The 72089-nt window shown below is 39.6% G+C and overlaps 3 protein-coding genes and 1 long non-coding RNA gene across 4 annotated transcripts; 2 read left to right on the top strand and 2 right to left on the bottom strand.

Annotated features, from left to right (window-relative positions):
* Window positions 1-21146: 21146 nt before the first annotated feature.
* Window positions 21147-25148, top strand: LOC104099210 (uncharacterized). The gene is made up of 3 exons (XR_001969868.3): window positions 21147-21292; window positions 21583-24940; window positions 25027-25148. It is a non-coding gene; the product is annotated as an uncharacterized lncRNA (long non-coding RNA).
* Window positions 22374-27545, bottom strand: LOC104099209 (potassium transporter 5-like). Its single transcript, XM_009606125.4, has 8 exons — window positions 27137-27545; window positions 25866-26088; window positions 25313-25561; window positions 24728-24766; window positions 24371-24631; window positions 24214-24266; window positions 23925-24039; window positions 22374-23689 (listed from the first exon to the last, which is right to left on the bottom strand). Exons 1-8 carry the CDS (start codon window positions 27302-27304, stop codon window positions 22374-22376), a joined length of 2424 nt encoding a protein of 807 aa, XP_009604420.1. The 5' UTR covers window positions 27305-27545.
* A 1016-nt stretch (window positions 27546-28561) lies between these two features.
* On the bottom strand, window positions 28562-35123 carry LOC104099211 (potassium transporter 5-like). Its single transcript, XM_070177159.1, has 8 exons — window positions 34835-35123; window positions 34016-34238; window positions 33269-33517; window positions 33117-33155; window positions 32123-32383; window positions 31943-31995; window positions 30815-30929; window positions 28562-30075 (listed from the first exon to the last, which is right to left on the bottom strand). Exons 1-8 carry the CDS (start codon window positions 34997-34999, stop codon window positions 28763-28765), a joined length of 2418 nt encoding a protein of 805 aa, XP_070033260.1. The 5' UTR covers window positions 35000-35123; the 3' UTR covers window positions 28562-28762.
* Window positions 35124-53987: 18864 nt separating this feature from the next.
* On the top strand, window positions 53988-54629 carry LOC138893630 (uncharacterized). Its single transcript, XM_070178274.1, has one exon. The coding sequence runs from the start codon at window positions 53988-53990 to the stop codon at window positions 54627-54629; it is 642 nt and encodes a 213-aa protein (XP_070034375.1).
* The last annotated feature ends 17460 nt before the right edge of the window (window positions 54630-72089 follow it).

Raw genomic sequence — 72089 nt, forward strand, 5'->3', positions numbered from 1 at the left:
TATGATACATTTTCCTAAGAAAACCTAGTAGTACAAGTGCAGAGAATATCCACTAGAATATTTTCTTTTAATATCCTGCCCTGACAAACTAGCCGTTACAGCTCTTATCGTCAATATTCAGCCTCGACCTCGACCCTTATCGACATTTCGATTATGGCTCTCGTCGGCTTTCGACTACGGCTTGTGGTTAACACCTCGGCCAATGGCTTTGTTGCATCCTGGTCCACCTCGACCGACTCTTTTCTTAATGCCATATTACGCTAAATATTCTTAGGGCAGATTTTGGCCGATACAGTTAGTCCCTCTGCTTATTAAGGCCAATCCCATGAGGCATTGATGAGCGGACTCTATTTATCGTGGTTCACAAAAACGGGCGAGCAAGTCGAGTAGTGGCGTTTCAGACGAGGTGACGATATGACCTTTTGTGAGCCACAACCTTTAGGGTCACATCGTTTCAGAATGATGTCATGACATCATGCGTAACTAATGGCACATTTTTCTGATGCTTTGCATCGCTTCTCGTGCCTCTACCATTTCGATACTTGTGCTGGGTAATGATGGCCTGATTTCTCGGTCCTAGCGCTTGAACTCTTATAAATAAGGATGTGAGACCGCTCATTTGTGTTTTTCATACTCTTAATATCGAATCCCTGTGTCTTCTTCTCTATTCTTCACATTATATCCCTGTCTTCTTTCTGCTTCATTGTTGTGTATCCACTCCCCTGATTCTGGTAATTCCAGTTGCTCCTAAACCTTCCGTACTTAAAACATCTTTTCTCGAAAGTATGGTTAACGTACCTTCTGGTTCCGGTGCGACATCTGACCCTATCCCGTTGGCGGTGCGTATGCCTCCTCATGATGATGGTGTTTCTATTGCCATTGAAGATAGAAATTTTCCTGTGGTGGAGGAAATAATCCCTCGTACTGAAAAAATTAGGTCCGACTTTTCGAAGATGCTCGAGGACGACCCTGAGGTCCCAGAATCAACGATGAAAGAGATCGATCTTGCTGAGTTTAGGGCGAGGTTCAAGATTCCTGCCCATATCGATCTGATCCCAGCGGAGCGCGATGTGGTACAAGTACAATGCCCCAGTTATTGCGCGTTCTACACGTATCCTTTCTATGTTGGCTATTCCTTCCCTCTTCTCCCATTGGCGGAGGAATTTTGTCGTTTTTATGGTGTTTGCCTGACCCAACTTTCTCCATACATATACAAGCTCATCCGCATGTTAACAAAATTTGCGGAACTGGCCGGAGTCGAGGTCACACTTCGCCACCTGATGCATCTCTTTGTCCCTAGTTTCTATAGGGGGACGATATTGCATCTTCGTCACCAAAGAAGTAAATGCCTGGTGGTAAAGATGGATGATAAGGCAAATCACCAGTTTTGGCTTAACTACTTTTTTGTCAAAACCGAGGACGTGGTGGCTAACGCGAGCGGATTCCCTGAGACTTGGAATTTCGCCCGTAAGTATCTCTTTTTTAGTCAAGCGTTTGTTTTGCTTGTTTTAGTCGTGGTCTGACATTCCATCCCTTCTTCATCCAGCCAAGACTACGCCCCCTTCTTTGGTCGGGGACATTCATTACTAGGTCAGCCGGATTCTGCCTTACACAGTGGGGGTTTGTGAATGGTCGGCCTCTCTCAAGAAGTTCGGGCCTACGCCTTCCGCGACCGGTGAGTTCACCTATACATCTTTTCATCTATATTGTTTTGACCTCACGGTCGCTTGCTCATTATAGTTTTATGTAGTAAGTGACAATCTTTTACTCTTTCCTTTTTAAGCCCGATGACCTTCGAATAGACCGAAGGCCCCTCCTCCTGCATTTCGTAAGAGAAGGCAGCTTCTTCTTCGGGGTCTGTTTCCATTATGACCGCGACCAGACCCGCCCGATTTTCCGCTTCTGTTCCTTCCTCTGCCGTGGCTAGGTCTGCCCGGTTATCAACTACACCTGCAGCAGAACTTCCAACTTCCCCTTTGCATAATCTAATAGACGAGGACGATGAAGGGTAATCGTCATCGAGTGGAGGTAACTTGCTTCCCCGCAAGAAGAGATCAGTGACGGAGGATTTAGTCATCTGAGAGACGACGACCATAGAGCTTAAAGGTGATGCCGAATTACCGCTCGTGATTCCTCCCTCGTCTGAAGCCGAAGAGGGTACTTCTCTCCCTGAGACCGTGATAGGATTTGAAGGTCCATCGGTGAGAGTCCCTGACGACTTGCGGCAGGACGAGCCATCGGCCGAGGATATTTCTTCAAGGACTAACTTAAAAGTAAAATACATAGCCGAGGAAGGTTACGAGATGGGCTCCGACATGGATATCGAGGAGGTGAGGATGATGGGGAAGGACTTACTCGACTCGAGGTGAGGTTGGAGGGGACCATGCGGACTATTGCGATCCCCATGGATCGGGATTTGCTGGTGGACACGGAGGACGTGGTCTCTTCTCTTGGTCCCCTTTGTTCTGATGTGGAGGGAAAAACCGTCGAAACGTTAAAGGATGCCACTCTGTCCAGGAGCATACCCGGCCTTGCTTTTAGGGTAAGTTTTTCAATCCCTCTTCGTTTTTGTATGGCAATTTCAGAGTTTCGTTCTTACTCTTCGTTTTCTGTTTCTCTTTCTTTCAAACTCTAATTTTGGAGATGAGAGAGCCCGACGAGAGGAGAGGCATAAGGCTATTTTTCAGAAGATGGAGCGAAAATATCGCGAAAACTGTAACAAGCATCGCGAGATCTGCAGGCGGTTTGGTGAGAGCGGCAACTTTCGGGCTCTCTGAGATGAACTGAAGGAGAAGGATGATGAGTTGGTAAGAGTCATCAGAAAATATAGCGTTCTTGAGGGGGCATTAAGGGAAAAAAGGAGGAGCTTGAGGTGAACAGGGGGGTCGAGGCCCAATGTGCCGACCTTCAAGCCCAAATGGTCTCATTGTGCGTCGAGCTCGAGGAGTGTCAACTCAAAGCGAACACTTTGAGTGGCGAGGTTGCTGAGAAGGTAGCGGGTTTAGAGAAGGCGGAGTTAGACTTGTTGTCGGCTGTGAGGAAAGCGGAGGCTTTGGAGGTCGTGATCCGCGTTCTCCATTTTGAGCGGGAGAGTGCTTTGGAGATGGTCTGTCTCAGAGAGGACCGACTCGATGAGCAGATAAGGGAGCTGGAAAAAGAGGATTCGGGCCTTTATGATCGAGTTACCGCTCTCGAGGCCGAGAAGGCACAGTTATCGGCTCAGTCATCCTCTTCCCGTACTTCTATTTTTCCTAATATTTTGCGGGATTTGTATAACGAATGGATTCACATCGAGGCCCAGCTAGATATATTTAGGGATCTAATAGGGTGTGGGAGCTGTTTCAGAGGCCGACTTCGAGGATGCTCGTGCTAAGGCACGTACAACTCGGTTTGCTTGTGGTTATAATCCCGCTACACCGGAGGCCAGTGACGACGAAGAGGATGCGGGTGTGGATCGGATAGACCAGAATGCCTGTTACGAGGATGAGTATCCCGATGGCGATGGTGATGGCAAACAGGTAGATAGAGATGGCCTGGGCGATCAAGCTGGTGGTGCTGTTGGGCCAGGCGACGATTAGTTGCTTTTCCTTCTTTTTTTTTTGTTTGGTCACAGACTTGTGTGTATTTTTTGTAGGCGTGTATTTGAGCCTTTGTAAAACATATTCTAAGTATGAAATGTTAGTTCTATTATTCGTACCTGATTCTTTTTCTTTTTTTTCTGTTCGAGTTTGTATGCTTTTTTGATTTTGTTGCCTGGTAGCCTTGGTCATAACAACTTTGTTCAAGTAGGTTGAACGAGGTGGAAACAAAGCCTAGGTTTGATTATGGACGAGGGCTAGTAGGTATTGGTTTGAATGAGGTCAAAATCATCACATGTTTATTTAAGGCCGTGGGCCGAGTAGGTATTAATTCGAGCGAGGTTGAATTTAACCTTCATTTAGTTAAGACCGTGGGCATATTAGGTGTTAATTTGAACGAGATCGAATGTAACCTTCATTTAGTTAAAGTCGTGGGCCGAGTAGGTGTTAATTCGAACGAGGTCGAATGTATCCTTCATTTAGTTAAGGTCGTGGGCCGAGTAGGTATTAATTCGAACGAGGTCGAATGTAACCTTCATTTAGTTAAGGCCGTGGGCCGAGTAGGTGTTAATTTGAACGAGGTCGAATGTAACCTGTACTTGGGGAGAGCATCAATAAACTTCATGAATTTATGCTTTGTTCATATACTTGGAGAGATTTACATATTTTTCGGGCACTGGCTGGCAATTCAGTCCCAGTCCCGGTCTATCTAGCCCCTTCATTGTCGAAATGGAAAAATAGTGAGAGATCGAGCAATGAACTAACCCTCCAGTGCCTTCGTCTGTACGTACTTCAATCTTGTAGTATCCCCAATTGGGACAAAACTCGAGTGAGGGAAAAAGAGTGCGGCTTTGGGGACCCCATCCTTTAAAAGTTGAAGTACTTGAGGTGTGTAATATTCCAGTTGTTTGGTAGTTGTTTTCCTTCCATTGTTTCTACTGTGAACGACCCTTTGTTTGTTGTTGCCGTGATTTTGTAGGGGTCATCCCAGTTTGTTCCTAGTTTGCCTTCCCGCAGGTCTTTGCTTGCTTGTGTTTTGGCTTTAAGCACATAGTCCCTGACTTTGAGTGGTCTGATCTTTGCCTTTTTGTTATAATAGCATTCTGCTTGTTGCTTTTGGGCGGCCATTCTCATGTAGGCCATATCTCTACGTCGAGTTCCTGCATTCTACTATCATCGTTCTGGGGTCCTCTTTCACGAGAGTATCTTAGGCTGGGCTCCCCGACCTCGACCGGTATTACTACATCAGTCCCATAGACTAACGAGTTTGGCGTTTCTCTTGTGCTTGTCTTTGGCGTTGTTCGGTAGGCCCAGAGTACTTCTGGTAATATTTCCGGCCACAGTCCCTTGGCGTCTTCGAGTTTCTTCTTCATGATGTTTAGTATTGACTTGTTAGAGGATTCCGCTTACCCGTTACCCATGGGGTGGTAAGGAGTTGAGAGTATCCTTTTGATGTGCCATTTTTCAAAAAAGTCGGCGACATTCTTTCCTGCAAATTGGGGTCTGTTGTCGCAGCTGATTTCTTTGGAGAGACCGAAATGGCATATGATGTTTTTCCATATGAAGGTGATCACTTCTTGTTCGCGTATTTGGTCGAATGCTTCTGCTTTCACTCATTTAGAGAAATAGTCAGTTAAAACCAAGAGGAATCGTACGTTACCTCGTCCTGTCGGGAGGGGACCCACGATGTCCATTCCCCATTTGATGAACAGCCAAGGGGAAGTTACTGAGTGTAGGTGTTCGCCTTCTTGGTGGATCATTGAGGCGTACTTCTGGCATTGCTCGCATTTTTTCATGAAGTCTGTGGCCTCCTTTTTCATGGTGGGCCAGTAACACCCTGCTCGTATGAGGCATCTTACTAGAGCTCGATTGCCGGAGTGAGCTCTACAGTGGACTTCGTGTACTTTTTCAAGGACGCACATCGTCTGATTTGGGCCTAAGCAATTCGCCAGAGGGTCGGCGTATGTCCTTTTGAACAGGTCGTTGTGGATAATGATGTATCTGGTTGCTTGCATTCGCAACTTTTTGGCCTCTTTTTTATCGTTAGGGAGTATGATGTCCTGCAAATATGTAATAATACGGTTGCGCCAGTCCCAAGTTAGGTTTATGGTTCTTACCTCGATTTGGTCTATCAACGAGTTGAGGAGATGGACCACATTTCTTTCTCCGGTTGTAATGTATTTTGTGGCTGCAGCTAACTTGGCGAGGCCGTCCGCCTAGGTGTTCTGTGCTCGGGGGATATGGTCGAGCTGACATTCATCGAACTCGGGTAGTAGTTTGCAGATTTCGGTCTGGTATTTTTGTAACCTTTGCTCCTTAATTTGAAACGCCCTTGTGACTTGGTTGACCACGAGTTGAGAATCGCATCGCAATCTTATGTACTGGAGAATCACTTCGCCTATTGGGACATCGAGTACGAGTCCCAGCCCAGATCCTGATGCGTTAGATGCACCATTGGTGTACAGGAACTAGAGGTCTCGTGTTGGGGAGAAGCGTGGACGGCTTCTTTTTTGACTTCGGGCATTATTTTTGCACTGAAGTCAGCGACGTAGCTTGCGAGGACCTGTGACTTTATCGTCGTTCATGGCCAATATGTAATGTCGTGCTCGCTTAGTTCGATGGACCATTTGGCCAACCTGCATGATAGCTTGGGTTTATGTAAAATGCTTCTTAAAGGAAAGGTCGTGACGACTGAGATGGGGTGGCGTTGGAAATACGATCTAAGATTTCGTGAAGCTACGACTAAGGCCAGAGCCAGTTTTTCAAGATGGGGGTATCTTGTCTCGGCATCGATTAGTATTTTGCTAATGTAATAGATGGGGGATTACGTACCTTTATTTTCTTGGACCAGGACTGCGCTCATAGCTACTTCGTACACGGCGAGGTAGACAAAGAGGGGTTGTCCCGGTTCTGGTTTTTAGAGCAACGATGGCGAGGACAGGTACACCTTTAACTCCTTCAGGGCTTGGACACACTCAGGGGTCTATTGGAGACCGTTCTCCTTTTTTAGCTCGTCGAAGAACTTATGGCACCTATCGGAGGATCGTGAGATGAACCTCAAAAGGGCGGTGATACGGACATTCAACCTCTGGACCTGCTTTTTGGTAGTCAAGTGCTTTGGTATCCCTTCACGCCGAATGCACATTTTTTGGGGTTCCGTTTCATACCGTATTGCATGAGTATGCCGAAGGCTTCTCTCAGGTGGTCGATGTGATCTTCTTTCCTTTTGGATTTGACCAACATGTCATCGATGTAGACTTCCATCGTTTTTCCGAGTTTTTCTTTGAACATCTTCGTCACCAACCTTTGGTAAGTTTCCCCCACATTTTTCAGTCCGAAAGGCAAGACCTTGTAATAGTACATCCCTTGGTGGGTGATGAAGGTGGTCTTTTTCTGGTGGTCCTCCTCCATGAGGATCTGATTATAGCCCGAATAGGCGTCCAAGAAACTTAATAGCTCATGTCCGGCCGTTGTGTCGATGAGTTGGACAATATGAGGTAATGAAAATGAATCCTTGGGGCAAGCTTTGTTCAGGTCAGTGAAATCTACGCACATCCGCCACTTGTCATTCTTCTTTTTAACCATGACTACATTGGCGACCCATTGGGGGTACTTCGACTCTTTGACGGAGCCATTTTCCAACAATATTTCCACTTCTTCGCGCACTGCCTCATTAATTGCGGAGTTGAACTTATGCCTAACCTTCCTCAATAAGGGGTAGAGTGGATTGACGTTCAATTTGTGCGAGACGATCTCCTTTGGGATACCTGGCATATTTGCGTGACTAAAATCAAACAAGTCCGCGTTAGCAGTTAAAAATTCACGAAACTTACCCGGTTCCTAAAGTTTGTAGTCGATGTAAGCTTTCTTGCCATGGTCGTTGATGTCTAATTGAACGGGGTCGAGGTCCTCTATGGTCGATCATGCGGCATCGACCATATCGGGGTCCCTGATGACGTCCTCGCTGTCATCGCATACCGACCCCAACCCTGTTGATTGCTATGCCTCTTTTTCTTTATCCTTTGGTTGTTGGGTGGCCGTGCAATCTAGGGCGATGCGGTAGCATTCCTGGGATGTGCATTGCTCCTCTCGTATACTGAATATGCTCCGTGGAGTTGGGAATTTAATGACTTGATACAAGTTGAAGGGGATAGCTCTCATGGTGTGTATCCATGGTCACCCCATTATGGCATTGTATGTCGTGTCCTGATCCATGATGTGGAATGTGGTCTCCAGAGTGATGCCCCCCGCCAGGACGGGGAGTGTGATCTCGCTAGATGCTCAACTGCATTGTTAAAGCTTGTTAGTGTGATGCAGCGTGGCACTATCTTGTCCTCGAGTTTCATTTGTGCAAGTACTCAAGGATGGATAATACACCAGTCGCTCCCATCGTCTACCATAATTCGTCTTACGTCGGTATCTAATATTCGTAAAGTAATAACGAGAGCGTCATAGTGAGGGAAAAATAAACCGTTGGTATCTAACTTATCGAAGATGATACTTTCTTCGAGTTCATCATATCGTTCATGGGTGTTTGATCTCTTGAGCTTGTGGGTTGTGGTGAACTTTACATTGTTGATGGCGGCGGCATCCCCGCCTCCGATGATCATGTGGATAGTGCGGGCTGGCGAGGGCGGTTTTAGCCGCCCTTGATGTTGTTCACGTCCTCTAGCAAAGTTGGTCCTTCCCCGATCGCTCAACAATTCTTTGAGGTGTCCCTGTCGCAACATGTTTACGACCTCCTTTCAGCGATGCCTTCGACTAGGAAGCAAGCGATTAGTAAACGGCTTGATATATCTGGGGGAGAGGGTATCATTCAGGTGCCTCCAGCCAGAGCAGGCCAAAATGAGGCTGAGAGTAAGATGTTGTCTCATACCTCTCCGTCTCCTCCAGAGGATATTAGGAGGCACCTAGTACCTCCAGTTCCTCCATCTGGCACTACAGACCACGATATGCACAGTGCAGTGCAGTTGTTGACTAGCTTGGTAGCTGCTCAGGCTCAGAGGCAGAATATCAGTGCTGCTGATAAACCAGTTAGTTCGAGAGTTTATGATTTTATTAATCTAGACTGTACAGTGTTTGCCGGATCAGACCCCAAGGAGGACCTGCAGACTTTTATTGATCAAGTTCATCATACATTGCGGGTTATGCATGCTAGTGATACGGAGGCAGTAGAGTTGGCTTCTTATCGGTTACAGGATTTAGCAATTTTTTGGTATGATAGTTGGGAGAGATCTAGGGGTTTGAACGCTCCTCCAGCTGTGTGGAAGGAATTTTCTAAGGCCTTTCTTCGTCACTACTTGCCAGTTGAGATACGGCGAGCTAGAGCTGATAAGTTCTTGAACCTTCGACAGGGTAATATGAGGGTACGAGAGTACAGTATGCAGTTTGATTCTTTATCAAGGTATGCTCCCCATATGGTGGCCGAGATGAGCGATAGGGTGCACCTGTTCATGAACGGGTTGGGACCACATCTGATAAATGAGTGCATGACAACCTCCTTGGTAGAGGGCATGGATATTTCCCGTATTCAGGCTTATGCCCAGACCCTAGAAAATCGTATGCGCCATCAAAGGGCAGATAGGGAGCAGGATAGGGGCCAGCATAAGAGGGCGAGATTTGCAGGGTTTCTGATAACTTCAGAGGCAGTATCAGGGTCCAGTCTTTGAGGAGTTCCGCGCCACCTGTAGCTAATGCTCCTCCACAGTTTCATAGGCCTCGGTATGATCGATTTACCTATTCTGGTTCAAGTCAAAGTTTGAGGGCATCAGACTCACAATATCATAGGGATACTAGTCAGACGAGACCCCCAACACCTCGTTGTGATCAGTGCGGCAAGGCCCACTTTGGACTGTGCCGTCGAGGTTCTGTTGCGTGCTATTCTTGCGGACAGCCTGGCCATATGATGCGGGATTGTCCTAACAGAGAGGGTGGTGGTATGGCTCAGCTGACTGGATCTGTGTCTGGTTCTTCCTCATGAGTTCGACCTCCAGCACATGGTTTTTAACAGTCGACATGTCGTGGTAGAGGTAGAGTTGCAGTGCCGAGTTCGAGTGGTGCTCAAAATCGAACCTATGCTCTAGTAGGTCGACAAGATATCGAGTCATCTCCGGATATTGTTACAGGTATATTGTTTGTGTTTTCTTATGATGTATATGCGCTGATTGACCCGGGATCTATATTATCATATGTTACACCCTTTGTGGCTAATAAGTTTGGCGTTGAACCTGAATTGATAAGTAAACCACTTGCAGTATCCACTCCGATAGGAGATTCTGTGATTGCTAGAAGGGTATATAGAGGTTGCACTGTGATGATTTGTAGTCGTCAGACCTAGGAAAATTTATTTGAGTTAGAAATGGTTGATTTCGATGTGATAATGGGAATGGACTGGTTGGCCTTATGCTATGCAAATATTGATTGTCGTACAAAGATGGTTAGGTTTTAGTTTCCTGGTGAACCCATCATTGAATGGAAGGGAAACATTGCTACGCTGAAAGGCAGATTTATTTCCTATCTTAAGGCAAGGAAAATGATCTCAAAAGGTTACATTTATCATCTTGTTCACGTTAGGGATGCGGAGGTGAAAGTGCCTACTCTACAATCAATCCCCGTGGTCAATGAATTTCCAGATGTTTTCCCAGATGAACTCCCAGGCCTTCCTCTTGAAAGGGCGATTGAGTTTAGCATTGATGTATTACCTGACACTCAACCGATCTCTATCCCTCCATACATGATGGCCCCGGAAGAGTTGCAAAAGTTGAAGGGCAGTTGAAGGACTTGCTGGATAAGGGTTTCATTAGGCCTAGCACTTCACCTTGGGGTGCATCAGTCTTGTTCGTGCGAAAGAAAGATGGGTCGTTAAGGATGTGTATCGATTATCGACAGTTAAATAAGTTTACTATAAAGAACAAGTATCCACTTCCAAGGATTGACAGCCTGTTTGACCAACTCCAGGGTGCCAAGTATTTCTCCAAGATTGACTTACGTTCAGGGAATCATAAGGTGAGGGTTAAGGAGAATGATATTCCAAAGATGGCCTTCCGGACAAGATATGGGCACTTTGAGTTCTTGGTGATGTCCTTCGGGCTAACAAATGCCCCAGTAGCTTTTATGGATATCATGAATAGTGTATTCAGGCCCTATTTTGATGTGTTCGTGATCGTATTCATTGATGACATTTTGGTGTATTTTCGTTCGGAGGGGGAACATGCGGATAGTATTATAGACCCTTCAGGATCATAAGTTATATGCTAAGCTCTCCAAATGTGAATTTTGGCTAAACTTAGTAGCATTCCTTGTCCATGTGATATATGACGAGTGTATTAGTATCGACACTCAGAAGATCGATGCAGTAAAGAATTGGACAAGACCTACAACACCGTCAGAAGTCCGCAGCTTCCTGGGGCTAGCAGGATATTATAGGCAGTTTGTAGAAGGGTTTTCCTCTATATCAGCACCATTGATTAAGTTAACACAGAAAACTACCAAGTTCCAGTGGTCTGACGCTTGTGAACGTAGTTTTCAGGAGCTAAAGAATCGATTGACATCCGCGCTAGTGCTCACTCTCACAGGAGGAACAGAAGGTTATGTGATATATTGTGATGCCTCGGGTATAGTTTGGGGTGCGTATTGATACAACGTGGGAAGGTGATTGCTTATGCATCAAGACAATTGAAGAAACATGAAAAGAATTACCCGACTCATGATTTGGAATTGGCTGCAGTAATATATGCTTTGAAGATATGGCGGCACTACTTATACGATGTCCATGTTGAAATCTACACATATCACAAGAGTTTACAATACATCTCCAAGCAGAAGGAGTTGAATTTGAGGCAGCATAGGTGGCTTGAATTACTGAAAGACTACGACGTCGAAATATTGTACCATCCCGGTAAAGCCAATGTTGTGGCAGACACTCTCAGTCATAAGTTAATGGGAAGCTTAATACATATTAAGGCAGGTAGACAAAGGTTGACCAAAGAGCTTCACCAGCTGGCCAATATGAGAATCAGATTGTTAGACTCTGATGACGGAGGTGTTACTGTACAGAATACAGCAGAATCATCTTTGGTAGCTGAGGTAAAAGCACGGCAATATGAAGATCCTACCTTAGTAAGATTGAGATAGGGGCATTCAGCAATGTAAGATTCGAGATCGGAGGAGATGGGGCACTGAGATACCGGGGCCTATTATGTGTGCCTAGTGTGGCAAGGTTGCGAGAGAAGATTATGATTGAGATTCATCACTCCTGATATTCTATCCATCCTGACTCGACAAAGATGTATCATGACGTTAAGGAGCAGTATTGGTGGGATAACATGAAGAAGTCTATTACAGAATTTGTAGCCCAGTGTCCTAATTGTCAACAAGTAAAGATCGAGCATTAGAAACCCGGTGGATTGATTCAGAATATAGAGATTCTGACCTGGAAATGGGAGGTGATTAATATGGACTTTATTATTGGATTAACTCGCTCTTATCATAAGTTTGAATCCATCTAGGTGATAGTTGATCGACTTACAAAATCTGCCCATTTTCTACCAGTTAAGACAACTTACACGGCTGAAGATTATGCGAAGTTGTATATCAAGGAGATTGTTAGGCTTCATGGTGTGCCGGTATCTATTATATCAGATCGAGGAGCTCAATTTACGGCTAACTTTTGGAGGTCTTTTCAGAAGGGTTTAGGCATACAAGTGAATCTCAGCACTACATTCCATCTGTAGACTAACGGACAGGATGAACGTACTATTCAGACGCTTGAAGATATGCTACGAGCATGTGTTCTAGACTTCAAGGGGAATTGGGATGACCATCTGGCACTCATAGAATTCGCCTACAATAATAGCTACCATTCCAGTATTAAAATGGCCCCGTACGAGGCACTGTATGGGAGGAGATGTAGATCACCAGTTTGATGGTTCGAAGTCGGTGAGACAGAATTATATGGGCCAAATTTAATTCACCAAGCCATTAAGAAGGTGAAAGTGATACAAGAGCGACTGAGGACGGCACAAAGCATGAAAAAGTCTTATTCCGATGTCCGACGTCGTGATCTGGAATTTGAGGTTGGTGATTGGGTTTTCCTGAAGATCTCGCTGATGAAGGGTGTTATGCATTTTGGGAAGAAGGGTAAGCTGAGTCAGCGGTATATTGGGTCGTACAAAATTCTTCGACGAATTGGACATGTTGCTTATGAGTTAGAATTTGCCATCAGAATTGGAATTTGTCCACCCGATATTCCATGTATCTATGTTGAGGAAATGTATTGGAGACCCTTCTCGGGTTGTCCCTATCAAATATGTGCAAGTTACAGAGGATCTATCATATGAAGAAGTGCTAATGGCTATATTAGATCGACAAGTCCGCAAGCTGAGAACAAAAGATGTAGCTTCCGTCAAATTATTGTGGAGGAACAAGAATACAAAAGAAATGACATGGGAAGCAGAAGAGGAGATGAAGTCTAAACACCCTTATTCAAGATTGAAGATAACGAGGATGCCGGGGGAAAGTAGGACGCATTAGAAGGTGAAACGACTCTATGAGGTAAGCAATAGCTTGTGAATACTCTTTTAAATACAAAATGGTGATAAGTAGATAATGTACATATCCATAATGCTTTGTATAGTCTTGTAAGGCCATAGGTTGTGTCACGACCCAAAATCCGTTAAAGGTCGTGATGACGCCGGACACCACTGTCAAGCAAGCCAACACTAAATAGTTAATAAATTCTCATTTTAATATTTTTGAAATCATAGTTGTTCCCCTCAATTAAATAGCAGAAAGTGGAGTATACAAAATACGTAATAATATCTTTAAAAATTTCCAATACAATGCAACCCATAATCATCCCCAAAACCCGGTGTCACAAGTGCATGAGCATTTACTAAGAATGTAAAATAAAATACAACATTTGTCCGGAATACAAATTGGACAGGAAAAATGTAAGTAATCTGAAGGAGACTTTGTTGACTGCGGAGCGTCGTATAGAATGCAACTCACCTAAGTCCCCGCCATAATCGCGCCTCTTCTCCCACAAGGCCGCTAAACATATGTATACCTGCACAAAAATATGCAGCAAGTGTAGCATGAGTACGTAAATCAATACGTAACCAGTAAGTATCCCGCCTAATCTCGAAGAAGTAGTGACGAGGGGTCGACTCGGACACTTACTATGGGCTATAAATAGGATATCAATGATATAATTAAGTATGGATTATATTTAAAGATATCGCCTCCTCGACCTGAGCTAAATTGTTAAATAATGGGAGATAAATTCGGAGTTTTTTTAATTATAAAAGAAGTACTTACTTACTTCAAAATATTGAGCTTGCAACCGTTCACATAATCCAAGTTGCTAGGTGAATGCTCCTCTCAAGAAGCTCCAAAGATCGTCCAAGAATAAAGAAATGAGCAAAAATGCTCAAATCCCCGCTTTAAACACTCACTGCCCAGCGATCATCGCTCCCGCGGCAAAATCCTTTGCACCCTCGGCAAACTCCTTCGCGCCTGCGATGGATTGTTTCGCACCTGCGGCTTCACACCCGCGGCAAAATTCTTCACGCCTGCGATGGATTTTTCGCACCTGCGGTCAAAAATTTTCGGGCCTGCGGCTTTGCGCCTGCTATGGATTTTTCTCACCTGCGGCTTCGCACCCACGACCTTTTTTGCGCAGGTGTGATCACACCAGATATCAGCTACCTCAACTCTTCTTCAAATTTCAAATTCGATCTGTTAACCACCCGGAATCCACCGGGGCCCTCGGGACCTTAACCAATTATACCAACATGTCCCAAAACACATTACAAACTTAGTCGAGCCTTCAAATCATATCAAATAACGTCGAATTCATGAATCGCACCCCATTCCAAGCCTAAAGAACTTTAGAATTTCAAACTTCTACATTCTATGCCGAAACCTATCAAACCGCGTCCGATTGACCTCAAATTTTGCACGCATGTCATAATTGACATTACGGACCTACTCCAACTTTCGAAATCAGAATCCAACCCCGATATCAAAAATTCCACTTCCGGTCAAACTTCTTAAAACCTTCAAATTCCTAACTTTCGCCAAACGACTCCAAAATGATCTACGGACCTCCAAAATCACTTCTGGACGCGCTCCCAATACTGGAATCACCATACGGAGCTATTCTCAGACTTGGAATTCCAAACGGACATCGATAACATTGAAATGCACTTCAACCCAAATTTATGGAATTCTTCCAAAATGCTAACCTCCACAATAGGTGCCGAAACGCTCCCTGGGTATCCAAAATCCGATCCGAACATACGCCCAAGTTCGAAATCATCATACGAACTTGCTGGAACCTTCAAATCCCGATTCTGAGGCCGTTTACTCTAAAATCCAATCTTAGTCAATTCTTCCAACTTAAAGCTTTTGAAATGAGAATTTTCTTTCCAATTCAACTCTGAACTTCTGAACTTTCAATTTCGACCACGCGTACAAGTCATAATACCTGAAGTGAAGCTGTTCATGACCTCAAACCACTGAACGACGTACTAGAGCTCAAAACAACCGGTCGGATCGTTATATTCTCTCCCACTTAAACATACGTTCGTCCTCGAACGTGCTAAGAACTGCACTGGAGTTGTCCGAAATCACTGTTTAGCACCTTTTGCACCTACCCATGCCACAACTCAGTTGAGCACACTGGCTCGAGTAAATCTGAAGATTCCCCTTTTATTTAGTCAAATTTGCCTTAGAGCCAAATCCAACATCCGGAATCTTCTACCAGGCTTGTTTCCAACATACGATCACCGTATAAATCACCACCCGATGTACCAAAACATGACTGCATACCTTTGCTGAATTCACACCATGCACCGCATAATTCACATGACCATAATAAGATCCTCTGATAACAATAGCCAAAATTCCACGAACCTGATGTCCACAACACACCTCATGCCGCATACATGTCCTGCTCCAACTCTTGAAATGCTGCAGCAGCGGAAAAGATGCGTAAAAATTTACAACCAACTGCCGAGTCAACCATTCATTGAGTTTCTCCCCTTGACAAGAACCATTACCTCATTCTGAACTGAATACTGATATTTACTCTTTAACTATGCCTCATACCGATCTGATCACACTGACCCCAGGTCCAATAATCCTGTCTCTCTCAGCATAAGCTGCCCAGGCAATAAGCCACCTCAGTCTCTGCCAAAAATCTCATATGATGCCACAATGTGCCGACAAACTACAAACTTGAATGTGATACATAAGGAAAGTGAACTCTGGAAAGAACTACTCAACCCATGTAACTAACTAGACAACCGAAAAGGTGTTACGAACCTTCCTCAGAAAATGGGAAACAAAACACATGAAAATAGACATAGTGGACTGCACTCAACATCACACTGTTGCGGCGATCCAAACAACATATCTGTGGCGGCGTGCCACCCGATCCACACATAAAATCTATATAAGGAGATACTTACCGAGCTAGAATTCTCATTAGTACAAAATACTTGAATATCGGCCACAAGCACGCTAAGTGCATAATACCATCCCTGTGGAGACAGATAGTGCCATACGCTATAAAACCCAAACACAACTAAGGTGCGATATATGATCTGCATCTCGAGAGCCATCCTGCTAACATAACACCATCGCTGCGCGGAACCTCAACACACATGAAAAAGCCAACGGCGAAATGACATCCAACGTCCGAATACTCCTCCATAAGGAGCACTATGCTGAAATGAACACATCCAGCCTGATACAGAGCCCATATTCATATTTAAATCCTTTCATGGACCTCAAGATGATTCTGATTGCACCGTACCAGGATAATAACCTCTCAAGGGTCCATAATAACCCCTTTTTTCCCATAACACATAAGAACATCCATCATAACCGGAACAAGCTTCCATAGTCTACCACCTATAACCAGTATTTTTGGGTAAAACTAGAGGTGCTTAATTGTCCCAAGAGGTCATGTTTTAATGTATTTTAATTATATAATATTTGTATTATAAGTCTTGAAGTCAAGCGAGTTATGAAACAAAAGTCGACAAAAGTTGTCGCAACTTACGTTTATAATTTTACTTAAACTTTAGGTCAAATGTTATTACATTTTTCTCCCAATGTAATTGGAATTACGGGGTGATCTAACCACCAAATTTAAGATCTATGAGTATAGTTTTCAATGCATTAAACCGTTTATCGATACGATCTCGGAATAGAGAGATATTTATATTTTTGCGAGACTGCGCCAAGCAGCTCTATGGGGCCCACATAGGCAGTTTAAGACATATGGATATATATAAGATGCCTCAACCCCATTTTAAGTCATTATTTTTCAGTATATTCAGATATTAGAACCCTAAAAACACTCTCTCAAGTTTCTCTCATGAACCAAGACCCAAACAAAGGGCAAGCAACACAAATCAAGTGTCGGAAATCCCGTGGCGCTAGTAAGTTTCTTGTTCTTCTTGTTGTTGCTGATTTTTGTGTCATTCCAGCTCGTTGGGAGGTTGTTTTAAGTGTTTTATGTTCTATAAATACTCTCTCAAGTTTTTAATATCAACCCTAGGTAATTTCATGTCTTCTAAAGTAATTCTAGTGCTGAAAAACCCGAATTGATTGCTAGTTTTGCTTCCTTGTTCTTGTGGTAGAATTGGAGGGATATTTCGTGGACAATTAAGGTCAAATTGGAGTTGTTCTTCCGTTTAAAGGTAAGGAACATCTTACTCTACATGTATTTAAGATTATTCAAGTTGCGGCTAAGTCGTTGAAGCTAGAACTTGTGAAATATTTATCGAAAGGCTTGGTAGTAATATTGTCGGTTGGTGGACTGTTTTGGGAGGCTCAATATGATTATTGTTGATATTGTTTGGGCTGTTTGGTGATTGTATTGACTTTTGGGAAGTCATATAAATAGGGGAGGTGCTGTCCGTTTCATCGTAAAATAGGCTGCAGTCGATACATAATAGTTACGACGCTTAAACGATAACGATAGTGTCATTTCTCTTATTGTAGACTATGGAGTCGTGACATTTGCATAGCTTGAGGTTGGGAAGTATATACAAGGTATGTGAGTCTATCCCCTTCATTCTTTTTCACGACTCCGATTGTACATAATGTAATGAACGAGCTTCCAAAGATACTCTACTCTTAGAAGCTAGCAGTACTTATATTGTTGCCCTTCTTATGGAATGATTGATGTTGATGTTACTTCTCTTATTCTTATGTTATCAATGTTGTTGGTACTTTCTGATTCTTATAAGATTCTTGATGAATAATTAATCCTAATAACGTGTACGGAGGATACCGACCTTACGTCACCCCGAAAGGTTCAAAATGTGATTCCAATGAGTCCAACACTCATCATATATATGTGTATCTGTTCTACTCTACCGAGCCATGCTATATTCGGCCGGGTACGACACCTAGTGTGAAACCACTGATCAGTTGGGTTTTACCAAGCTCCATGTGGTCGGGTACGATTCTACCGAGCCTTATGATAGCCGGGTACGTTTTATCGAGCCTATTACGGCCGGGTACGATATGATGATGATGATCCCACAGAGGCATATGTTTTAAAAGCTTATGTATATATATGTATGTATCATGTATTTCATGTCAGTAGCCCTTAGAGGTACCCAGATGTCACAGGTTGTATATTTTCTATCCATGTTTATATTACTGTTCTTACTTATGCTTTCCTGCCTTACATACTCAGTACTTTATTCGTACTGACGTCCTTTTTATTTGTGGATACTGCATGTCGTGCTGCAGGTCCTGATAGATGGGTAGACGTAGCTCCCCCACCACAGTAGGCTGCCAGTTTATCGGTTATTGGCGAGATCCCATCTCCGGACTTGCTGTGGTCTTGGTATGCATTTTTGTTATATACATTATGGGTATGTCGGAGCCCTGTTCCGGCAATGTTACAGTACTTATGTTCCTTTAGACGCTCATAGACAGGTGTCGACTCATGTATGGTTTGGAATGCCTTGTCGACTGATTTTTGTTGTATAGTCTTTCATGGCAGCGTGGTAGCTCGTACCTTATATATAGTTTCTTGACAGCCTTGTCGTTCTATGTTATGTATGTTCATGCCATTATCTTTCATTGTTGGTTGTTCATAATCCATGTCTACCATTTATATTGATCTCGTCAGCCCTTAAAGATAATAAGGAAGGTTAGGTAAAATGTACGTTCGTGCTCGGCAAGTATGGCCCGGGTGCTAGTCATGACCCTCCAGTTGGGTCGTGATAGAGGTTAGTCGATGGGTTGGCCCATTGAGGTCGTCCTCGTCTACTCGCACTTCGGCACAATACGCGTTGTGTATTTCGTCCCAATTCGTTAGTGGATATTTCATAAGCCGACTTAATAATTTTCTTGTCGCCCTTGAACCATTTCTGCTCAGCCAATTTTGAAAAGCAGCTACCGCCATTCCTTCCGGTACATTGGGCAAGGTCATTCTTACTCGGTTAAAACGGGCGAGGAAGTCCCTCAGCCCCTATCCCGGAGACTATTTGATAGAAAAGATGTCATTTACTCTTGCCTCAGCCTTCTTGGCCCCGGCATAGGCCGTCACGAACTTATCAGCCATTTCCTCAGAGGTTTCGATGGAACGTGCAGGCAGTTGCGAATACTAGGTTAATGCACCTTCTGTGAGGGTTTCGCCGAATTTCTTTAGCAGAATAGAGGATATTTGTTCCTTAGCGAGGTCATTGCCTTTCACGACGGTGACATAATGGGTCACATGATCCTCGGGGTCAGTTGTGCCATCGTATATTTTCAGATAAGATGGCATTTTAAAGGTCTTTGGTATGGCATGTGGGGCAGTGCTATCACGGTATGACTGCTCGACGAACCGATCGACATCTCTCTTTGACAATAACTTTGGATCACACGGTATTTTATTGACCCTTTCTTGGTGTTCTCTTATTTGGTCCCAAAGTGCCTTATTCTCGTTTTCCATTTCTTCCATCCTTTTCAGAATGGCCGTGAGAGCGTCGTCGCCTGCATTGTTAACAACATTGTGAGTGATACCTGTCGTCGTGGGAGGAGGATGAGGTTGATCATGTTGCTCGTCCACCGGTGGTGTAGCACAAGTTCTCGCGTTTACTGCGGCCGCATCCAGAATGGGCTTATGGAGGACACTGATCAGTGTATCAGTTAGCCAGGCCTCAAGGAGCTTCTTTATCGCTGGCGTTGCCTCCTCTCCCACGGATGTGGAGGCTGTCTTACCAAGAGATTTTGTGATGCTGCAGTGGGGAGAGGATGATCCACCTAGCCTAGGAGAGGTATTGGGCGTGGTGTCCTCGTCCACTACTTCTGAGCTTTCGTGGATGATGTTTATGAGGTTGGTTAGGAGGTCACTCATTATTCTCGTTCTTTCTTCTATGTTACCTGCCATATTACATCTATGCACGCAGAGAGAAAAAGGCTCTTGTGTTTGTTTTTGTTTACGTTAGTAACTAGTGTCGATTGTAGATATAGAAGAAAGTAAAAGACTTAGCTAGAAGGTCCCCACAGACGGCGTCAAATTGTTTGACCAAAAAGTGTAACTTTCGGTTAAACTATTAAATTTATATAGTGATGGGTTAAATTTAGTCAAAGATAATAACTCTAGATGTAAATCTTATAAATGTGCGGAAGATGGGGACAGATCCCGCAAATGATTGATGACAACAAGTGCAAAGTATTCTTAAAGTATGAGCAATAATGGAGATGTAACTAACAATAAATAGCAATAAATGGCATTCAAGTAAATAAGGAGAAAGATCCATAAATGGAGATCATAACATCCATTAAGATTCACCAAATAATGGATGAATTGAGCGAATATTTCTCCTGACAATGATGAGTGACAGAAAGGTCCAAGATTTCTTTGAACAATTCTCGGATCTGGTGGGAAGATGTGGGATAATATGAGCAAGAATCTTTGCCAAAAGACAATCTTTGTGTCTTTATATGTGGGAGAGAATCTCTTGCTGAAATGTGTTTTTATCAAATGAATCTTACATGCCCCTATCATTATCTCTTCTTTCTATATATATGAGATATTTTCTAAGAAACCTTAGTAGTACAAGTATAGAGAATATCCACTAGAATATTCCCTTTTAATATTCTACCCTGACAAACTAGTCGTTACAGCTCCTATCATCAATATTCAGCCTCGACCTCGACCCTTATCGACATCTCGATTATGGCTCTCGTCGGCTCTCGTCTACGGCTCGTGGTTGACACCTCGGCCAATGTCTTTGCTGCATCCTGGTCCACCTCGATCGACTCTTTCCTTAATGCCATATTACGCTAAATATTCTATAACAACAAAACTATAGAACTATAACAACAAAATCACTAAACTATGTGATCATTACACAGAAAATACAAACTATGAAAAGAAAATACAAACTATCGGGAAAATAATATGTATGTCATCATTTTGCCACCGTATACACGCCACGTCATAAAATTTTAAAAAGAAAATCCACCTTATCATAACCCACATTTAAAACAATAACAATTAAAAAATATAGTATTTAAACTAACAAAATAAATGGAAAAGAAAAAAAAACGATTCCAACCCAAATTAAAAACCAATTAGCCTTTGTCATTTTTTCTCTCGATCGACGGCTACTTCGCCCATGCTGATCAGTGACTGGAAAGAGGCTAGACTTGCCTCTCCGCTTCTCCTTGCTTTCGCAACCGTCGTTCTACCGGTAAGTCTCTGTGACTTTGCTCGTTAGAGATTGTTTGCTTTCTTCTCTTTATTTTGTAGGTGAACTTTGTACTGATTCCTTTACACAATGCTACTTTTTTAAATTTTTTTTTTTTATTTGTTGTAATCATGAAATGTAATAGGGAATTAAGGAACTATGTGTTGATTGTCCTGATAATAAGTGTAATAAATCAATTGGAGTATATTTTGGGATGTTTCATGAAGTGCTTCTTTCGGAGTTAATTTTGACTTGCTAATGCTCTCTTTCGTATGCTTTCTTTTTCTGTTCAGATCTGTGTAGTTCGTTTGGTAAATCATGGACTCATGGTCAATTTGCTTTTGTGTACTTTTCAGTGGCAAAACATATGCCCTAAATGGTTTTATATTTGACAGCTCAAAAATCCAGGTATTACCTTGTTACTGATGTTCTTCTAGTTTTCTATGGTTCAGAAAATATTTTTTGAAAATGAAATGCAATATTGTAGTATTGTGCTTCATGCTATTAGCATGAACTCTCTAAGATTTTAGTCCAATGTTTGCTCTGCTGAATGTAAATGGTTCAGGACAGATACAAATTTAGTGTTATATATGCTGATCAAATCTTATTGGTGGGGATAAGGCTCTATCGGGAAGAGAAGCTGATCAGACTAATTTTGTTCCTTTTCTTGTTTCTCATTCTACTTCAAGGTCGAAACACCTTGGTAAATATATGTTTTCAGCGTGAATTTCTACGTTTACTCATTAATCCGTTGAAATTATACTTATTACATACATATAGAAAGGTCATACCGAAGTACTAGACTAGACTTCTTCCAAATTAGAGCTATTTAAGGAGTGTTTTTTAATAGTAGAAAGTCATCAATATTAATAGGGGCAAACAAAGTTAGAACATGGGATAGAGAGGATAGAGGGAGTAAACATTTCCAAACAGGTTTTAATAGTACATTAACTCAAATTGAAAGCTTGCACACAGTATTAAAGGATAAAAATAAAGTTTTACGAAAAATGCAGAGATCTTTTGCTCTGTTTGTTTGTTATGAGAGTATTTGGTAGTAAGTTTATTACTGTCTGATACGTCACAATTATAATTCATAAGTCATGCCGACCCTTAGCAGCCTAGTCCTGGGAATGGCCATAACTTTCTCCCCTTGCCTGAAGTTCTTGCGCAAGAAATTATAGGCATAGTTGACGACAAATTTCTTCAAGAATGAAGAATCTTGTTTAGTGACCACCTCTGCTTCTCCCAGGAGATAGAACACTCCTTGCTCCTTTGCTTTTTCCACAAACTGCATCACTTCTACTTCTTCCAAACTTGGTGGGACCATTTGTATTCTATTTGATGAATGATTCGACTGAGCTGCTGAAGTGTTCATTGATCGAATCGAACCAGCTGATGAAACTCTAGAATCTACTTGTTGCTCCAGCTCTTCCTCCGTGTAGACCCGAGATGAATTTCCAGCCACTAGTTGGCCAGATACTGCAGGTTCAATTTCTCTATCTGCAACTTGATCAGCATGTGCTGCAAGAATATAGTATTCATCTCGAATGAACTCTTTCAAATGTTCCACCAATTGGTTTTCAAATTCCTCTGGTTTCCCAAGTTGATCATTGTACCCTAACCTAACTACACATCGGAACACCTTGTATTCTCTAGGCTGAACATGTCTGAACAAGAACCGTTCCTCCAGCGCTACTTTGTTTATAGGAATGGATTTAATTGACACCAGAACTATAATAGAATGGACCGACGGAATATTGGAGACAAAGTGGGGAAATATTGGTGGAATCCCCTGTACTAATTCAGAGTAGAGTAGTCCTATTCCAGGTACTCTTTTGATGTCTGGATTTTTGGCTAAGTCCGTAATGTAGTCACTTGAAACCTTGTTCTTGAGCTCGAATTCATATCTATGTTTTTGAACATAGTGCCAAATCCCCATAATGATCACGAGCACAAATGAGAAAGCCAAAGGTAGAAAACCACCTTGCACGAACTTTGTCAGCTGAGCGGATAGATATGTAGATTCTATGGTAACGTACACCACGTAGAATAAGATAATCCGCCATATGCTAATTTTCCATATAAGAAGCATTACTAATGTCACCATATTTGTGGTTATGAGCTCAGCACTAACCACACAAATTCCATAAGCATTCCCCAAATTTCCTGTGGTTTTGAAGCTGAGAGTAACTACAACACATGCAACCATGAGGAAGTAATTCAACTCGGGAATGTAAACCTGACCCTCGTGCTTTGCAGATGTGTGAATTACCTTCACCCTTGGGAAACAACCTAGACTTTGGGCCTGAGCCACAATAGAAAAAGCTCCAGATATCATTGCTTGACTTGCAATAATGGCCGCAACAACAGCCACTACAAATGTTGGCCAGTAAAGTGGATCTGTAAGCAACACCAACAAAATCAATATTATGCATGGTATTTATAAAGTAAATAATTTTATGATTAGTTTATCTTTCACGACCCAGGCTCAACTGCCAAAATATTGTCCACTTTGGTCCGATTTTTGGTGCCTCACAGTGTTTTCCCATTGGGCTTTAACCCAAAAGGCCTCAATATCTATATAACGAATATGGAAAAAGTTAACAAATTTGTCACATATATATAGGAGACTTGCCTGGAACAGAGGCATAAAAAGCATTCCCCACATTTTCTGGGAATTTTGTAAGGTAAGCAGCTTGCCCAATATAAGCAGAGAGGATAGATGGAAATACTAAGCAACTGAAGCTTATCTGCAATATATATACATGGTGAGTTCACTTAGATTGACCAAAAACTAGAAACAAATATCAAATATAATAAAGGACAATTTAAAACGAAAAGTGTGCCACATAAAAAGGGAAGAGGAAGTACATCTTTTTGATTACTTAGGGCAAAGAAGAAAATAAAAAATGCAGAAGACTTACTTGAACAGAGCGCACACTAAAGTGACCCAAATCAGCAAACATAGCTTCGGATCCTGTAATAGTTTCATAAAATAGTCTTTCACCAGATAAGAACACAGACGTGAAGTAGCATGGTATAACCGTTTAATTATACGGATACTGTAAATAAAATTCTAACCTGTAATGCAGAGGATAACTCCACCAAGAGAAAGCCATCCTTTTTTACCATTTCTTTTGAAGTAGTTAAAAATGTATTTGGGATTAAAGGCACGTAAGACACTCACATCATGCTTGAACAAGTTGTACATACCGGTACCACTTATTAAACAAAACCAAATGCATATGGCTGGAGCAAATGAGTATCCCACTTTGTCTGTACCAAAACATTGAAAACAGAAGAGGGCTACCAGTATTGCAACGGAAACACCCACAATCGCTTCTGCAAGGATCATTATCCATTTTTTTCAGTTGTTTGATCATTGAAATTGAATAAGAGAAAAAGAAGAATTCATTAGCATCCTTTTAATTTCTATACCTTGGCCTAGAGGCTTGATCCCACTTACGGCAGAGAGAACTGCACATGAAACACACCAGATTAAATAATGATTTATCTTATATAATTATTATTTGTGTTATTTTTTCTGTTGTAGCAGGTTTTCCGTCTTTTTTATTTGTACTACTTATTATTGACAATTACTTATAGTTTTCTTTTGGGTGACTTGATAGTATAAAAATTCTTTTATTGTTAGTGTATAATGGGTAAGGTGTGCGTACACACTGCTCTGCCCAGACCCCAATTGTGGGATTTTACTAGGTCGTTGTTGTTGTTAGTAGTGTATATAGAACTGAGGGAGTATGACTATATCTTACATATCTAATTAAAAAAAATTTAGAAGTATTTTGATAAGTGATATTATGGCTCAATTTGGGTTACATATTTATACCTCAAGACCAGCCCAACCTTTAGATGCGCTGACTTGGGATGTGCCCAAATTGACTCGTCATTTAAATATACTCAGCAGGTTGGACAGTTTATATCTTTATGAGCTAATTTCGGCAGTACTAGTTTGATATGATGATCAAGGGATGGGATAGAGAGTGTATATTGATATTTAGAGACCTGAGATGGAAGGAGTGATAATTCCATCGCCAATGACCATCGATGTTCCAAGGATCGCAAGGAAGACAAGAAACAATCTTGCAAATTTAGTGTTTTCCAACTTATGTTTGATATTCTGAGCCCTTCTAAATTGATTTGATGGTATGTCCAGACCGTAGCGGGAAAGCTCTCTATCCTCTGGCTCCTGGTTTGGGATGAGACTCACTTTTGCATGTCGACATATTAAGGAATACAACGCAAATGCTCCCCCTGTGTGCAAAAGAAGCAAATAATTAAACATGTTGGGGTTAACAATCATAGCACTTAATTTTTTGTGTGAGCTCGGGCATAAATTCTTCAATTTTTTTGAAATAAAATTTACATATATGAAACTACTTCAAAAGTGCTAGTCGTAAGACAACATAACTACTAATTCAAAATATTAAAGAAGAGTTTGACAATTTTAATCAAAGACAAACTGTTTGACTCTCCATATAATGATAGCGTTACATAAAATGGGACAGAAAAATTAAACTACTACTGAGATGGCAGTGAGGGACATCTTATAACTCACCATTGCCATTGTCGTTTGCCCATAAGACAGTGAAGACATACTTAGTCATAGGTACGAGGAATATGGTATATATGATGAGGGACAACACGCCCAGAATGTCATTCTTATCTCCAATTTTTTCAGTAAATGTACTTTGAATAGTATAGAGAGGGGAAGTCCCTAAGTCTCCGTAGATAACTCCTACAGACTGAAATGCTAAACTCAGTATCGTCTTCCAATCATCCTGCAGTTAATGCACAATATCACATGTATAATCATCAATGATCATCGATTATCTATATACCTAGCTAATAGCTATAGTACAAAACATTGATTTATACATTTGACACTACAGATTATCTTTATAATATCAGTACAAATTTACAAAGTTATTACTTACCATATTTTTCAGATTGCTACAAATTTACAAAGTTACTACATAGCTTATTTTTCAGACTACTAAACAACAACAACAACAAACCCAGCGTATTCCCATAAATGGGGTCTTGGGAGGGTAGTGTTTACGCAGACCTTACCCCTACCTTATAGCGATAGAGAGGCTGTTTCCGATAGACCCTCGGATCATTTTTTTAGACTACTAATTCATAGTATTTAATATAGACAGTTACTTATAATCACATTTCTAATGACCTAATTGTATTAATCTTGAATTGACAAAGTCAGAACTATATAAAACTTAAGTATATGCCTTGGTAGTTTAATTTTTTTGCGTGGATAGTTTCTAATTTTTTCCAGCATCAGGTTAAGATGTATGATTCTCTATAATATGCCTGAATTAATAATACAGAAAATAAAGTAAATGACATGTTATAATGAGTTAAGATGCACTAATCAGAGACAAAACTATATTAAAAGGAAGTGGTTCAATTGAATGCTCTTTATCACAAAATTTTAATGTCTAAATAGTGCAAACAATTTCTTTATATATAAATAATTTTTTTAAATCCTCTTGATATAAGGAGAACTTATTACACTATAAAATAACAGGAATTAGCGATGGACACATTCTATCGCTAAACAGTATAAATCCATTGCTAATCTGTCATCGCTAATCTTATTTAACGACGGATCAGCGATGCAAAAAACCTGTTAACTACGGTTATTTAACAATAGTTACCAACAAATTTTTTAGCTGATTTTTTTTTGTAGTGCACTGAAGTGGCAAAGGTGGCTCGAAAACTGCTTTAGGTCACAAGTTTGAATTTCTTTTGTGAAATTCTTGTATTTTCTTGAATTCCCTTATTAAAATTCCACCAATTACAAATCCATACCTTAGAGGCATGTCCAGCCAGAGAATTTGAAACTTTTCCAGCTTCCAAGTTGAGGGAGTCCACACGGTATAACTTCGCCCGTGAGACTTTGCGACCTTTTAGCTGCCCGTTGTTGCTCTTGTTTTCTGCAACCTCATCTGTATGAAGATCACTATCTGCGCTCGCCATTTCGATTCACAAAAGGGCTTCTTTTCTCTTTGTTTTTGCTTTGCCAGTCACCAGTTTTGCTCTTTATAAGCCTTCAGAAAACTCAGACACTAGCCCAAATTCCCTTCATCCCTAATACTTTGTACTTGCAGAAACTATAATCTAATCTCTAATCTATGTAATCTAAATCTTATATATATGTAAATCAAAGGTCAGGATTTAATAGTTTTCCCTCTTTTAATTAACTTGGAATATGTAAAGACATGGAAAAGGAAAAGACTAAAATGTGCAGATCATTGAACTTAGATAAAATAGTACTTAAATACTTTTCCCTCATTACTTTGCTTTTTCTCCTAATTTGATGTCTAGAAAATCTGCACAAATTAAATACATCCTATTTATGTCATTGCTCATTAGGGGTATCATTTATTTCTTTTCCTGAAATCTCTCCCCTTTACTCCTTTGTCTACCGTTTTCTTCAACTACATTTATCTATTTTCTCATTTTGTTGCTTTTTCTTTTCCTCCTAATTTGATGTCTACAAAATTTGCAACAACATTAATTATATCCTATTTATGTTATTCAGCATTATTATCATCTATTTATTTTCTTGAATCTCTTTCCTTTCCTCCTTTGTCTATCATTTTCTTCCTCTACACTTGTCTATTTTCTCAATTTGTTTTGCTTTTTTTTCCCTCCTTATTTGATGTCTAGAATACATCCTGCTTATGTCATTCATCATTATTTTCTGTTCACTGAAATCTCTCCCCTTTTCTACGTTTTCTTCTACTACTTTGGACATGAACATGAGCAGCCTAATAAATTTGATTTACTTGACTCTATATGATGCTGAAAAGATGATTCATGTGAATTCATTTCCTGATTTAGTTTCCTCCTTCAACGTCAGGACAATCCTATGATGATTCAGCTTTAAATTTCTTTACAAGCAGTGCGAGCACCATAAGTTCTTGGTTTAGGTTCCATTGTTAGACGAAATTTGGGAGATAAAACGAACTCTTGGCTTTATGATTCATGGGAAGGACTGGTTACTCTTAGTCTCTTTATATGGAGTTCTAAGTGTGCATGTCTCTTTTATAACACTGATGAAAATTTGCTTTTCCAGTAGTGCTTAATTATACTGTTAGGTGTTTGCTTTTGAAGGAGTTTCGAGCGACTTAGGTCATTCTTTCTGCTATTGATAAAGTTGTAATAGTAGAAAAATGTTTGATCTCATCAGATAAATTTAGTGTCAAACAAGTTGGAACTTGGAATCGAGGGTAGAGAAGGAGTATGTAATACATTTCCAAACAAGTTTGAAACAATACAGTTAAATTACTCAAACTCAAACTGAAAGCTTGCAAACAGGATAAAAATGTAAAGATATACAAACTGCAAGAAATCATGTAAATCACTTTGTTTGTTATGCGAGTATTTGATAGCACACTTTCACTGAATGATTTTGGAGTAGCTAGGTCACAATTATAATTCATAAGTCATGCCGACCCTTAGCAGCCTAGTTTGAGGAATAGCCATAGCTTTGTCCCCTTGCCTGAAGTTCTTGCGCAAGAAATTATAGCCATAGTTGACAAATGCTTTCTTCAAGAATGAAGCATCTTGTCTAGCCACCACCTCTGCTTCTCCCAGGAGATAGAACACTCCTTGTCCCTTTGCCTTTTTCACAAATTGCATCTCTTCTTCTTCCAAATTTGGGGACACCATTTGTATTCTACTTGATGAACGATTGGACTGTGCTGCTGGAGTGTTCATTGATCGAATTGAACCAGTTGACGAAACTCTAGAATCCACTTGTCGCTGTAAGTCTTCCTCCATGTGGACCCTGGATGATTTTCCGGACACTAATTGTCCAGATACTGGTGGTACAATCTCTCCATCTGTTATTACTTGTTGATCTGCTGCAAGAATGTAATGTTCATGTCTAATGAACTCATTCAATTGTTCCACCAATTGGTTTTCAAAGTCCTCTGTATCCCCAAGTTGATCTTTGTATCCCAACCTAACTACACAGCGGAACACATTGTATTCTCTTGGCTCAACGTGTCGGAACAAGAAACGTTCCTGTAGTGCTACTTTACTGATGGGAATGGATTTTATCGACACCAGGACTATGACTGAATGGACTGACGGAATATTGTTGACAAAATGAGGAAATATAGGTGGAATTCCCTGCACTAGTTCAGAGTAGAGTAATCCTATTCCAGGTACTCTTTTGATGTCAGGATTATTAGCCAAGTCCCTGACGTACTCACTTGACACCTTGTTATTGAGCTCGAATTGGTATCGAAGTTTTTGAGCATAGTGCCAAGTTCCCATAATGATCACGAGCACGGCTGAAAAGGCTAAGGGTAGATAACCACCTTGCGTGAATTTTGTCAGCTGGGCGGAAAAATATGTAGATTCTATGGAAAAGTACACCACGTAGAATAGGGTAATCCACCATATGCTGATTTTCCATATAACAAGCATTACTAGTGTCACCATATTTGTGGTTATAATCTCAGCAATAACCACAGCTATACCATAAGCATGTCCCAATTTTTCTGTGGTTTTGAAGCTGAGAGTAACTAGAACACATGCGATCATGAGGAAGTAGTTCAACTCTGGGATGTAAACTTGACCCTCATGTTTGGCAGATGTGTGAATTACCTTCACCCTTGGGAAACAGCCTAGACCTTGGGCCTGAGCCACAATAGAAAAGGTTCCAGATATCATTGCTTGACTTGCAATAATGGCTGCAGCAACAGCCACTACAAATGTTGGCCAGTACAAAGGATCTGTAAGTAGCACCAACAAACCAAATAATGAGTGGTGTTACGTTATATGTGGCTTGCTCTATCACTTAAGAACATAATTTCTATGGGGTCTTTTGGTTGGAAACAAGTTATTCCACCATCCCATAGGGATAAAAAAATACTATAAACCCAGATTAGTTATACTGCAATTTCATCCCAACCAAACATGGGATAAACTCATTTCAAATTTAATTCCGAAATTAATTATCCCTTATCCCTCGTCCCAAACGAACCCTATGAGTTTAGTTTTTCTGCACTGATAGTAGTGCATACTAATTTTTTTACACCATCAGGTTAAAAATTGACTTGCCATAACAACTATCAATACCTTTGTTATAATTTATGTGACGTAGTTTGATTGGATATGGAATTTAAGAAAGAATAGAAGACTTTTGAAACTTGTAATCTTTATTAAACATGCTATAAATTTGTGTGGCGAAAAAAGTTTTTCATTAAGGGTAAAATAAAAAATTTAAGTTAGATATTTTCAAATATAGGATTTTATCATTTTATATAAAGAAATAGTGTCACAAATATTGGAATAGAGGAAGTAAATGCTTTTCAATTTGGAAAAAAAGTAAATAACTTGTGATATAAAGTGTTATATATACAAAGTAGTTAATATTGGGATGGTATATAATCGTATACTGCTCCTCTGTTCTCAAGATTTCTTTGTCGTCGACTATATTAAAGTTGAAAGGGTTAATAAATTTCTACTTGCCTGGAATGGAGGCATAGAAAGTATTCTCAACATCTTCAGGGAATTTTGAGAGGTAAGCAGCCTGTCCACTGTAAGCTGAGAGCAATGCTGGAAATACGAGGCAACTGAAGCTTAACTGCATTACATATACATGGTGAGTTCACTTCGATTGACAACAAGATATAAAAAGAATAACAAATAAAACAACAAAAAAAAAAAAACCCAGTTTGATCTTATAAATGGGGTCTGGGGAGGGTCATGTGTATGCAGACCTTACCCCTACCTCAGAGAGATAGAGAAGTTGTTTCCGATAGACCATCGGCTCAAGAAATAATGAAAATGAAGCACCAAGTAGCAAAGAATGTTAGTAACAGTGTAACATAGTAACGTGTGCGAATGCCGCAACATGCGAAATAAAGAATCGTAAATAGGAAATTACAAAAATAGTCCTAGTACTATTGAATGGTCTAGGAGGAACACACTACTAATCTGTCAACCTACAACCCTAATCCTCGACCTCCACACCTTCCTATCGTGGGTCATGTCTTCGGTAAGCTGAAGCAATGACATGTCCTGCCTAATTACCTCACTCCAATACTTCTTAGGCCTACCCCTTCCCTTCCTCAGACCAGCCATGGACAACCTCTCACACCTCCTCACTGGAGCATCCATGTCTCTCCTCCTCACATGCCCGAACCACCTCAGCCTTGATTCTCGCAACTTGTCCTACACAGATGCCATACCTACCTTGTCCTTAATAACTTTATTCCTAATCCTGTCTTTTCTAGTATGCTCACACATCCATCTCAAACATCCTCATTAAACAAAAATTAAATTTCTTCAATTATGGAGGTTTCACTTGTCCAACTTTGGGTTACTGTCCATATACAAATCTTATTTGTCCATGTTTTCCATTAGGAAATTTCTTAATCAACTAATGTTACATAGACTATGTTATAAATTACACGAGTAATCTTAATACTTTTGTAGACATAAATAGAAAGTAGAGCCTTAAAACTCGACAGTTTAATATCAAAATTTGTGTACAAGTCGAATCATGACAAAAGATTGTTGAAATACTAAGGATGTTACTGTCAGGAAGCTAGAGTTGGAAAGAAGAAAATAAATAAAAAATTGAACAAGACTTACTTGAATAGAACGCACACTGAAGTGACCCAAATCAGCAAACATAGCTTCGGATCCTGCAGAGTTTGAAAAGAAGTCATTAAACAGATGAAAATAAGTGCAGATTTGTAATCTCAAATATGACAAATACATTCAATAACTAGCTAAATTAAATTATACTGATAGTGTAAATAGAATTGTAACCTGTAATGCAGAGGAAAACTCCACCAAGAGACATCCATCCTTTTGTACCGTTTCTTTTGAAGTAGTCAATAATGTACTTGGGATTAAAGGCACGTAAAACGCTCACATCATACTTGAACAAATTGTAGAGACCAATGCCACTTATAAACAAAAACCAAATGCAAATGGCTGGAGCAAATGTATATCCCACCTTGTCTGTACCCAATCGTTGAACACAGAAAAGGGCTACCAGTATTGCAATGGAAACACCCACAATAGCCTCTGTAATAAATCTTTATCCATTAGTTGTTCAATCATCAAAACCAAAAAAAAAAAAAAAAAAAAAAGGAGAGAGGGAGAGAAAAATACTCCTTTGGTTTCAATTTTTGTGGCATAGTTTGATTAGACACGAAGTTTAAAAAAGAAAGATTTTAACACTTATGGTCTTAAATATATCATGAGATTTTTCATACTATAATGCCATTAAGGATAAATGAGAAGTTCAAACTTAATTATTTTTAAATATATACTAATAAGTATTTTTTAATGGATGAATAAAAAAATAGTGTCACATTAAATAAACGAAGGGAATAATTCTTTAGAATACCGTTACATACAAAACATTGCTATATTTGTGATTGACAACTCCATCCGGAAATTCTGTTTGCGACAAAATTGAAGTACAATAGACAGGCGATTAGGGGGTCGCCAAAAAAGACGGACGTTGCAAAATTTTGTAACAGATTATTCCCTCCATTTAACAAAGAATGGACCTATTACTATTTGGGGAATCAAATTAAGTTTTTGTTGATCATGTTTTTTGCAAATAGTTTTTAAATATTTTGAATTGTTAATTGTTATAACCCATAGTACTTTTTATGTAGTTTCTAATTAAATTTTATTTATTTAATAAACCTAAAGAATCTATGTTTGGATTTATACGAAAATTGGTCAATTTGACCCTCCTACTCTAAAAAGGTTCAAATAAGTTGAAACAAAAGGGAGTATTAATTACCTTGGCCTAGGGGCTTTATTCCACTTACGGCAGAGAGAACTGCATGAGAAAGCACCACATTAAACTCTATCGATCATATATAGCTTGAAATGATAATAAATCTACGAGTATATATGATGAAGTATATGTTCAGTAAGTATTTAATTAGAGACCTGAGATGCAAGGAGTGAGAACTCCATCACCAATGACCATAGAAGTTCCGAGAATGGCGACGAAGACAAGAAATATTTTTGCAAATTTACTCTTTTCCAAATTATGTCTGATCTTCTGAGCTCGTCTAAATTGATTAGATGGTAGCTCTAGATTGTAATGTGAAAGTTCTCTGTCCTCTGGCTCTTGGTTTGGGATGAGACTCACTTTTGCATATCGACATACTAAAGAATACAACGCAAATGCTCCCCCTGCATGCAAATTAAAGAAGCAAATAAAATATGTAAAGAGGAGATACTTAAAAGAACAAATTAACTAATTCCTTATGATCTTGACTGGGCATGAAGTTTAGGCTGAGGAAAAAATTTAGTACATCCAGGGGAGGGACTAGCATATTACTTGTAGGTTCGGCAGAACCCAATAGTTTTTTATCATACCCTTGTATTTGTGTTAAATTTCACTTAATATATATAAATAATTAATAACCCTGCAAGCTACATTTTTCTTGAATCTAAAACCCATATACTAAGAAGCCCGCCTCTGGGTACATCCCAAAAGTACCTTTGAAAGTTGTCGTATTAAATATGTCATGATATCTTTATGATTATAAGAGCGTAAAATAAAAAAATTAAAGATAAAGAGGTTTAAAATATAAATTGGTGTCGTTCTTCTTTTAACAGAATGAAATAGTATCACATAAAATGAAACGGAAATAGTCGATCACAGAGAGGAGACGTATTGTAACTTACCATCGCCATTGTCGTTGGCCCATAAGACAATGAAGACATACTTAGTCATAGGTACGAGGATTATGGTATATATGATGAGGGACAACACCCCTAGAATGTCATCTTTGTGTCCAATTTTATCAGTAAAAGTACTTGCATAAACGTAGAGAGGTGAAGTCCCTATGTCTCCATAGATAACTCCTACGGACTGAAATGCTAGACTCAATATCGTCCTCCAATCAGCCTGCAGTTGCAAATGTTCATTGTAATCATGTTACAATAAGTGGAGTATACACTATCAATTTATTGTGGATTCATGATTTAAACTTAATAGATTTGACCTTCAAAATTCTTAGCACCGACTTTAGTATACATTTGAAATTTTAGATTCAGAATATAATATTTATTAAAATTTTAGTGATTTACTATATATATATATATATATATATATATATATATATATATATATATTAGATCCATGTTCCTTGACGAGATACAAGTTCAGTTGAACCAATACATAATAAGTTGCATCTACCATTGACTATCAATGTAAATTTACAAGGTTATTTGTTAGTTGTACTTTTCGGTGATATGAAGGGGAGCCTTAGAGCAACGGTAAAGTTGTTTCCATGTGACATATATGTTAGGGGTTCGAGCCGTGGAAGCAGCCACTAATACTTGCATTAAGGTAGACTGTCTATATCACACGGGTGCGGCCCTTCCCCAGACCTTGCATAAACGCGGGATGCTTTGTGCACCGGGCTGCCATTTTACTTTTCGGTGATCTAATTTTGTCGACATTGTTTTTACACAATCAGTATATAAATGTGAAATATATACCTTAGAGCCGTGTGCTGCTGCAGAGTTTGAAACTTTTCCAGCTTCCAAATTGAGGGAATCAACACGATGTAACTTTGCCCATGAGAATTTGCGATCTTTGAGCTGTTTATTGCTCTTGTTTTCTGCAGCCTCTTCTGTGTGACGTTCACTATCTGAGCTCGCCATTTCTATTCTCTTAACGGCTTCTCTTTATCTTTCATTCGCCAGTGGCCACTTAGCTCTTTATATAGGCACTCAAAGTTGAATACCAGCCCCGATTCCCCTTTTCCCTAATATAATTGCAGCAATTATTATAACCTTTAATATAGCTCATACTCCATCTGTATCAAATTATATTACCTGTGTTTAACTGATTTGTGTGACTATAAATCATCTCAATAAGAATAAAATGAAAAAAATTAAAGTTGAAGTATCTAAACAAGAAAATATGATATTCTTTTTTTAGATAAATTAAAAATTATATTTTAAACGAAGGAAGTGTTGTTCTTCTTAGTTATATAATCCCTCACAATTGAGTAATTATATACTTAGGTTGTTATCACTATCAAAGCCTTTGTGAAGGCATCTCGAATAATTCCAATATATTTATATGAATGACGTATATACACCCATGTGTACTATAGGTTATACTACGTTTTAGCGCCTGTAGACATGTCAACCCTCCCCCTTCCACTCCTTTCCAGAGGCACATGGGGGGCTGGGTTCAAACGAACTCTCTATTTTTTACTCAATATATATGTATATATATATAATTTTAAAAAGTATTTTTCCGTTCCAATTTATGTGGTTATAATCGAATTTTAAGAAACAAACGAATTTTTTTGTTGTAATTTTTTATGTCTTTTAAATATTTAAATTATTAATTATTGTGATTTATAATACTTTTGATGTAGTTTTTAAATATTTAAATTTTATTTTAAGACATTTAAAGATTATATTTGCCAATTCATCGGTCAAAATTAAAAAGACACATAGAATGGCACAAAAGAAGTATTGAATTTTGATATTATTATATTTATAATATAATAAATTCGCTACTAAAAAATTTTAATATTAAACCTATAAAGTTTAAATAATCTGTCGTGCTCCCTTCAACCTTTCCTTTCTTTACACGCATCTTTCTTAATCATTTCATGTATTATAAACAAATAATTGAGTAGCATTATTGTGGTTTTTTTTCTATAAGTCTGACCTTTGAATTCTTCAAGAAATTAAAGTTGTCATATCATGGTTGCACGGAAGTCAATTTTCTTTTTCACTGACTAATAAGATATAATTAAATAAATAAAAATATATTTTTTCATTTAAACTTTTAAATAAGATGATTATTAGCTTGTAAAAAAGAATCAGGATTACACGTGAAGGAGCATGTTCAGACATAACTAAGTTAATAAAGGTATATTTTATTTAATAACTTAAATTTTTAGATGAGATGATCACGCACTGTAAAGTCTCTCAGTCTCGTTATTTTTATATAATTGTAATAACTGGAGGCTGACAATTTTTTTTCGGGATACACATGATTTTCTTATTTACTACGAAAACGAAAGAGTTGACATTTGCAAGATCGATTTTTATTTTTATTTTGGGAAAAGTTGTGGCAATTGGTCACAGCAAAAGTAAACAAGAGGACGTTATATATATATATATATATATATATATATATATATATATATATATATATAGAGAGAGAGAGAGAGAGAGAGAAGTACGTTTCTAAATCTAAGAAATACTTTGCAGGAACTAAAATGATACTGTAGTTGTCATATATCTATAGGGTGTTCATTGAGATTTATTGTACTGAAGCACTTACTAAATTTGGTAACTAGTATAGGTAAGCTAACATTAACATATAAAATCACATTTTCTTATATAAAAAATATTTTCAATACAAAAATGAATTAAAAAAAATACAAAATGGGTATATAGTGAAAGATAAATATTTAATGGTAACTGCGGTTTCCAAAGAACATACAGTGTAAATTTCCCAATAAATTACACCCACCATTGTTCTACAATAATTAAATATATGAAGTATACTAATGGGGTTTATTTTTTGGCTACCTTATCAATTTTGTTATAGAACAATGGTGGTTGTAATTTATTGGGATGATAATTAAAAATGGGTAATTGGGTAATGGAGAAGTGGGTTTAAAAATATGGGTAACAGGTGAGTTGACTTTCCAAAAATAATTTGTGTATATAATTTATTTTAAAGAGATTTCTACCTTCCTATACTACATTGAGAGTGCTTACTCTTAAAAATAGCAATAATAATAATAATAATAATAATAATAATAATAGCGATAACAATAACAATAATATCATATAACAATAGTACTCTATTACTCTTCTTCGTAATACAGATAACGACATTATGTTGCTCCCTCGTAATCCAAATAATGACATTAACCATTCTCTTTTCAAAAGTCTCCCCCTTTTGTAAAATAATTCCCTATCATTGATCATATAATACACTCTCCAATCGCAGCATCTTAGCATTGGGTATATGCTTCTTTTGTCCTTTTTCTTTTCATCACTTCTTTTGTCTTTTCTACTTTTCGTAAAAATTGTCTTTTCTTGGAGTTGACCAAAATCGTATTAAAGAAACGAAACGACTTAGAGATTTGTACGGCGAGAATAATTAATTGCTGATTAAGCAATAAATCTCTGTCTCCAATCCAGTAGCTCTTATTTAACAATAATATTCATAAATAACAAAAAGTATTTCAAGTTATTTTGATTTGTATTGATCAAGTAGTTTAGTAACTAATCTGATTCTAGTGAATTTACTTAAGAGTACTTCCAGATATTTGATTGAATCACAACTTAATTTACAACGAAAAAAAAGAAGAGAATTATCACTCTAATATGGTGATGTTATCGATCTCATTCATCACCTCTTAATTAGGAATTGGGTGGTTTCTATTGCTCATATTTACATGGAGGCTAATTCGATACTGATGGGTTAGCTTCTTTTTGGCCTTTAGTCAAGAGATTCTTTTTGAATGGCATATGTTTGTACATAATATTGCATGAGATATTATTGGAGTTTAATTTGTACCAACTAATTTTCTTTTGATGCTTAGTTTCTCTTTCGAAAGATAAAAAGAAACCTCCCGAAAACATACAAAATAGGTAAATGATGTACGTTATAAGACATGCGCAGATGTACTCCACGTAGAAAATTGATGTAATTTTTACTTTTCTCTTTGTTATCATTTTATTTTCGTTTTTGACCTTATCATTTCTTTTGTTTTCGTTTTCCTTTTTCTCTTCCGAATAACCCATAAACGAAGCCATCCTCCCATCCACTTACGAGGCGGAAGTAGGATTTAAAGTTTATTGATTTTAATTTTCCACCAAACTTATAACTTATTTGATTATTGGGTTCACAGTTACATATATTTATACGAATATTCAATGAATATTTTAATACAAATACAAGGTTTATACAAAAATTGTTGAGTTTGGCCGAACTCATATATAATACTTCAACTCCACTTCCAAAAGTATATTAATTTGATAAAAATATCGAGTGCACGTAAATTTTTATTTAGTACGTTTAAGATAATAAAGCACCCATAATATTAAAATTCTTGGCCAGCCACTAGGTTTTTTGTTCCATCGGGTTATAATATCCTCTTGTTTACTTTATTTTGCTGTGGTCAATTGCCATAACTATTTCAAAAATTATCTCTATCATGCTACTGTTAACTCTCTCGTTTTCAAATACTTATTGCACTATTTGAAAATCAGCGAGAGCGAGAGAAACAAAAAAGAAGATTGACTTCACTAGGTATCACGATTTTTGAAACAATAACGATCTATTTCTTGAAGAATTCTAGATTGATTAAAAAAAAACACAATAATACTACTACATTATGTACTTAAAATATAGGAAATAATTAAGCAAGATGCCTGCAGGTACCTTCGTACACTGTCTGTACGCGGGATAGGAATGATGGAAGACGTCTCCGCATTCCACAAAGGCTTGGATGGTGACAACAAACCTATATATAATACTAAATTATGAGCTATATAAAAATATATTGAGCTATATTAAAGGTTATAATAATTGATACAAGTACAAAATATAATAGGCAGAATATCCCAAAAACTTTCCCAAAATGCAGAAAACTATCCTTTAGGGGCGTGGAGTACTAAAATTAAAAAATCAACTTCCAAATGAGATACTTTTCAATCGTTAATTGGCACATAGTGCGGTACGGTGGTTTATTTGTTTTAATTGTGTATCTCTTCCTTTTCCTTTATACAATATTTTACCCAACTATATGTTTTTTAATTTCTTCTTTAGATACAATGGCTATTTATGTTAACTGCACATTTCTTTTTTTTTTTTCATAGCCAAATTTGTTTTTTTAAAAAAAAAGAAAAAAAAAGAATTGACTAGGAACTTGATCATGCCCAACTCTAGTTCTAAAAATGATAAGCGGTCGCTGCAAATATAATCCGGTCTAAGAATTCGGAGTCGAATCCCACAAAGAACTAAGATTTCGCCATAATTGTTCAATATCGCTAAGAAGACAAGCTCGAATAAATTTCTAAGTTATAAAGATTAAGATTCTTATATCTAACTAATTAACTAAGAAACTAAAGCAGTAAATTAACAACTAAAGATACCAAGGGTTGGAGATTAAATTTAGGAGGTCTAGAGTTATGATTTACCCAAATGTTTGAATCCTTCCCGCTATCTTCCCTATAATTTCGCCTATGTATTCTCTACTGATCGTGAGCACTTTAGCTGTCGTAATTCTCTCTCGAGAAACTACAACAATTTACTAGATATATTCTCTCGAACTATGCTAGTTGGCTTTATCTAACCACTCATTATAACCACGTCAAGGCTTTGTTATTTCTAAACCTACCTTTAAACCCACTGTATTGATTTCTCACATACGTTAGGAGTGACGTTGTTCAACGACCACTTAAATATGTATCTTTTCTCAAGAAACACATAATAAATAGGCACAGTCAATCGATGGTCATTCAATCAACTGAAATAAGCACGTAGTTGAACAAATAGACAAATTCAAAGGCTAAATTATATTAAAACATAACAAGAATTCATCATCCAATAGGTTCCATCAAAACCCTAGATAATAAATTAGCTATTCATAATAGTATGCATAACTACAATATTAGAATTCATAACCAATAATGAAAATAGGAAGAAGGAAGTGAAAAACTCGTAGAAGAATTCCCCGCCTTGCTGCTAGTGTGTTCTTGCCTCCTTAGATCGAATCCCTAGTCTCCTTAGCCTCCTTAGGTCTAAATTATGTCAAAAGTACTCAAAATATCGTTTTTCCATGTATATATACCAAGTAGGGTCGGGCCCTAATAATTATACCTTCTCATACGTGAAAAAGGACACTTTTCCAGGTCAGGACGTCCGTGGCCGCGGATTCAACCGCGGATTTGGCCACGGATTTTGGCCAGTTTTTGCCTCACATCCGCGGCCAGTGCGCGGCCGCGCAACTGTCGCGCATTTTTCACCCTGTTCTGTATGGAATGTGGAAAAATATAAAACATGAAAGTTGTAGTCCTTTGAATTAGCTTTCCAACCATATATTGTGGAGCTCAAGTGGAGTTATGAGAGAAAAGTTATGTGCATTTTATTAGACAGTGCGCAATATGCCTACTCGATTCTTCGTTCGTTCTTAACTATCATCCGTTGATCCCCGAACACGATCCCGGCTTAATTTCTTGGGCTTTTACTTAGACTTCAAAGCTCCAAATCACTTGAATTCATTTCATAACATCTACATAGCTCGGAATCACTCATACAAGGCATAAAACACACAATTAGTGCAAAACACTAGCGATTAAAGCTCAAACTCAATTAAAGTGCAGTAAATTAGAGTGTAAAAGCGACTAAAATACGCAATTATAGCCTATCATTAACACCCCACACTTAAACCATTGCTCGTCCTCGAGTAATTAAACTACACTTTATATAGACGCGACCTTTTTAAACAATTCTCCTAACTCATCACACCAAGAATGCTTAAAATAGACTTAAGCACAAAAGCGTAACATCTTCGCCTCAAGATTTGACTTACAAGTACCACACATTATTCATAACTCACAATTTTCCCTAACGTAGAGGTCACTGATATTACCTTTCCTTCACGAATCAAGTGCTCTCACACAACAAAAGAGAGTAGTTCCACACAATAAAATTTAAGAACACTTAGGAACTCAAGATAGAAAGAATTCACTCACTCTCAGAAATAACATTCATATGCCACAAAAGATGCACCCTAGGCTTGCCCGTAGTGTACTAATCGAGCTCATTCAGTCTAGGATCAAGTAGGACTTTATCTGGTTGTAATATAGGCTGCGGGACGGGTAGGATACATTTAGATATAAGAGTGACTACACCTCCCTAAGTACTTTAATACATATATTTTAACATTCAAACCCCATACTTATGTCAAACCAAACTCCACCTTCACATCAATGTATATTACCCCATACTTCTTTAAGCGCAATTACATCAAGAGTCACCACTTATCAAGGAATATATTTTTTTTCATAACAATACAACTATTTTTTCCTTTTCTTTCTTTTTCAATTCAAGTGGCTCTTACTTTTTCAAAACAGTGCACCTTTTACCTTATTACATTAGTTCCACTCAAAAGCCAAACCAACCACCCCACACTTTAACTTTTACACAGTTCATAACAATTCAAGTGCTCATAAGAGGTTAGAAGGTTCAAATAGATGGTTAATTCAAACAAATGGGTAAGACTTGTAATGTGGTTGCCAAAGAAACAGGATTACATGCTCAAAGGGGTTAACTACGATACATAACAATTAGGCGGGTAAAATATATATATGGCTCAACAAAGAAACGCCTATATCACTTCAAAGACTGAACAAAACTACTATTTTGCTTTGCAAACACGCGGGGCAAGTTCTAGGCATCAAATGCAATGCACATAATAACACCCAAACCTCACACACACATGACACATAACTCACCCAGGATTGGTTTCATCAAGACACTATAGTCAAAGCAGTTAAGCAAAGTTAAGCTTATATAATTTAAGGTACTTATACAAGAGTCAAAAAATGAGCCTAAGCGTCACAACCAAAGTACTCACTATTCTCAAGGCTTAACAAAGTCAAGAGATATTGGTTCAATTCAATTCATCTCACACTAGCTCCTACTCCTAAAAAAATAAAACTAACTACATCCGATTCAAATAAAATTCTTAGAAAAGAACCGTGGCACAAATAAAAATCAAGGGGAAATTACTACACTTCCTACAAAGAAAATCTTTTTTTTTCTTTAGACTTAAATCCCTCAAGAAAATTGACTAATAAATCCATCGTCGGGAAAAGTCCAATCTTTTCTATTTTTTTAAAATATATTATTCAATTAAACTAATACAACTAAAATAGCATAGAAAGTCACCCAGACAATCTCCTCACCCCACACTTAAAATTGTGCATTGTTCCCAATACACACCTATATATACAAGAGGCTAAAAGAAACTCCATGGTAGGCCAAAGACCGAAGCACTAGCATCTCATGGGGTACTCAGACTTCTCCCAGGCCTGGTCCTTCGTACGAGTACCTCACACTTAGTTCCAACCATCTGGTTTGCTATTGCATCCGTCCAATGGCTTTACGTTCCATGCTCCTAAAAGTAAAAAATCGACACTACAAGAATAATACAATAATAAAAATAAATAAATAAATAAATAAAACTAAAGTTGGGTTACCTCCCAACAAGCGCTTGATTTAATGTCGCGGCACGACGAGAATTACTTTTTACTTCCACTTTGAACTTATGAATTGGACCCCAAGTTTTGCTTCAAGCTTATGATTATGCTCTTGGGGCGGCACAAATTCTTGCGAACCAAAAATTAGATAAAGTCTCTTACACTTTTTGGCTCTCCACCGAGGAGTGTCATCTTGCCTAGACGGACTTGAAATGTTCAAAATATAAGGCTCATCTACCTCTTCCATGGACTCCTTTTTATGCTTGTAAAGATCCATTCCCATTTCACCATCCGAACATAATGTAGAGAAGTGTTTGGAATGAGGTCCAACGCGCTCAAATACACGAACTTCAAGATTTTTGACCTCCTCAATACCAATCACACTAGAGTCAACTAAATTTGTGTCTTCAGTGTCCTTGGTTGACTCTAGTGTTACTTCTTCAACATCGACATCCTCAAATTCTAGTTGGATAGATTGTTGATGTTCTACTCTGACCTCCTCCATTAGCACCTCAATTTCAGTGTCTAATTCGTACTCTTCTTGACTACTATCCTCAATATTGGCTTGTTGAGCATTAAATGCTTCAACTAATTGACTCACTTGTGCCTCCAGGTTGCGAATAGTAGCCTCTTGCCTTTGTATATGCAGTTGTTTCTCATTATTTTATTCCACAAGGCACCTTAGCATATCCGTGATCTCTTTCAGGTCATCATCCCTGGGTTCCTTATTCCTATTAACTTCACAAGAAAAAGAAGAACCATCAAAGTAAGGGCTTAGGGGAAGATAAGAAATATAAGCACAACCATGAAAGTGACCATCTTTACCACCACACATATCACATACATTCCACACATAAGATTGAGTTGGTGCACATAACTCGCTCTCGGAAATATTTTGATAATTTTGCCCTAGGTGGTTTTCTCCACAATATGCATAAGGAGGGTTAAAAGTAGAATTACCAACACCAAAACTCTTATAATTCCAAAATGCCATGTTTTTTTAAAATTAACAAGTAAAACAAAAATAAAAAAAACAAATACAGAAAATAAAAATAAAAGTTCAAACTTGAAACCTAGCAATATGTACACCTACAGCTACACCGTTAGTTCTCCGGCAATGACGCCAAAATTTGATCACGCCCAACTCTAGTCCTAAAAAGGATAAGCGGTCACTGCAAATATAATCCGGTCTAAGAGTCCAGAGTCGAATCCCACAGAGAACTAAGATTTCGCCATAATTGTTCAATATCGCTAAGAAGACAGGTTCGAATAAATTTCTAAGTTATAAAGATTAAGATTCTTATATCTAACTAATTAACTAAGAAACTAAAGTAGTAAATTAATAACTAAATATACCAAGGGTTGGAGATTAAATTTAGGAGGTCTAGAGTTATGATTTCCCCAAATGTTGGAATCCTTCCCGCTATGTTCCCTACAATTTCGCATATGTATTCTCTACTGATCGTGAGCACTTTAGCTGTCGTATTTCTCTCTCGAGAAACCACAATAATTTACAAGACATATTCTCTCGAACTACGCTAGTTGGCTTTATCTAACCGCTCATTATGACCACGTCAAGACTTTGTTATTTCTAAACCTATCTTTAAACCCACTGTATTGATTTCTCACATACGTTAGGAGTGACGTTGTTCAACGACCACTTAAATATGTATCTTTTCTCAAGAAACACATAATAAATAGGCACAGTCAATCGATGGTCATTCAATCAACTGAAATAAGCACGTAGTTGAACAAATAGATAAATTCAAATGCTAAATTATATTAAAACATAATAAGAATTCATCCTCCAAGAGGTTCCATCAAAACCCTAGATAACAAATTAGCTATTCATAATAGTATGCATAACTACAATATTAGAATTCATAACCAATAATGGAAATAGGAAGAAGGAAGTGAAAAACTCGTAGAAGAATTCCCCGCCTTGCTGCTAGTGTGTTCTTGCCTCCTTAGGTCGAATCCCTAGTCTCCTTAGCCTCCTTAGGTCTAAATTATGTCAAAAGTACTCAAAATACCATTTTTTCATGTATATATACCAAGTAGGGTCGGGCCCAAATAATTATACCTTCTCCTACGCGAAAAAGGACACTTTTCCAGGTCAGGACGTCCGCGGCCGCAGATTCAACCGCGGATTTGGCCGCGGATTTTGGCCACACTCTGCCTCACATCCGCGGCCAGTGTGCGGCCGCGCAATTGTTGCGCATTTTGCACCCTGTTCTGTGTGGAAATTGGAAAAACGTAAAACATGAAAGTTGTAGCCCTTTGAATTAGCTTTCCAACCATATATTGTGGAGTTCAAGTGGAGTTCTTAGCGAAAAGTTATGTGCAGTTTATTAGACAGTGCGCAATATGCCTATTCGATTCTTCGTTCGTTCTTAACTATCATCCGTTGATCCCCGAACACGATCCCGGCTTAATTCCTTGGGCATTTACTCAGACTTCAAAGCTACAAATCGCTTGAATTCATTTCATAACAATTACATAGCTCGGAATCACTCCTACATGGCATAAAACACACAATTAGTGCAAAACACTAGCGATTAAAGTTCAGACTCAATTAAAGTGCAGTAAATTAGAGTGTAATAAGCGACTAAAATACGCAATTATAGCCTATCATCAGAACTCTATCATTTTTGCCAAATAGAATTAGTTTTAGGCAAAATAGGAGAGTATATATCAATTGTGTATTTCTTTTATTTCTTCATTAGATGTAATAACCATTTGTTTTAAATGTATATTTACTCTTCGAGGCAATTCAGTTTAAAAAAAAATGGCTAGAGTCAAAATAATGGAGTTGCAATTGTGTACTTCATTTTTATTTTACTTTAAATGCAATAGCTATTTATTCTAACTATATACTTTTTCTTTATCGGACCAAATCCGTAGAAAGTGCTAGGTTAGGGCTGCATTTTTAGCCAGATAAAAGTTTTAGCAAGAATAATCAACTTTCAATTGTGTATTCTTTTATCGTTAGATTCAAAGATTATTTATTTCAAATGTATAATATCTTGGGTCAAATTTGTAAAAAATTTGGCTAAAATCTAATTATTTTAGTCAAATAATATTTTTAGCCTAATAGTGGAGCTCTAGTATTTTTTTAAAACTAATTTGACAAGAAAACATTTATCTAAAAATTTAAAAAATTGAGAAGGTAAAAGAAATTTTTTATTTTAAAACATGCCCGGGACAAACATGTCTGTCATTTCCCTTGGATAAGATTGTCCCGGCTATCAAATATCCAGGTCAAAAGGGTAAATAAAACTACAAATAATTTAGGTGTGCAACTAATAACTCGTGCTAAGTTTAGAGAGTTTTGTTTTAGTGAAAATAGCATGGGCTAGCCAGATTTCGGACTGGTAATTAAAAAATAGCTGGCGTTTGCAAAGTAATTGAAAAATAGCCACTATTTGAGCTGGAACACAAATCCAGCATAATATGTTGGATTATGGAGCTCATGCGTATAAACTTTCAGCATATTATGTTGGAACTCCATCATATTATGAAATTGAATCTCATATGTAAAAAACTCAAATTCCAACATATTATGCTAGAATTGTTTCGAATTTTTAATGGTATTTTGGTTCAGATTTTATCTTTACACTGAAAAAGTGGCTATATATTGATTATTTTTAAAATTGTGGTCATTTTTCCGTTACCAATTGTGAATTAGGATATTTTTTATTTTCCCCAGTTTTTAAAGATATTCTATCATGAACAAAGGGAATTGGGCTAATACTCAACTTGTGGGCCTCTGGTGTCTGCGTTCTGAGGGCCTATTAACAACAAATGTGGTTGCCCGTTTTTAGAGTGAAAATAGCACGGGCTACTAAGTTTTTGGACTGATAATTAAAAATAGCCAGCGTTTGTAAAGTTATTGAAAAATAGTCACTATTTTACTGCAACACGAAAATTTCCAACATAATATACTGGAGATTGTTGCACCTGTGTATGAACTTCCAGCATATTATGCTGGAACTCCAGCACACGGAAAGTTCCAGCATAATATACTGGAGATTGGAGCACCTGCGTATGAACTTCCAGCATATTATGCTGGAACTCCAGTATATTATGCTGGAATATTTTTCGTATTTTGAACATTGTTTTTGTTTAGATTTATCTTTACATAAAAAGTGGCTAAATTTCGATTACTTTTGAAAATGTGGCTATTTTTCAATTACCACTTGTAAATCTGGTTGTTTTTGAATTTCACCCGTTTTTAGATGGCCTTGGTTGTACAATGCTCCTTTTCATTAGCTTGATTTGATTCAACTTCTGAAATATTATCGACCTAAAGTCATGTCTACAAAGTATGTTGGTCCTTTCCCCCCCTCCTTTAGTGAAATGCAATACGGATAGCGCTAGTAGGGGTAACCCGGGGAGAAGTTCTTATGGATATTACTTACGTGATTTATTTGGGTGAAATTAAAAAATAGTCAGATTTACAAGTAATAATTGAAAAATGGTCATAGTTTCGAAAGTAAATGAAATTTAGCCACTTTTCATGTAAAGATAAATCTGAACGACAACATTGTTCAAAATTCGAAAAATATTCCACCATAATATACTTGAGTTCGAATATTTTACACGTGAACTTCTAGCATAATATACTGGTCCAGCATAATATGCTGAAAGTTCATACACAAGTGCTCCAATCTCTAGTATATTATGCTGAAACTTCCCATGTTGCAGTAAAATAGTGGCTATTTTTCAATGACTTTGCAAATGCTGGCTATTTTTCAATTACCAATCCGAAAACTAGCTAGCCCGTGCTATTTTCACGATTTATTTGGTGATCTTATTTATGCACAAGCAGGGGTGGCAAACGGGCGGGTCAGATATGAGACGAGTCGAAAACGGGTAATGCAAAAACGGATAAATTATCTGACCCGACCCATATTTAATACTGATAAAAAGTGGGTTAACCTGCGCATAATATGGATATCCATATTATCCATTGCTTATTGAATATGATCACTTTTGGGAGAATTGCTAATATCCCAAACTTGAGGAACCTCCAATTTGTGGCTTTACAAATGTAAAAGTTAAACCCATTAGTTATTATCCATTTTCTAAGTGAATAATATGGTTCTTATCTATATTTGATCCGTTTTTAAAAGTTCACTATCTAATCTAATTTTTAATAAATAATATGGGTGAATAACTGTTTTCTTTTAACCATTTTGCTACCACTATGCACGAGCTAGTGGAATGCATGAGACTACAAATATTAAGGCGGAGGCTATGACAATTATAGAAGCTATGAAATATTTTGTTCTCTAGAATTTTGCTTGAGCCGTTGTGGAAACAGAATAATTGGTGATGAAGAATAATCTTTGGAAGATATATGGAAGAGGTTCCTTAAATAAATATCCCACATTGTTGAGGTGATACGCCAGAATTGAAAGGGAGCTGCCAGGTTCAATTTCTTCATGTGTATTGAGAAGGCAATTCCTTAGCAGATCATTTAGCCAATCAAAGCTTTTGAGTGTGGGAGATCTTTGTGTATTCATTCTTTACCTTTTGAAGAGCTTTTTTCAGTAGGGGCGTATTTTAAATTTGGACAAGAATCAATGTCTAACATTGCGTATCAAGCTCGTGAATAATAGAGTCTGATGGTTTTAGGACTTAAAACTGGTCCGGCCCAAATTCTAACAAACATCATACTCTCGTAAAAATTTCATGGGGCGCCCTATTTGATCGTCCCCATTTAACCTTTTTTTTTTTTTTTAACTAGTACCCAAAGTATAGATAATTTCAGTTTTTTTTCTCTTCTTCTTCTTCTTCTAATAATAATAATGATTACAAAATAGATTTATTAGATTTATTAGATTTATTTATGTTTTTACAATTAATGATTGGGGTTTGTTCTTGATGATATTTGGAAGTTAGGATTCAAATTTGAGCCCATTTGGAGTAAATTTAGGTGTTAAATCGTGTATTAGATTGTTAAAATTCGAAGAAAAAGTTTCTGTTTCTAGGCAATTTGCACTTCATACCTACTTGGCCTTAAGTGCATGAAAACATTAGTTGACCTATTTGGCTTTAAGTGCATGGAAATATTTGTTGCACTTCAGAGCTATTTGGTCTTAAGTGCAATTTTTGCACTTTAGACTTAATTGGCTTTAAGTGCATTACACTTCTATTCAAATAAAAAAATATTCATAATATTTCTAAGATAAATAAATGGAAAATAGATTTTCGAGAAGGAATCAAATTGTTTATAATTCCTAAAATCTAAGATAAATAAAAGATCAAGAAGGGATAAAATTCTTTCAATTCAAAATTTCCTAACACAAATAAAAGTGAAAAATATCTTTTTAAGAAGGAACCAATTGTCTTTCATTCGTAACTTACCTAGATGTAAATTAAAAAAGAAAATATCTTTTCAAGAAGGAATAAAATTATCGTAGAAGTATGAAGATATACTTCTAACAACATTCTGTGTTGGAAAATTGATCAACATTCTGTATTTTATGAGGAAAAAAAAAGATTTATGAAACTTATAATCTAAAGCAAACCTGTGAAATTAATCATGTGACCATAATAGAAAAAAAGTAGTCAAGTAGGAAATTGTTTTTAACAAGTTATACTTATAAAAAAAAATTCTCATAACAAATTGGAGCAAAATAGGAGTAGGTTTACAGGTTACTGACGGGACCCTCCGTTGAACACATTGAAACATAAATTGTGAGATTATATTGAATCCAACTAATTTGAACATTAAATCTTGTGTTCATTACTTATAGTCTTTACATTACTGCGTACATAACTAAAGAAGGACGTTAGACAAATCCTAAGGAGCACTCAAATTAAAAATTATATTTCTTGGTATAATTTTGCAACCCTAATACACATATATAGGCATGAACTCGGGGCCCTTTTACCAACTTTAATATTAAAAGATGATAGAGAGACAATTGTAATTGCTTTGCATAAGTTAAATTGACCATATTCAAATTTGATGATACCTTTGAGAATGTTACATGCCATAAGTTAATTTGCTCGAATCTCTCTAGTCACCTGAGGACTCATTCACTATATTAACTGATCTAAAAGTTTTGACGAAGTTAATTGAATTGAATCCCTTGTATAACATGGTTTGCATTGCTTATTTCTTTACTGATGGATTTGCTGGTGAAATAAATAAATTGTAATCTGTATAAAGATTGAGAAGTGCAAAATTAGAACGGTTGGGATGTTGTTTGAGATTGGGACATATGAGTAAATTTGATTTGATTTTTTAAAACAAGATCTAAATTTAGATCAGCTTCATTAATGAGTTCCTTCGTTCATTAATTAACATAACTTCTGTTCTTAAACATATACATACGTAGCCCTGTATATTTAATTTGTTATTTTTCTTTTACTCTTTTCATGACTAAGACAATACTTTAATGATTTGGCCAAGTTAATTACCATATTTTCTTCCTGTAAATAGAACTCAAGTAATACACTCTAACAATGTGAAAGATATTTGTATAATTAAGTTTTTTAAAAGACAATTTACACATAATTTTCCGTGATAAATATTATTAATTGATAACCTAGAAAAATAATATATGTCTTATTATAAGTGATTAAATTACACGGCAAGTGAATTATTATTATTATTATTATTATTATTATTATTATTATTATTATTATTATTATTGTTGTTGTTGTTGTTGTTGTTGTTGTTGTTGTTGTTGTTGTTGTTGTTATTATTATTATTATAACCTATGGTGTAAATAGTTTAAATCTTCTTAAATATGCATATGGATGTAGGATTTATCATCCTGCATCACACCCTTGAGGTGCGGCCCCTCGAATCCTATACGAACGTGAGATGTTTTGCACGCCGGGCCTTGTGTGTGATTTAACTTATATCCACGTGGATTAAAATTTATGTGTGATGACCCAATATGTCATCTTATATTTTAGAACCTAATTTTGTATTTTGAGGTCTCAAAAACCTCATCTTAGCCTTTCTCGATTTGCGTGCACAGTCCGAGCGTTCTCCCGGAAGGCTTATATGTTAAAAACTGATAAAAAGAGAATTTTTACCTTAAAAATCAATTTAAGTTGACTTCGGTCAAAAGTTTAAGCAAACGGACCCGGACCCGTATTTTGACGGTCTCGGTGGGTCCGTAATAAAATATGGGACTTGGGGCATATGCCCAAAATAGAATTCCGAGGTTGCTAACTCGAGATATGAATTTTTGTTGAAAATTGAAAGATTAAAAATCTAATGGTTTTAAGAATTTGGTTTATGTTTGGCCTTGTGGATATCGGGTCCGTATTTTAGTTTTGGAACCCGGTACAAGTTTATTATAATATTTAAGACTTGTTTGTGAAATTTGGTGAGAAACGAAGTTAGTTTGACGTGATTCGGACGTCCGGTTGTGAAAATAGAGGTTTTAAAGCTTTCTTAAAAACTTCATTCGATTTGGTATTCAATTCGTAGTTTTAGGTGTTATATTGGCGATTTGATCGTGCGAGCAAGTTCATATGATGTTTTAGGACTTGTATGCATGTTTGGTTTGAAGTCCCGAGGGCTCGGGTTAGTTTCGGATAGGCTACGGGATGTTTGGACTTAGAAAATCTGGTATTTTTGTTGCAGCAACTGTTCTGGTGTGTTCTTCTTTGCGTTCGCGAAGATACTCTCGCGAATGCGAAGAGTAAGCTGGTCAGGGTGAGTTTTTCCTCTTCGCGAATGCGGAGTGATGAGGGCTTTACCTTTCGCGAATGCATAGCATTTGGGACATGGGGGAGGGGTCAGACTTTCCTTCTACGCGAACGTGTGCACGAGCTCGTGAACGCGAAGGCCAGGGGGTATAGCCTTCCCGAACGCGGTGAGGGTTTCGCGATCGCGTAAGCCTAGCAGGGCAACTTTTCTCAAAAGCGACAGTGTCCTCGCGAACGCGATGAACACTGTCGCCCAGTTCATAAAACAGTCCCATAACGGGACTTAAGCCATTCTTTCACATTTTCAAAAGCTAGATGGCCTAGAGGCGATTTTCAAAAGATATTTTCTTCCTCAAAGTGTTAGTAAGTGATTCTAAACCACATTCTTTCAATTACCCATTACGTTTTATGAATTATCAACCTAAAATCTAAGGTTTCATGGTGGAGTTGGGGTTTTTTGGGTAGAAACTAGGGATTTTAAAATTTGGTGATTTAGACCTCAAATTGAGGTCGGATTCCAAAACCAATTATATATTCTGGCTCGGGGATGAGTGGGTAAATGGATTTTGGTCCGAACCTCGGTTTTGACCAAGCGGGCCCGGGGTCGATTTTTGACTTTTTGGGAAAAAGTTTGGAAAATATTAATTTATGTAATGTAATTGATTCCTTTAGTAATATTTGATTTTATTGAGTCGTTTTTAAATAAATACGAGTGGTTAAGAGGTGGATTCTAGAGGAAAAGATGTGATTGAGTATTGAGTGGCCTTCAGAGCGAGGTAAGTATTGTGATTAACCTTAGCTTGAGAGATTAGGTATTATTCGCTTATTTGCTACGTGTTTGTATCTTGAGTACAACGTATATGTGAGGTGACGAGTACCTATACGTTGTGGTCGAGTCATAACATGTGAGTGAGTCTTATTATTATAATCGTGGTATTCCTTGATCATATTGTTCATGATTAGACTAGCTATTCGTTATGTTGAACAACTCTTATTATGTTTCATGGAAATTGGTATTGATTGGGTATTGACTCAAAGTTGAGGTTAGTAATATGGAATTGAATGTTGAAGTAAGACTTGTTCTTGATATTTCTATCTCCCTGTTATTATTGTTCATTGTCTTGGTGAGGAAGAATATTAAAGCACGAAGGGTGATGCCGTGCAATATTTTGTGAGTGAGTATTAATGCACGAAGGGTGATGTCGTGCCATGTTATGAGAGAAAGTTAATGCACGGATGGTGATGCCGTGTCATTTTTATTGTTTCTTATGGTGAGGTTGAGAGTAAAAGTACGAAGGGTGATGCCGTGCCGTTTCTATTATTTCTTATGGTGAGGTTGAGAGTAAAAGCACGAAGGGTGATGTCGTGCACTTTCCTTTACTGTGTTTACTTTTTTTTTTTTTTCTGTTTAAGATATATCGATTGATCATGTTCTCATTCCTGTTATGATTCCTTGCCATGTAATCCCCTCAGCATGTCCCCTTCCCAATATTTCTTGCCTTGCTTCTTTAGTTGTTGTTATTATTGTACATATTGATATATATTGCACAGGTTTATTTGTAGATGTCTTGTCCTAACCTCGTCACTACTTCACCGAGGTTAGACTCGACACTTACCAGTACATGGGGTCGGTTGAACTGATACTGCACTCTGTACTTTCTGTGTAGATTTTGGTACCGGCTCGGGTTGATCAATTTTTTAGCTGTTGGACCCGCTATCCGGAGAATCAAGGTAGATCTGTCGGCATTCACAGACCTTGAAGTCCCCTTCTATCATTTCTATTTTACTCTTTCTTTCATCGAAAACAGTTGTATTTCCTTCAGACATTACTTGTAGTGAAATCTTAGAAGTTTATGAATTGTGACTCCAGATCCGGGTAGTAGAATATATATTGAGGCTGTTATGAAATTTCGCTTTCATGTTAACTCGTTATAGCTTATTACTGTTAATTATCGAAATGTATAAGAGTTTGGCTTAATAGTCTCTATCATTAGCTTGCCTAGCAAGTGAAATGTTAGGCGCCATCACGGTCCTGAAGGTGAGAATTCCGGGTCGTGACAAGTTAGTATCAGAGCACTAGATTGCTTAGGTCTCACGATTCACGAGCGAGCTTAATAGAGTCTGGAGGATCGATACGGAGACGTCTGTGCTTATCTTCCAGAGGCTATGGAGTTTAGGAACAAATTTCACTTCTATTCTTCTCTGTTGTGCAATTTTGTTTTCTCAATACTGATTGAACTCTTCTACTCTTATTCTCTCGCAGATGGCGAGAACACGTACCGCTGCCTCAGTTGAGCTGTAGCCAGAGCCCCCAGTTGCAGCTCCTACGAGGGGCAAAGGTCGAGGCCGAGGCCGAGGCGGGGGCAGGGCTCAGCCTAGAGCTCGTGCAATAGTACCAGCAGTGGAGCCTCAGGTAGAGTTGGGCGAGGAGGTTCCAGCCCAGACTTTTCCTGCCGGATCAGCTCAGGTTCCGGAGGGGTTCATTGCCACTCCACTACTTCAGGACGCTTTGGTCCGTTTGGTGGGCCTTATGGAGAGTGTGGCCCAGACTGGCGCATTTCCCATGGCACCAACCGTCTCTCAGGCTGGAGGAGGAGCCCAGACTCCCACTACTCCCGCTCCAGAGTAGATAGCTCCCCAGTATCAGGCTCCAGCAGCTCAACCAGTCAGAGTAGTTCAGCCAGTTGTTGCGGCATATGCCAAAGATGGGTCAGCTATGTTTTCTGAGGCTTTATGGAGATTGGACAAGTTCACCAAACTCTTTCCAGATCACTTCAGTGGTGCTCCTTCAGAGGATCCCCAGGAGTGTCTCGACAACTGTCACGAGGTTCTACGAAACATGAATATAGTGGAGACCAACGGGGTCGATTTTACTGCATTTCAGATGAATGGTTCCACCAAGAAATGGTGGAGAGATTATCTGTTGACCAGACCAGCTGGGCCGCCTGCTCTTACATCGGACCAATTTTCTCAGCTCTTCCTAGAGAAGTTTCTCCCTATCACATTGAGAGAGGAGCATCGTCGTCAGTTTGAGCGTCTCCAGCAGAGCAGTATGACTGTTACTCAGTATGAGACCCGTTTAGTGGATTTGGCCTATCATGCTCTTATTCTACTTCCAACCAAGAGAGAGAGGGTGAGGAGGTTTATTGATGGACTTGCTCAGCCTATCAGATTGCAGATGGCTAAGGAGACTGGGAGTGAGATTTCTTTTCAGGCAACTGCCAATGTTTCCAGGCGAGTCGAGATGGTTTTAGCTCAGGGGAGTGGTCAAGGGTCTGACAAGAGGCCTCGTCACTCAGGTGGATTCAATGGAGCCTCATCTGGAGGCTGGGGTACTTATGGCAGAGACCCTGGATAAGTAGGGATTTTAACCTATTATTTGCTCTCTTTTACTTGTGTTTAGGGCCAAAAATGCGTGAAGGTATTCCCGGAAACAAATGTAATATGATTGCTTGCAGGGATTGTTCAAAATGAGCCAAAGGAGTCATAATCAACTCATAAAAGAGTCAAAACTTGAACGAAAACCAAGACTGGGCCAAAAGATGTGAAACGCGGACCGCACAAATATTGTGCGGCCGCGAAAGTTACAACATGGTCGCGAGCACTATTTCGAGGTCCGCGAAAGGAAGATTTAGAGAGATGGAGTTTTGGGCTAAAACATGAACGCGGACCGCGTCAGAAAGGTGCGGCCGCGAAAGTACATGCGCGGCCGCGATTGGAATTATGCGGACCACGGTTGCTGAGGTTCAGAGAGCTTACATTTTAAGCAAAAATAAGAAGTGCGGTCCGCGTCAAGATTATGCGGCCACGGAAGTCTCCTACGTGACCGCGATGGAAATTACGCGGTCCGCGATCAGAATTACGCGGCCGCTAAAGCAAGAGTGTGGCCGTGGTCAGACTTACGAGGCCGCGTAACCTCCGCAGGGGTATTTTTGTCCAGAAATTTTAGCTTAGTATAAATAAAACTTTTTATCGTTTTTAGGTTATGTGGTGTATTTGCTGAGCACGTGAGACGGCTGGAACTTCCCTTTTGGGAAATTTTATATTAGATTCACCCTATAACATTAGATTTTCATCTTTTAATCTAATATTATGCATTTTATCTTCTTTTCATCTTTGATTTCTGCTATTTCTATGAGTAGGGTTGTGACCCAACCCTAGTATGGGTATTTAATGGGTACTGAATTTTAGGGCTTGAATGTTTTTGGGTTAGTGATATTTGGCCTAGTTCTTGCTAGAATTGTAGAATTAGTGGTTGCAAACACTGATTCCTGCCTTTATGACTTAGTCTCTTCTTGAGAAAGAGGGACTAAGTCTAGGAAAACTAGGCTAACAAGGAATTGGGGTGAACTCAAGAAATTGATAGCCCCAATTAAAGGGTTAAACCTAGAGATAGTAATATCCGACTTGAGCTAATATCACGTGACTTGCATGAATACCCATTTGGACTTGAGAAATCCAAATTGGGCAAAAGCACTCAAACTATCGAGAGGTATAGAATGTGTACTGGGGTGTGATAGCTATATTACGACCGCAACACTTCTATCCGCAACTTGGAAGTCCAAATGGATCAGATTTCTCAAGCCTTGAATACTTGTCCTAAGGGGGCACTACTAAATGATATGGTAGTAAACCCGAAGGGTGGAAACAATACGGGCCATGCTATGGTGGTGACTACAAGAAGTGGTAGAGGTGGAGTTGCTAGTACCCCCAATCCAAGAAAGATCGTGAATGATGATGTGATTGTGCAAGAAGAGGATGAGCCAAGAAATGATGAGAAAGTGAACGATGAAGTGAGGATAGACATTGACGAAAACGTGGAGGATACTCAAGATGATGTGAACCCGTCTAGGGAACACATGATAGACATACCAGATCCGGTAGTTCCCAAAGCCAAGGATCCTTTGCCAAGGCCTCCTCCACCATATCCTCAAAGGATAGCAAAGCAAAACAACGAGAACCAATTCAAGAAATTCATTGATATGATGAAACGTTTGTCCATAAATGTGCCTTTGGTTGAAGCTCTAGAACAAATGCCGGGATATGCCAAGTTCATGAAGGACTTGGTAACAAAGAAGTGGTCAATGAACTGTGAGACGATCAAAATGACACATTAAGTGAGTGCCATTATGCATTCCATGGCTCCAAAGCTAGAAGATCCCGGTGCCTTTACAATTCCATACACTATTGGTAGTGCCGATTTAGCGAAAGCCTTGTGTGATTTGGGAGCGAGCATTAATTTGATGCCATATTATGTGTTCAAGAATCCCCTTTGATATGTTATTAGTCAAGCGCTAGTGCCCCTTTAGAGTAAGTCTTTTCTATTATCAATGAAACCGAAAGAAAAAAACCCAGTGCGTTTCATATAGATCGAGACTTGTAGCTTGATTCCATTGGGGATTGGGCAACCAAGACCTATTTCCATGAGGTTGCAAATGGAGGACCGAATAATGAAGAAGCCATTGGGGATAATTGATGATGTGCTAGTTCGGGTCGACAAGTTCATACTTCCCGCAGATTTTGTGATACTGGACTGTGAGATTGACTATGAAGTGCCAATCATATTAGGAAGACCTTTCCTAGCTACAGGGAAGGACTTAGTTGATGTGGAAGTTGGGGAGCTCACCTTCCGGGTGGGCGATGAAAAGGTTGTGTTCCACGTGTGCAAGCCAATGAGGCAACCTAATAGCAACGAATTATGTTCGTTTGTGGATCTTGTGACTGAGGTGATTGTTGATGACACAGGTGCTATGATTAGTGTGGAAGACCCTTTGGAAGCTGTGTTGTTGAATCATGATGAGGATGAGAAGGAAGGCTTGTTAGTTTGTGCATATGCTTTGCAAGGAATGGGATCCTACACATATGGACCCCGAAATCTTTCCTTGGACCTTGAGAACCGGAAGACTCCACCAACAAAGCCCTCAATCGAGGAGCCACCCATATTAGAGTTGAAGCCCTTCCCTTCACACCTCAGGTATGAGTTCTTAGGCCCTTGTTCCACATTACCTGTTATTCTTTCTTTGTGCTTAACTAACATACAGGTAGATTCCACCCCTACGGTGCTTCAAAGAAGGAAGAAGGCAATAAGTTGGACATTGGTGGATATTCGGGGTATAAGCCCCGCCTTTTGCATGCACAAAATCATATTGGAAGAAGATGCCAAACCCTCCGTGGAACATCAAAGGAGGTTGAATGAGGCCATGCAAAAGGTAGTCAAGAAAGAGATCATCAAGTGGCTAGATGCAGGGGTTGTGTACCCCATTTCTGATAGTTCATGGACTTCGCCGGTACAATGTGTCCCAAAAGAAGGGGGCAAGACTGTGATCACAAATGATAGAAATGAATTGATCCCCACAACAACTGTCACCGATTGGAGGGTATGCATGGATTATAGGAAGCTGAACAAAGTGACCCGAAAAGACCATTTTCCATTGCCATTTCTTAACCAAATGTAGGATAGACTTGCCGGACGTGCTTATTATTGCTTTTTGAATGGGTATTTCGGATATAACCAGATTCTCATTGCACCTGAAGACCAAGAGAAAACCACCTTCACTTGTCTGTATGGCACATTTGCGTTCTCAAGGATGCCGTTTGGTTTGTGTAATGCACCGACTACTTTTTAGCAGTGTATGATGGCAATATTTACGGATATGGTGGAGGACTTCTTCGAGGTGTTCATGGATGATTTCAGTGTTGTGGGGGATTCCTCTTAAGAATGCTTGGATAATCTTGATAAAGTGTTGGCTCGATGTGAAGAGACTAACTTAGTGCTTAATTGGGAGAAGTGCCACTTTATGGTTGAGAAGGGGCATTGTCCTCGGCCATAAAATCTCCAAGAACGGTATTAAAGTGGACAAAGAAAAAATTGAAGTGATATCAAAACTCCCTCCTCCGACTTCCATCAAGGGAGTGAGGAGCTTTCTTGGTCACACGGGGTTTTACCATAGGTTCATCAAGGATTTCTCAAAAGTGGTGAACCCCTTGTGCAAGTTGTTGGAAAAAGATGCCAAGTTTGTGTTCAATGATGATTGCATGAAAGCTTTTGAGCTACTCAAGTATAGGTTGACTACCACTCCCATCATTACCGCACCCAATTGGAGCTTACCATTTGAGCTCATGTGCGGTGCTAGCGACATTGCGGTAGGAGCGATACTGGGGCAAAGAATCAACAAGATATTTCATTCGGTCTATTATGCAAGCAAAACAATGAACGATGCCCAAGTCAACTATACAGTGACCGAGAAAGAGCTATTAGCCATTGTCTTCACCATGGAAAAGTTCCGCCTGTACCTCATGGGTACCAAAGTGATTGTGCACACCGATCATGCTGCACTTCGTTATTTGATGAGTAAAAAGGACTCTAAGGCTAGGTTGATGAGATGGGTTCTTCTTCTACAAGAGTTTTACCTTGAAATCATACACCGAAAAGGGAGTGAGAATCAAGTGACGGACCACTTGTCCCGCTTGGAAGAAGAGGGGAGGCCCCATGATGGCCTCGAGATTAATGATTCATTTCCGGATGAACAACTTCTCTCCGTGTCTTTGACTGGGATACCTTGGTTCGCCGATGTGGCTAACTTTCTTGTGATCGGAATTGTCCCGAATGAGCTCTCTTCTAACTAAAGGAAGAAGCTCAAATGGGACTGCTTGGATTATTATTAGGACGAGCCATATCTTTTCAAAATTTGCAATGATGGTGTTATCCGGAGATGTGTTCCGGAAGAAGAGCAATTGAGTATTCTTGAAGCTTGCCATTCCTCGCCCTATGGTGGTCACCATGGTGGGGCGAGAACTACTACAAAGGTCCTAAGCTATGGATTCCATTGGCCTACCTTGTACAAAGATGCTAGCAAGCTCGTTAGGCGTTGTGATGAGTGCCAAAGAGCCGGTGGAATTTCCAAGAAGAATGAAATGCCTCTCACCACCATCCTTGATATTGATATTTTCGACGTATGGGACATCGACTTTATGGGACCATTTGTGAGTTCATGTGGGAACACTTATATTCTTGTTGCTGTAGATTATGTTTCCAAATGTGTTGAAGCTGTGGTTTTGCCCAACAATGAGGCACAGAGTGTGGTGGATTTCTTAAAGAAAAATATCTTCACAAGGTTCGGCACCCTAAGGGCTATCATTAGTGATGGGGGTTCTCATTTTTGCAACAAAGCCTTTGACACTTTACTTTCCAAGTATGGTGTCAATCATAAGGTATCAGCCCCCTATCATCCCCAGGAAAGTGGACATGTTGAAGTCTCTAACAGGGATATCAAGAGCATTCTATCTAAGACTGTCAATGCAAATCAGATAGATTGGTCAAGGAAACTAGACGATGCTTTATGGGCCTATAGAACAACTTACAAGACTCCAATTGGTATGTCTCCGTACCGGTTGGTATTTGGGAAAGCATGTCATCTTCCGATTGAATTAGAGCACAAGTCCATGTGGGCGCTGAAGAAATTGAACCTTGAATGGGATATAGCTGCCAATCTCCGGGCAGAACAACTAAATGAACATGATGAGTTCCGGTTCCATAATTATTCCAGCTCGTCCTTGTATAAGGACAAGATGAAGTACTTACATGATAAGTATATCCGTAACAAAGAATTCAAGGAAGGTGACTTGGTTCTTCTATTCAACTCTCAATTACGGATGTTTCCGGGAAAGCTCAAGTCGAAGTGGAGTGGTCCTTTCGAAGTGGTACATGTGACTCCTTTCAGTGCTCTAGATTTGAAAAACAAGAATGGTGAGATATTTAAAGTCAATGGGAACCAACTGAAGCATTATCTTGGCAAGATTGATGATAGCCACGTTGTGGCATTGATCCATTTCAAATGATAATGGTAACATGCATCATGCCGCGATGTTAAATCAGGCGCTTCTTGGGAGGCAACCCATGTGTTTTTCTTTCTTTTGATTTTCTTCGTAGATTAGATATTGTTTTGGACTAACTGGTTGTGAAGTGTATGTAGGAATTGGTTGTGCAGTGCAGTAAATTGACAAGGAAAGAATTTGGCTAAGTGGTGAACTTTTGCGGACCGCGCTCAAAATTTTGCAGACCGCATGAGCACTTCGCGGCCGCACAATTTTGCACGCGGTCGCGTAGCTGAAATGGGCAAAATGCCATCTCTCTAAAGTTGGCCTGTTAAAATTCCTTCATACTTCGTGGCCGCGGTCAAATTTTTGCGGTCTGCACAAATTGTGCGGCCGCGACCAGTTTTTCGCGGACCGTGCCCATGCATCTGAGACAGATCTATAGAAAGGTAAGGAGTGCGAACTGCGACAAAATTTCGCGGCCGCACTCAGGTAAGGTGGTGGGGTCACTGGGTTCTAAGTATAACTAGGAGTTCTTGAAATTTTTTATACTTTACGAACCCTAACCTCTCAGACTTACCTAATGCACTGTGCATCCTTACTTGGTTTCAAACTCATCCTATTCTCATCAATTGTCGATTTCCTACAACATTTTACAACTAGTATGTTCATTTTAATAATTTGATTTTATATTTTTCTTTTCTTTTCTCTTTGTTTCAATTTTTCTTTTTAGATACGGCTAGAATCATGCCATAATGTTAAATTAATGCTTAATTTTTGATTAACAACATATGGGTAGTGTTTGTATGCATAATGGGGGTTGGAGTTAGTAACTGTGCATGTTTAATTGCTACAATTCTTGGGTAATTAGTGAAAACCTTAGTTTTAGTTGTTCATCAGTGTCGATTTATTTTGAATTCCGCGGCCGCGGTCATTTTTTCGCAGTCCGCGATAGGGTATGCGGCCGCGTCCAAATTTATGCGGTCTGCGATACCCTAGCTTCAAGGAACTGATGGTTGTTTAGAATTCATGGCCGCGATCACTTTTTTACGGTCCGCGATTGGTCTTTCGCGACCGCACCCAATTTTTCGCGGTCCGCGCGTTTGAACTTCAGAGACTCTATGATTTGCCTTTGTGGCCGCGTTCATTTTTATGCGGTCTGCGATTGGTCTTTCGCGGTCGCACTTATTTTTGTGCGGTCTGCAGTTGATCAAGTTCAGAGAGCTAGTAGTGTGAGTCTGCCTCTTCACGACCGCATTCACTTTTACGCGGTCCGTGATGGGCAGTTCGCGGCTGCACTCATTTTTGTGCGTTCCGCGATGCCCTGTTCTGAGAAGCATTGTTTTTCATTTCATCTGTACTACTTTAACACATGATTGAACCCCAATTCTAACTATCTTTCACTACTTGTGTGTTGTAGAAAATGGAGCATTCTCGTGGGAGAGGAGACACTTCAAAGGGGAGGGCAGAATCCTCCCGAGGACGGGGTAAAGGAAAGCAAACCTTGCCCTTAGCAGCCCAAAGAGTAGTAGGCAAAAAGGCTACCCTCTTTAGACCTCTTGCCGACTCCTCGGACACAAGTGAATACCTCCCATCTCGAGAGACTTCCGAGGGGGAATCTGCATAACAATAACCGGAGGCTCAATCAAAATCATTCTTATTGGTCAATGAACCTACCTCCTCTTCTGGGTCGTCTGATGGCTCAGAGGGAGGTAGTCAAGCATCAGAGCCATCTTCCCTACCTGCTACAACACCTACCTCAATAACTGCCCCAATAAATTTGATGATGATGATGAGGTCCCGAATGACGGGAGAGGGGGTGATACTAATGTGGGAGGTTTGGCCAGGTCAAGGAAGCCCGAGGTGTGGGCGGATCTATTCGTGAGTGAGAAGGCCTATGCAAAATTCCGGGAATGGTGGCCCCAAAGATCGCTCACACTTGAGCGACAATTCATAACAAGAGACCTTCTTCACCACAATCCAAATGTCCTAAAACAATTTGAGGAGAGAAAAGGGTGGAAGTACTTCACCGGCAAAGTGGTGGATGCAAATGAGTCCCTTGTCAAGGAGTTCTACACGAATGTTGCCCACATCAAAAAGGGTACCACAGTGACAAAGGTCTAGAACTTGAAGATCCGGTTTGATGGCCACACTCTAAACTCATATGCCGAATTTGAGGATATGGAGTCAGTGCAGTACTTGGAGAAGCTGGCCTTGGATGAAGAAGCTCGTCCATGGCTAGTGAAGGTATTAGCTATTCCAGGGACAACACCGGCATGGCTCACAACTGGAGTCCCAATAGTTAGAAACACCCTTAGCTTTGAAGCCAAATGGTGGTCCACATTTGTGTGCAGCCGGCTTGACCCTTGCCAGCATGATAATGTCCTCTCACTCACCCGGGCAGTCTTGATAGCTTCCATCATGGCGGGGTATCCAACTAATGTGGGGAACCTGATGTCTTACCATATCTCCAAGGCGGTTGGCAAAGAAGAAAGATCATATCCTTACCCCAACTTGATCACTAAGTATCTCGAAGACCAAGGGGTAGAAAAGAGGCATTTTGATGTGAAGATGAGGCCTAAAAAGCCTTTCTCCTGGTATAGCCTCTAAGGAGCGGACAACCCTAAAGCCAAGGGTAAAGCCACTACCTCCACTGGCCAGTCTGAAGAGCCAAGGTTAGTGGCCACCGGGTCAGAGCCTTCCACAGCAGAAGGTTCTTCAGCTGCCATGCCTCCTCCTTCCTCCGGGCCATCCATCACAGTGCCATTATTTGTGCCTTCATCTTTCACCTACCCTCAGACTGCACTGCGGGTTTCACAAACACTATCCAACCTCAACAACTGGATGCAGGTAGCTACCATAAAGCTGACTGTCCTATCCAGTGCAATAGCAGCACAGTCAGCCCCAGCATAGCTTTAGGTACCTCCATCGGTGGAGGATTTATTGAAGGAGCTTCTAGGCAACCAGAAAAAGCTCCTGGACAACCAGAAGAAGATCCTGGAGACTTTGGATGCACATGGTAAGGTTATCAAGGATCTGGGCAAGCAGGTGAAGAAGATGAGGAAGAGAAATGGAGTAAGTGGAGATGCTGAAAAATAAGGTAGAGAAGATTGCCTCTGCTGGAGATATCCCACTAGACCTGCTCATGGAGGAGACAGCCCCAGTAGCACAGGCAGCAGAGCATGAGGCATCAGATGCAGCAGCTGGCCAGTCTGAGGAGTCGGCTGCCACTACACATATTACTGAGGAGATGATCCGGATGCTCAACAACCTCGTGGTCCCCCAGTCAAAGGATGTGGAGATCCAGTTAGAGGACATGGAGGGAGCTGATGATCCTATGCAGTCTGAGGACCCCACTCATGTTCCTGACCCAATGCAGACAGAGACCACATAAGGAGTTCTCTTAACTCTCTAACCTTTCCCTGATCTTATTTTGATATTACCATTGAGGACAATGCTATTTTTTATTTGGGGGGTAGTCCATTTTGATTTGATTTGTGATGACATTTGGTATGTAATAACTATGACACTATTTTTCTTTTATCTTTATTTACCGTTATTTTTACTTTTGGTATGTATATAATTTTACCATTCGATGTATATATTCATTTCCATTATGTATATATTCGTTTACTCCATTTTGTACATATTCAGATTACTTTTCGTAGTTTACTTCATAACTTCTTTCATTATTTTTCCTTAATAGCTTAGCTTCTTATTTCCTCTAGTAGCTTCTTTTTACATTTTGTGTGAACAATAAGCTTTTTATTTTTTTAATGCCACGGTTCTTTTCAAAGGTGGATGTTGTGTGAACAGGGTGGCTCTTCCTAACGATGGATGGCGTGACAACCTTCTTAAGGGATCGAGTATATTTTATTTTTATTTTGGTGTATATAACAGTAGTAATGAATAAAAGTATCTCAAGCAGGCTTCACTTGGTACTAACATATTTACCTTTGACCTCATGGTTAGAGACAAGTTGATTGGCAAAGATTAGCTCTACTTGTGACCTTTAGACTCTTGAGTTGACTAAAACAATCATCGAGTGGTTTCCTTGAGCCATTTGTGATTTTCAATCTTAGCTAGGATTGTTGTGGGCCCTCGACTCTGTTCTCTTTAACAATCTAGCAGCTTGAGAGGTGAGATATTGAATTGCAAGTCCAAGTCTCGTGCCAATAAGTCTAGAACTTGCCCTGAATATTTGTCTAGGCAAAATTCTAAGCATAGCTCGACTTGAGAAATGATTGTAGGCTATCCTTGGTCCAATTTGAACTTTGAAAGCTTCCGTAGCCTACCAATATGATATCCCTAGTCAACCCCTTTGAGCCTAAGCCTTTTTCATTCAATAGCCACATTAGAAGCCTTTATCCGTTCTATAATGACCCTCTCTTGGCACCCAATCTTTCCTTAGCATTCATGATGAACAATTGGCAAAAGCATAAGTCTGGGGGAGAGACAAGGAATTTGAAAGTGATAAAAGGTTCAAAGAAGAAAAAGAATTGATGAAAAGGAAAGGCAAAGAAAAGGAATAAAAGCCAAAAAGAAATACGTCAAAAAGAAAGTGAAGGTTGAAGGGATTCAAAGAACGCAATGATGAGAGATATGGAATGATGAGAAAAAAGAGAAAAATGATTTTCATGAGTAAGAAAGAGTGACGGTGTCTCTCTCTAGTTCCCCTAAAGAATAAGAAAATGACTCAAAGAGTCAAGAAAGTATGAGCCGAAATAAGAAAATGGAGAGCTTAAGGAAAGATGAAACCATCATAGTTCGATAAGTCCTACCTTGATCCAAAATCCCTCATTACATCCCATTAAAGCCCTATATGATTTCAAGTTGAGTGAGCTTACATTAGTGGTGATTTACATAAGGGGCAAGATTATGGTACTTAGAGCCGGACTTGTGGCCTTCTTTTGAGTGTGTTGAGCGCGCTTCTACACAATCCTTGTTTTGAGTGGTACATTCTAAAAAGTGAGATTTGCCCATGGAGAGTAGAGGAGGAGGAGGAGTTTAGGATCCATAATGACCTACATGATAGAGCGAGCTTCCTTGATGAATTGAGTCAACTCTTGATGCTCTAGTATCACATTAGAACTATAGTACTCAAAAGGTCATAACATTTGTTGATAATTCATTCATGTTAAGGGTAATTGTTTGTCCCAATTGATGCTTGATGGAGTCACCTTAGGCCAGCTAAAATATCCTTTTCTTTTTCTTGTGGAGGTGGGAATTACCCTATTTGCTCGAGGACAAGTAAAAGCTTAAGTTTGGGGGAGGTGATAAGTAGGGATTTTAACCTATTATTTGCTCTCTTTTACTTGTGTTTAGGGCCAAAAATGTGTGAAGGTATTCCCAGAAACTAATATAATATGCTTGCTTGCGTGGATTGTTCAAAATAATCCAAAGGAGTCATAATCAACTCATAAAGGAGTCAAAACTTGAACAAAAATCAAGATTGGGCCAAAAGATGTGAAACCCGGACCGCACAAAAATTGTGCGGCCGCGAAAGCTACAGCACAATCGCGAGCACTATTTTGAGGTTCGCGAAAGGAAGATTCAAATAGATGGATTTTGGGCTAAAACATGAGCGCGGACTGCATCAGAAAGGTGCGGCCGCAAAATTACCTCCGCGGTCACGATTGGAATTATGCGGACCGTGGTTACTGAGGTTCAGAGAGCTTACATTTTAAGCAAAAACAAGAAGTGCGGTCCGCGTCAAGATTATGCGGCCGTGGAAGTCTCCTACGCGACCGCGATGGAAATTACGCGATCCGCGAAACCATGCTTAACCCAGATCCAGAAGTGAAGAATGTGGACCGCGATCAAAATTACGCAGCTGCCAAAGCAAGAGTGCGGCCGCGGTCAGAATTACGCGGCCGCGTAACCTCCGCAGGGATATTTTTGTCCAAAAATTGTAGCTTAGTATAAATAGAACTTTTTGTCATTTTTATGTTATGTGGTGTATTTGCTGAGCACGTGAGATGGCTGGAACTTCCCTTTTGGGCAATTTTATATTAGATTCACCTTATAACATTAGATTTTCATCTTTTAATCTAGTATTATGAATTTTATCTTCTTTTCATCTTTGATTTAAGCTATTTCTAAGAGTAGCTAGACCCATAGCTAGGGTTGTGACTCAACACTAGTGTGGGTATTTAATGGGTACTGAATTTTAAGGCTTGAATGTTTATGGGTTAGTGATATTTAGCCTAGTTCTTGCTAGAATTATAGAATTAGTGGTTGCAAACACTTATTCATGCCTTTATGACTTAGTCACTTTTTGAGAAAGAGGGACTAAGTCTATAAAAACTAGGCTAACAAGGAATTGGGGTAAACTCAATTAAAGGGTTAAACCTAGAGATAGTAATACCCGACTTGAGCTAATATCACGTGACTTGCATGAATACCCATTTGGACTTGAGAAAGCCAAATTGGGCAAAATCACTCAAACTATCGAGAGGTATAGAGTGAGTACTTAGGTGTGATAGCTATATTACGTCCCCAAATTAATTAAGCTTGCCCTTGATTCTTGCTACCCGTTAGATATCCACATAGGCGGAATTCACTACCCTAGTCCTTTTAAACACTTGAAAACCAACATCAAAAAAATATTGTACTTAGCCTTAATCATTGCATACAATAGAATAGAATTAGAACTAGAATCAAAACCAAAATGTATGAAAGCGTAATTAGGAACAAAACACGCATCTAGACTTAGATATAAACCTAATCCCAAATCAATTAACTCCATGTGGATTCGATCCCGACCTTGTTGGGTAAACCTGCATCGACCATCCTCGCTACTCAATAGTAGTGCAGCCTTGGACCAGATCAACCCTCCTCCCAGGCCGTTTCATTCAGCACTCCAGGCATCCTACAGTGCCTTAGGTGGTCGTGGCCCTCAGATGCATTATTTCGACTAGCTAGCCTACAGTGCACCACCAGCCTCTATTGGTGCACCTCCGCTCCAGAGTTTTCAGGGTGGTTACTCAGGTCGACAGGGTCAATTTCACGGCCAGCAGTCACAACAGTCGAGGTCTTGCTATACTTGTGGTGATACGAGGCAGATTGCTAGATTTTTCCCTCGGACATCGGGCAACTCATAACATTAGGGTTCTTGTGCCATGGTTCCGGCACAAGTTGCGGAACCACCTGCTCAGCCAACCAGAGGAAGGGGTCAGGCAGCTAGAGGTAGGGGCCAGACTGTTAGAGGTGGAGGTCAGGCCGTTAGAGGTGGACATCAGCAAGCTAGAGGGTGTCCCAAGGACGTAGTTTAGGGTGGTGGGGCCCAGTCCCGGTGTTATGCTTTTCCATCTAGGCCTGAGGCTGAGTCATCTGAAGCCGTTATTACAGGTACTATTTCAGTTTGCAGTAAGGGTGCTTCAGTTCTATTTGATCGGGGATCTACTTACTCCTATGTGTCATCCTATTTTGCTTCCTATTTGGTCGTGCCTCGTGATTCTTTGAGTGCTCCTGTGTATGTGTCCACACCAGTGGGAGATGCTATTGTTGTAGATCGTGTTTATCGTTCGTGTGTGGTCACCATTGGGAGCCTTGAGACTTATGTAGATCTTCTACTTCTCGACATGGTTAATTTTGACGTCATTCTGGGTATGGATTGCCTGTCACCTTATCATGCTATATTAGATTATCACGTCAAGACGGTGACCTTAGACTTGCCGGGGTTGCCTCGATTAGAGTGGAGAGGTACTTCTGGACATTCTACCAGAAGGGTTATCTCTTATGGGAAGTCTCGACATATGGCCGAGAAGGGGTGTCTAGCTTATTTGGGTTATGTCAGCGATTCTAGTGCGGAAGTTCCTTCCATGGATTCAGTGCTGGTTGTTCGTGAGTTTCCAGAGGTGTTTCCTGCAGATCTTTCGGGGATGGCACCCGACAAAGATATTGATTTCCGCATTGATTTGGCTCCGGGCACTCAACCCATTTTTATTCCGCCATACCGCATGGCCCCGCCAGAGTTGAAAGAATTATAGGAACAGTTGCAAGATCTGCTTGATAAGGGCTTTATTAGACATAGCGTCTCGCCCTGGGGTGTACCTGTTTTGTTTGTAAAGAAGAAATATGGATCGATGATGATGTGTATAGATTATCGACAGTTGAACAAGGTCACCATCAAGAACAAATATTCATTGACGAGGATTAATGATTTATTTAAGCAGCTTCAGGGTGCCAAGGTGTTTTTGAAGATTGATTTGCGATCTAGATACCATCAGTTGAGGATTAGGGAATCCGATGTCCCTAAGACAACTTTTCGGACTCGAGATGGGCATTATGAGTTTCTAGTGATGTCATTTGGGTTGACAAATGCCCCAGCAACATTCATAGATTTGATGAACTAGGTGTTCAAGCCCTACTTGGATTCCTTAGTGATTGTGTTTATTGATGATATCTTGATCTACTCCCACAACCGAGAGGAGCATGAGCAGCACTTTCGGATCGTTCTTCAGACTCTAAGAGACAGCCAGTTATATGCTAAGTTCTCAAAATGCGAGTTTTGGTTGAGTTCAGTTGCTTTCTTGGGTCACTTTGTATCAGCAGAGGGAATTTAGGTGGATCCTAAGAAGATTGAGGCAGTTCAGAACTGGCCTGGACTCACATAACCTACAGAGATCCATAGTTTCTTGGGATTGGCGGGTTATTACCGTTGGTTTGTGGAGGGGTTCTCATCTATAGCAACCCCGTTGACCAGGTTAACCCAGAAAGGTGCCCCGTTCAGATGGTCGGACGAGTGTGAGGCGAGCTTTCGGAAGCTCAAGACTACTTTGACTACGACACCGGTATTGGTGTTACCCTCAGGTTCAGGATCTTATACAGTATATTGTGACATATCTCGTATTGGTCTGGGTACGGTATTGATGCAAGGTGGCAAGGTTATTGCATATGCTTCACGGCAACTAAAGGTTCACGAGAAGAATTAACCTGTTCATGATATAGAGTTGGAAACCATTATTCATGCGCTGAAGATTTGGAGGTACTATCTCTACAGCATGTCATGTGAGGTTTTCACGGACCGTCGGAGTTTACAGTACTTGTTCAAACAAAAGGAGCTCAATTTGAGGCAGAGGAGGTGGTTAGAGCTATTGAAAGATTATGATATCACCATCTTGTATCATCCCAGGAAGGCCAACGTGGTGGCCGATGCCTTAAGTAGGAAGTAAGTGAGTATGGGCAGCCTTGCATATATTCCAGTCGGCACAGTGCGGCACGGTGATGCCAAGCAGGTTACGATCGGAGATGATGGAGTTTTGAGGATGCAGGGTCATGTTTGTGTGCCTAATGTGGATGGACTTCGTGATTTGATTCTTGAGGAGGCCCACAGTTCTCGGTATTCTATTCATCCGGGTGCCGCCAAGATGTATCAGGACTTGTGGCAGCATTATTGGTAGATAAGGATGAAGAAGGATATAGTTGCATATGTAGCTCGATGTCTAAATTGTCAGCAAGTCAAGTATGAGCATCAAAGACCTGGTGGTTTGCTTCAGAAGATAGAGATTCCTGAGTGGAAGTGGGAGCATATCACTATGGATTTCGTTATTGGATTCCCACAGACTCAGAGGAAGTTCGATGCCGTTTGGGTCATTGTGGACATGCTGACTAAGTTAGCGCATTTCATTCCTGTGGCAGTTACCTATTCTTCGGAGTGGTTGGCAGAGATTTACATCCACAAGATCGTCCGTCTTCATGGTGTGCCCGTGTCTATCATTTCTGATTGAGGTACGCAGTTCTGGAAAGCAATACAACATGAGTTGGGCACGCGGGTTGAGTTGAGCACATCGTTTCATCCTCAAATAGACGGACAGTCCGAGCGCACTATTCAGATCTTGGAGGATATACTCTATGTATGTGTCATATACTTCGGAGGATTGTGGGATCAGTTCTTGCCCCTTGCAGAGTTCACCTACAACTGCAGCTACCAGTCGAGCATTCAGATAGTTCCCTATGAGGCATTCTAAGGTAGGCGGTGCCGGTCACCAGTTGGGTGGTTCGAGCCGGGGGAGGCTCGATTGTTGGGCATAGACTTAGTACAGGATGCCTTAGATAAGGTCAAGATTATTCAGGATCGACTTCACACAGCTTAGTCCAGGAAGAAGAGTTATGCCGACCGTAGAGTTCGTGATGTTGTATTCATGGTCGTAGAGAGAGTGTTGCTTCGGGTATCACCCATGAAGGATGTAATGGGGTTCGGAAAGAAGGGCAAGTTGAGCCTTAGGTATATCGGACCTTTAGAGATTCTGGAGAGAGTGGGAGAGGTAGCTTACAGGCTTGCGTTGCCACCGGGGTTATCATCAGTTCATCCGGTGTTCCATGCTTCGAAAGTATCACGGCGATCCGTCCCATGTGTTAGATTTTAGCTCTGTCCAGTTGGACAAGGATTTGATTTACGAGGAAGAGCCAGTGGCTATTCTAGCCCGGCAGGTTCGCCAGTTGAGATCAAAGAGTTATCCTTCAGTTCGAGTGCAGTGGAGAGGTCAGCCCGTCGAGGCAGCTACTTAGGAGTCTAAGTCGGACATGCGGAGTAGATATCCACATCTTTTCACCAGCCCAAGTACTTTTCTATGTCCATTCGAGGACGAACGGTTGTTTTAGAGGTGGAGAATGTGATGACCCGATAGGTCATCTTATATTTTAGAACCAAATTCTACATTTCGAGGTCGCAAAAACCTCATCTTAGCCTTCCTCGATTTGTGTGCGCAGTCCGAGTGTTCTCCCAGAAGGCTTATATGTTAATAACTGATAAAATGAGAATTTTTGCCTTAAAAATCAATTTAAGTTGACTTCGGCAAGCATTTTTAGCAAACGGACCGGACCCGTGTTTTGACGGTCCCGATGGGTTCGTAATGAAATATGGGACTTGGGCGTATGCCCAAAATCGAATTCCGATATCCCTAGCTCGAGATATAAATTTTTCTTGAAAATTGAAAGACTAAAAATCTAATGGTTTTAAGAATTTGGTTTATATTTGGCCTTGTGTATATCGGGTCTGTATTTTAGTTCCGGAGCCCGGTACATGTTCATTATAATATTTAAGACTTGTCTGCGAAATTTGGTGAGAAACGGAGTTGGTTTGACATGATTCGGACGTCCGGTTGAAAAAATAGAGGTTTTAAAGCTTTCTTGAAAACTTCATTCGATTTGGTGTTCAATTCGTAGTTTTAGGTGTTATATCGGCGATTTGATCACGCGAGCAAGTTCGTATGATGTTTTAGGACTTGTGTGCATGTTTGGTTTGAAGCCCCGAGGGTTCAGGTGAGTTTCAGATAGGCTATAGATGTTTGGACTTAGAAAATCTGGTATTTTTGCTGCAGGTGCTGTTATGGTGTGTTCTTCTTCGTATACGCGAATTTCCTCTCGCGAACGCGAAGGGTAAACTGGTTAGGGTGAGTTTTTCCTCTTCACGAATGCGAAGGCCTTGTCGTGAACGTGGAGTGATGGGGACTTTACCCTTCGTGAATGTGACCGGCTCATCGCGAACGCGTAGCATTATTGGGACATGGGGGAGGGGTCAGACTTTCCTTCTACGCGAACGCGTGCACGGGCTCACGGACACGAAGGCCAGGGGGCATAGTTTTTGCGAATGCGGTAAGGGTTTTGTGATCGCGTAAGCCTAGTAGGGAAGCTTTTCGCGAACGCGACAGTGTCCTCGCGTACGCGATGAACATTGTCACCCAGTTCATAAAACAGTCCCAAAACGGGACTTAAGCCATTCTTTTACATTTTCAAAAGCTAGACAGCCTAGAGGAGATTTTCAAAAGTCATTTTCTTCCCCAAAGTATTAGTAAGTGATTCTAAACCACATTCTTTGAATTACCCAGGACATTTTATGAAATTTTAACCTAAAATCTAAGGTTTTCGTGGTGGAGTTGGGGGTTTTTGGGTAGAAATTATGGATTTCGAAATTTGGGGATTTAGACCTTAAATTGAGGTCGGATTCCAAAACTAATTATATATCCGGGCTCGGGGGTGAGTGGGTAGATAAATTTTGGTC

The sequence above is a fragment of the Nicotiana tomentosiformis genome, chromosome 6 (assembly GCF_000390325.3).
Source record: "Nicotiana tomentosiformis chromosome 6, ASM39032v3, whole genome shotgun sequence".
Classification (NCBI taxonomy): Eukaryota; Viridiplantae; Streptophyta; class Magnoliopsida; order Solanales; family Solanaceae; genus Nicotiana; species Nicotiana tomentosiformis.

Excerpts from the sequence above, each read along its gene's own strand:
- LOC104099209 (XM_009606125.4), bottom strand. The coding sequence starts at position 27,304 with ATGGCGAGCGCAGATAGTGATCTTCATACAGATGAGGTTGCAGAAAAC. Across the intron at positions 24,632-24,727 it reads GATCAAGCCTCTAGGCCAAG|AAGCGATTGTGGGTGTTTCC; the intron begins GTATAGAAATTA and ends TGATCCTTGCAG. Across the intron at positions 23,690-23,924 it reads TTTTTATGCCTCTGTTCCAG|ATCCACTTTACTGGCCAACA; the intron begins GCAAGTCTCCTA and ends TGTTGCTTACAG.
- LOC104099211 (XM_070177159.1), bottom strand. The coding sequence starts at position 34,999 with ATGGCGAGCTCAGATAGTGAACGTCACACAGAAGAGGCTGCAGAAAAC. Across the intron at positions 30,930-31,942 it reads TCAGTGTGCGTTCTATTCAA|TTAAGCTTCAGTTGCCTCGT; the intron begins GTAAGTCTTGTT and ends TATGTAATGCAG. Across the intron at positions 30,076-30,814 it reads TTTCTATGCCTCCATTCCAG|ATCCTTTGTACTGGCCAACA; the intron begins GCAAGTAGAAAT and ends TGCTACTTACAG.
- LOC138893630 (XM_070178274.1), top strand. The coding sequence starts at position 53,988 with ATGTTTTCTGAGGCTTTATGGAGATTGGACAAGTTCACCAAACTCTTT.